Source organism: Mustelus asterias, chromosome 22, assembly GCF_964213995.1.
Source record: "Mustelus asterias chromosome 22, sMusAst1.hap1.1, whole genome shotgun sequence".
Classification (NCBI taxonomy): domain Eukaryota; kingdom Metazoa; phylum Chordata; class Chondrichthyes; order Carcharhiniformes; family Triakidae; genus Mustelus; species Mustelus asterias.
The window spans coordinates 74417713-74489801 of record NC_135822.1 but is presented as its reverse complement, the minus strand read 5'-3'; the positions used below and the strand labels follow the sequence as shown (position 1 = coordinate 74489801).

General features: G+C 46.9%; 1 protein-coding gene across 2 annotated transcripts; it reads right to left on the bottom strand.

The window, feature by feature from the left end:
- Positions 1 to 23504: 23504 nt before the first annotated feature.
- On the bottom strand, positions 23505 to 57017 carry fgf17 (fibroblast growth factor 17). Of its 2 annotated transcripts, none has more exons than XM_078239656.1 (5): positions 56378 to 57017; positions 56201 to 56237; positions 30676 to 30853; positions 26746 to 26852; positions 23505 to 23961 (listed from the first exon to the last, which is right to left on the bottom strand). In XM_078239656.1, exons 1-5 carry the CDS (start codon positions 56407 to 56409, stop codon positions 23668 to 23670), a joined length of 648 nt encoding a protein of 215 aa, XP_078095782.1. In that variant the 5' UTR covers positions 56410 to 57017; the 3' UTR covers positions 23505 to 23667. The 2 variants fall into 2 exon arrangements, with proteins under 2 accessions (XP_078095782.1, XP_078095783.1); XM_078239657.1 differs by having other exon boundaries at positions 23575 to 23961; positions 30676 to 30820; positions 56378 to 56691.
- Between the last annotated feature and the right edge of the window lie 15072 nt (positions 57018 to 72089).

Sequence of the window (72089 nt, the reverse complement as noted above, 5' to 3'; positions counted from 1 at the left end):
TGGTCACCCTATTATAGAAAGGATATTATTAAACTAGAAAGAGTGCAGAAAAGATTTACTAGGATGCTACTGGGACTTGATGGATTGAGTTATAAGGAGAGGCTGGATAGACTGGGACTTTTTTCTCTGGAGCGTAGGAGGCTGAGGGGTGATCTTATAGAGGTCTATAAAATAATGAGGGGCACAGGTCACCTAGATAGTCAATGTCTTTTCCCAAAGGTAGGGGAGTCTAAACCTAGAGGGCACAGGTTTAAGGGGAGAGATACAAAAGGGTCCAGAGGGGCAATCTTTTCACACAGAGGATGGTGAGTGTCTGGAACAAGCTGCCAGAGGTAGTAGTAGAGGCGGGTACAATTTTGTCTTTTAAAAAGCGTTTAGACAGTTACATGGGTACGATGGGTATAGAGGGATATGGGCCAAACACGGGCAATTGGGACTAGCTCAATGGTTAAAAAAAGGGGCGGCATGGACAAGTTGGGCCGAAGGGCCTGTTTCCATGCTGTAAACCTCTATGACTCTAACTGCTGAAAACACAAAGAAAGAACTTGCTTTTTGAGAGCATCTCAGGACATTCCAAAGCATTTTACAGTCTAAATTTAGCATGGCCAATGCACCCTAACCAGCAGTCTTTCAGACTGTGGGAGGAAACTGGAGCACCCGGAGGAAACCCACGCAGACACGGGGAGAATGTGCAGGCTCCAGACAGACAGTGACCCAAGCCAGGAATCGAACCCGGGTCCCTGGCGCTGTGAGGCAGCAGTGCTAACCACTGTGCCACCGTGCTGCCCTGGGTCCCTGGCGCTGCGAGGCAGCAGTGTTAACCACTGTGCCACCATGCTGGCCTGGGTGCCTGGCGCTGTGAGGCAGCAGTGCTAACCACCGTGCCACCGTGCTGCCCTGGGTCCCTGGCGCTGTGAGGCAGCAGTGTTAACCACTGTGCCACCGTGCTGCCCCAGGTCCCTGGCGCTGTGAGGCAGCAGTGTTAACTACTGTGCCACCGTGCTGCCCCGGGTCCCTGGCACTGTGAGGCAGCAGTGTTAAACACTGTGCCACCGTGTCTGCCCCGGGTCCCTGGCGCTGTGAGGCAGCAGTGTTAAACACTGTGCCACCGTGCTGCCCCGGGTCCCTGGCGCTGTGAGGCAGCAGTGTTAAACACTGTGCCACCGTGTCTGCCCCGGGTCCCTGGCGCTGTGGGGCAGCAGTGTTAAACACTGTGCCACCGTGTCTGCCCCGGGTCCCTGGCGCTGTGAGGCAGCAGTGTTAAACACTGTGCCACCGTGTCTGCCCCGGGTCCCTGGCGCTGTGAGGCAGCAGTGTTAAACACTGTGCCACCGTGTCTGCCCCGGGTCCCTGGCGCTGTGAGGCAGCAGTGTTAAACACTGTGCCACCGTGTCTGCCCCGGGTCCCTGGCGCTGTGAGGCAGCAGTGTTAACCACTGTGCCACCGTGCTGCCCCGGGTCCCTGGCGCTGTGAGGCAGCAGTGTTAAACACTGTGCCACCGTGCTGCCCCGGGTCCCTGGCGCTGTGAGGCAGCAGTGTTAAACACTGTGCCACCGTGCTGCCCCGGGTCCCTGGCGCTGTGAGGCAGCAGTGTTAAACACTGTGCCACCGTGCTGTCCCGGGTCCCTGGCGCTGTGAGGCAGCAGTGTTAAACACTGTGCCACCGTGTCTGCCCCGGGTCCCTGGCGCTGTGGGGCAGCAGTGTTAAACACTGTGCCACCGTGTCTGCCCCGGGTCCCTGGCGCTGTGAGGCAGCAGTGTTAAACACTGTGCCACCGTGTCTGCCCCGGGTCCCTGGCGCTGTGAGGCAGCAGTGTTAAACACTGTGCCACCGTGTCTGCCCCGGGTCCCTGGCGCTGTGAGGCAGCAGTGTTAACCACTGTGCCACCGTGTCTGCCCCGGGTCCCTGGCGCTGTGAGGCAGCAGTGTTAACCACTGTGCCACCGTGCTGCCCCGGGTCCCTGGCGCTGTGAGGCAGCAGTGAACCCGGGTCCCTGGCGCTGTGAGGCAGCAGTGAACCCGGGTCCCTGGCGCTGTGAGGCAGCAGTGAACCCGGGTCCCTGGCGCTGTGAGGCAGCAGTGAACCCGGGTCCCTGGCGCTGTGAGGCAGCAGTGAACCCGGGTCCCTGGCGCTGTGAGGCAGCAGTGAACCCGGGTCCCTGGCGCTGTGAGGCAGCAGTGAACCCGGGTCCCTGGCGCTGTGAGGCAGCAGTGAACCCGGGTCCCTGGCGCTGTGAGGCAGCAGTGAACCCGGGTCCCTGGCGCTGTGGGGCAGCAGTGAACCCGGGTCCCTGGCGCTGTGGGGCAGCAGTGAACCCGGGTCCCTGGCGCTGTGAGGCAGCAGTGAACCCGGGTCCCTGGCGCTGTGAGGCAGCAGTGAACCCGGGTCCCTGGCGCTGTGAGGCAGCAGTGTTAACCACTGTGTCACCGTGTCGTCCAATCTCCATTGCTTCTCTTGTGAATTACTTTAAAGTTTGCCCTCTCGTTTTTTCCAATCTTCTCCCAATGGGAATTTTTCCCTATATATTCCATCCAGACCCTTCCTGATTTTGAATAACTTTATTATTTCTCTTTTCCAAGGAAAATAGTTCCAACTTCATCAGTCTATCTAAACATAGAATCATAGAAACCCTACAGTGCAGAAAGAGGCCATTCGGCCCATCGAGTCTGCACCGACCACAATCCCACCCAGGCCCTACCCCCATATCCCTACACATTTATCCACTAATCCCTCTAACTTACGCATCTCAGGACACTAAGGGCAATTTTAGCATGGCCAATCAACCTAACCCGCACATCTTTGGACTGTGGGAGGAAACCGGAGCACCCGGAGAAAACCCACGCAGACACGAGGAGAATGTGCAAACTCCACACAGAAAGACAGCAGATTTCCTTCCCTAAAGGACATTAGTGAACCAGTTGGGTTTTTCCTGACAATCAACAATGGTTTCATGATCATTAGTAGATGCTTAATTCCACATATTCTTTATTGAATTAAAATTCCACCATCTGCCTTGGCAGGATTCGAACCTGGGTCCCCAGAACATTAGCTGAGTTTTTGGATCAATAATCCAGTGATAATACCACTAGGCCATCACCTCCCCAGCATCATACATTACAGAAGAGGCCCTTCAGCCCATCAAGTCTGCCCCGACAACAACTACATCAAATCCACACTAATCCCACTTCCCAGCACTTGGCCATAGCCTTGAATGTTCTGACATTGCAAGTGTTCATCCAGGTACTTTTTAAAGGTTGCCAAGTTTCTCGTCTCTACTACCATCCCAAAGTTTCACACAGCATCAATATAACTTCCCTGCTTTTATAATCTATGCCATGGTGGCACAGTGGTTAGCACCGCTGCCTCACAGCACCAGGGACCCGGGTTCGATTCCCGGCTTGGGTCACTGTCTGTGTGGAGCCTGCACGTTCTCCCCGTGTCTGCGTGGGTTTCCTCCGGGTGCTCCGGTTTCCTCCCAGGTGTGTGAGTTAGGTGGATTGGCCATGCTAAATTGCCCCCAAGTGTCAGGGGGACGAGCTAGGGTAAATGCATGTGGTTACGGGGATAGAGCTGGGTGGGGTTGTGGTCGGTGCAGAGTTGTTGGGCTGAATGGCCTCCTTCTGCACTGTAGGATTCTATGATTCTATGAACTGATAAAGGCATGTGTCCCATATGCCTTCTTAGATACCTTTCCTGCTGCCTTCAGAAGTTGGTGGACAAGCACCCCCAGATCCCTCTGTTTCCCTGACCCTCTGAGTGTCCTGCCATTCATTGAATACTCCCTTCTCTTGTTACTCCTTCCAAAGTGCATCACCTCACACTTTTCAGGGTTAAATTCCATCTACCACTGATCTGCCTATCTATATCTTCCTGCGACCCGAGACCTTCTTCCTCACTATTAACTGCCCTGCCAATCTTCATGTCATCCACAAACCTCCTGATCATCCACTCATATTCTCATCTATATCGTTTATGTATATTGCAAACATTAAGGGATCTTGCACTGACCCGTGGTACACCACTGACACCAGCTTTCAGTCACACAAACAGCCTTCTCCCGTCACCCTCTATCTCCTGCCACTAAGACATCTTTGGATCCACCTTGCCTAGTTACCCTAGATCCTGTTCGCTCTTACCTTCTTTATCAGTCTCCCACGTGGGACCCTGTCAAAGGCTTTGCTGAAATCCAGATAAACTACATTAACTGCGCCTCTCTCATCTACACAACTGGTCACCTCCCCGAAAAATTCAAATTTGTTAGGCATGCCCTTCCTCTGATAAAGCCATGCTGATTACCCCTGATTAAACCTTGCCCTTCCAAATGGAGATTAATTCTCTCCCTCAGAAGTTTCTCCAATAGTTTCTCTGCCACCAATATGAGATTCACTGGTCTGTAAATTCCCTGGTTTATCTCCACAATCCTTCTTGAAAAGTGTAACCACATAAGCGTCCTCCAATCCTCTGGCACCTCCCCCGTAAGAAGTCTCACAACACCAGGTTAAAGTCCAACAGGTTTATTCGGTAACACAAACCCCTTAGGGGCAGCGCTCCGAAAGCTTGTTGCTTTTGCTACCAAATAAACCTGTTGGACTTTAGCCTGGTGTTGTGAGACTTCTTACTGTGTTTATCTCAATCCAACGCCGGCATCTCCACATCATGACCTTCCCCGTGGCCAGAGAGGAATTAAAAATTTGGGTCAGAGCCCCTGCAATCTCCTCCCTTGCCTCCCATAGCAGCCGAGGATGCAATTCATCCGGACCTGGAGATTTGTCCATGTTTAAGCCTGACAATACCTCCTCACTCCCTGTGTTAAACTGTTCAAAAACATCACAGCGCCAGGGACACGGGTTCAACTCCGGCCTCGGGTCACTGTCTGTGCGGAGTCTGCACATTCTCCCCGTGTCTGCGTGGGTTTCCTCCGGGTGCTCCGGTTTCCTCCCACAGTCCGAAAGATGTGCGGGTTAGGTGGATTGGCCACGATAAATTGACCCGTGTCTCTGGGGGATTAGCGGGATAAATGTGTGGGGTTACGGGATTAGGGCCTGGGTGGGACTGTGGTCGGTGCAGAGTTAATGGGCCGAATGGCCTTCTTCTGCACTGCAGAGATTCTATGATGATCACAGTCCCTCTCCCTGAATCCTGTAATTTCATCCTCCTTCTCCCAAGTGAAGACAAAGAACAAAGAACAAAGAACAGTACAGCACAGGAAACAGGCCCTTCGGCCCTCCAAGCCTGTGCCGCTCCTTGGTCCAACTAGACCAATCGTTTGTATCCCTCCATTCCCAGGCTGCTCATGTGACTATCCAGGTAAGTCTTAAACGATGTCAGCGTGCCTGCCTCCACCACCCTACTTGGCAGCGCATTCCAGGCCCCCACCACCCTCTGTGTAAAAAACATCCCTCTAATATCTGAGTTATACTTCGCCCCTCTCACCTTGAGCCCGTGACCCCTCGTGAACGTCACAAGACAGATGTGATGTCTTCATTTAACACCCTACCAACATCCTCCAGCTCCACACACAGATTTCCCCCTTGGTCCCTACTTTTTCTCTTTCCCTTGATATACTTAGAGAATATTTTGTGATTCTCCCTTGTCATAGTGCTGGTGCTTTTTCACACCCTCTCTTTTCCTTCCTAACTGCTTTCTTCAGTTAGTCCCTCCATTCACTACTTCCAGTCTCTCTGCCAATTCAGTATCCTTGTTGCTGCTGTCCTTTTCATGAGCTATAACTTGGGTGACACGTCTGTTGCAATGCCCTGCACCAAACACGTTTTGGAAGTCCCATGTACACCATCAACAGCACTTTCCTCATCAGGATTATATTCACCGGAGTTTAGAAGAGCGAGAGGGGATCTCATAGAAACTTATTAAATTATAACAGGGTTAGCTAGGGGAGATTCAGAAAGAATGTTACCGATGGTGGGGGGAGTCCAGAACTAGGGGTCATAGTTTGAGGACAAGGGGTAAACCTTTTAGAATTGAGGTGAGGAGAAATTTCTTCACCCAAAGGCACAGTAAGTAGTCTCACAACATCAGGTTAAAGTCCCCCGAGTCATCAGGTGACTCACCTGATGAAGGAGCAGCGCTCCGAAAGCTTGTGCTACCAAATAAACCTGTTGGACTTTAACCTGGTGTTGTGAGACTACTTACTGTGTTCACCCCAGTCCAACGCCGGCAACTCCACATCATGTTCACCCAGAGGGTGGTGAATGTGTGGAATTCACTACCATAGCATGTAGTTGAGGCCAAAACGTTGTATGATTTCAAGAAGAAATTGGATGTAGCTCTTGAGGCTAAAGGGATTGAGGGATATGGGGGGGAAGGGGGGGGATGGAGATCAGGATATTGAATATGATGATCAGCTGTGATCAAAATGAATGGCGGAGCAGGCTCGAAGGGCCGAATGGCCTCCTCCTGCTTCTAGTTTCTATGTAACTCTTTCTGTTAGCTCATCAAAAAACTCCAGCAAGATAGTAAAGCATGATTGGTTCTCCACAAATCCATGCTTACTTTCCTTATTCGCCCAAGTCACGATTAATTTTTAAAAGACTGTCCACCAGCAGAGGTAAACTGATTGGTCTGCAGTAGCTGGGTTCACCTTAACACCTTTTTTGACAAGGGTTTAACATTTGCCAGTCTCATTGAGCCACCCCAGAGTGTAAGGAAGACTGGAAAACTATGGCCAGTGCCTCTACAATTTTCCCTCTCACCTTCCTTGGGTGCATCTCACCTGGTCCTGGTCCCTTACCTTTCTTGTACTCAGCCTGGTGTAACATCCACCTGTCATAAACACCCTTCTCATTCTTCACCTTTATCTCTTTCAGAGCCGGAGAATGACAGCTCGAGAGAGAGGACAAGGTCGAGACAGACAGACAAAGGAGTGGGTCAGAAAGCAAGTCCGTCAAGTTCACTCACTCGTGCTGTGTTCCTGCTCCCACTTGCCTGGCTGTGGAACCACCTTCCCTCCTGGAACCTGCACCCCAGTTACACCTGCTGCTGGGGATCCACTTTTCCCAATCGCAATCCATCTCAAAGCGAATCCATCCCACCACCACAGAGAAAAAAGAAGATTGGAGGAGAGAGAAAAGAAAGAATGAGAGAATGAGAGAGAAGTGGGCAGAGAGGAGAAACAAAGATCTAAAAAATCAGGACCAGGTGAGAGGATGTGCATTTCTCCAGTATTATAATGGAACAATACTCCAGTCGGCTGTTTAGCCCATGTGCTGCTCCTCGGATTAAACCTGAGCACATTTAACATTCTCAATGTGAAGTATACATCTGGATCACACTGTTAGGGTTCGAATCAGAAACCCCAAAGTATGTTATGAAGCCAGACTAGACCCAACAGTTTTTATTTTGGCATTAGTGTAAGGATAAGATGTTTCACTCCAGCTGTGATTCTACTGACACACTAGGAAAGCTTTTATCAAAACTTTTAGCTTTGACAAAGGGTCATCTGGACTCGAAACGTCAGCTCTTTTCTCTCCTTACAGATGCTGCCAGACCTGCTGAGATTTTCCAGCATTTTCTCTTTTGGTTTATCAAAACAAACTTTATTTAATAGTACAGTTTAACGATAATACATGAATTTGAAATACTTAAACATGGCAAGATACAATTCTTAACTGTTAACCTATCTCTATTAGTTCCAATTCAAGCAATAATCCTCTTATAGACTTAAACTCCTCTTCAAAATCAGCACCACACAGGCTTATGTGCTTGTACTTGGGCTACCAGTCCTCGAGCCTCCAGAACACCTCTGGAGGGAGGGAGGGAAAGAGAGAGAGAAAGAGAGAGACTTATTTCTCCTAACAGCCCCCAAACAGCAGCCTCCAGAGAAAGAGAGGGAGAGACAGAGAAACACCTCTTGCTTCTTTCAGAATGCAGCAGTAACTGCCTGCTTTTCCCTGTAAGCTTAGCTCCGCCCATTAGCACATGACTCTGTCGATTAACCCAATCACAACCCTAATCTGAAACCCCGGGAGAAAAAAATGAACAAAAATCACAGACAATGCAACAACGAGACAGAGTACAGGAATGAGATAGAGAATCTGGTGAACTGGTGCAGCAACAATAATCTCTCCCTCAATGTCAACAAAACGAAGGAGATTGTCATCGACTTCAGGAAGCATAAAGGAGAACATACCCCTGTCTACATCAATGGGGACGAAGTAGAAATGGTCGAGAGCTTCAAGTTTTTAGGTGTCCAGATTACCAACAACCTGTCCTGGTCCCCCCATGCTGACACTATAGTTAAGAAAGCCCACCAACGTCTCTACTTTCTCAGAAGACGAAGGAAATTTGGCATGTCAACTATGACTCTCACCAACTTTTACAGATGCACCATAGAAAGCATTCTTCCTGATTGTATCACAGCTTGGTATGGCTCCTGCTCTGCCCAAGACCACAAGAAACTACAAAAGGTCATGAATATAGCCCAATCCATCACGCAAACCAGCCTCCCATCCATTGACTCTATCTACACGTCCCGCTGCCTCAGCAAAGCAACCAGCATAATTAAGGACCCCACGCACCCCGGACATTCTGTCTTCCACCTTCTTCCCTCGGGAAAAAGATACAAAAGTCTGAGGTCATATACCAACCGACTCAAGAACAGCTTCTTCCCTGCTGCTGTCAGACTTTTGAATGGACCGACCTCGCATTAAGTTGATCTTTCTCTACACCCTAGCTATGACTGTAACACTACATTCTGCACTCTCTCCTTTCCTTCTCTATGAACGGTATGCTTTGTTTATATAGTGCGCAAGAAACAATACTTTTCACTGTATGTTAATACATGTGACAATAATAAATCAAATCAAAATCAAACTTCTGAAGCACCAGGACACAAGGCAGTAAATTTGCACATAGCAAGTTCCCAGACAGCAATAATGAATAAGATAATCGTGTTGTTTGAAGGATAAATATTCACCTGGATGCTGGGGAGAACTCCCCAACCCTTCTTCAAAATAGTAAGAGTGAATAGTAATACCCGAGAGGCAGGTGGGGCCTCAGTTTACTGTCTTATCTGACAGTGCAGCAGTCCCTCAGCGCTACACCGGAACAAGAGTCTAGAATTTGGACTCAAATCCTTCGAGTGAGATTTAAAGCCACAATCTGCAGACTCTTGACTAAAGAGAAATATTCAGTGACAGTGAGCAGGAGCAGAGTATTAAATTTGGTAGCATATTGGGAGGGGTGTTGGACATTCTGAAAATGCAGGACAGGGTGAAAGAGTGACAGATTGACGGGCCAGAGTAAAGAGAGATCGAAATAAGTGCGAGAGATTTACGGCAGAGAGCAGGGGAACTAAGCTGGAACTTTTTGGCTGCCCCACCAGAGTTATCTTCTGGTCCTGCCGATGGCACACCCTCTCCGTGGGTTTCCCATTGGCAGCAGAGGGACCAGGTGATCCTGCTGATGGCCAATGGCACGTCGCCTCCTGCCGAGGAAATACACGGCCCGAGAATCACGCCCTTTCTTTATTCGGGCAGAATTGAGACATTGTGGAACTCACCAACACAACAACAACTTGCATTTATATAGTTTCTTCAATGTAGTAAACCAGGAGCATTATCGGACTTCTGTCATGGAGCTACATAAGACATAGGAGCAGAATTAGGCCACTCGGCCCATCGAGTCTGCTCCGCCATTCAATCATGGCTGATATTTTTCTCATCCCCATTCTCCTGCCTTTTCCCCATAACCCCTGATCCCCTTATTAATCAAGAACTGATCTATCTCTGTCTTACAGAGGCATATATTAGGAGGTAGGATTACAGGAGTGTCTTAGAAAGTTGAGAGAGTGTCTTGAGGGGTGGCACGGTGGCACAGTGGTTAGCACTGCTGCCTCACGGCACCAGGGACCCAGGTTCAATTCTTTGGGTCACTCTGTGTGGAGTCTGCACGTTCTCCCTGTGTCTGCATGGGTTTCCTCCGGGTGCTCCGGTTTCCTCCCACAGTCCAAAGGTGTGCGGCTTAGGTTGGTTGGCCATGCTAAATTGTCCCTTAGGTGTCAGGGGGATTAGCACGGTTAATACGCAGAGTTATGAGGATAGGGTCTGGGTGGGATTGTGGTCGGTGCAGGCTCCTTGGGCTGAATGGCCTTATAGGGATTCTATGATTCTAGATGAAGAAGCAGAGAGGTGTGCGGAGGGAATCCTGAGCTCAGGGCCCAGACAGCTGAAAGCATGGTTGAGTGGGTGGACCGGTGATGGGCTAACATTCGAGAGGACCTTTCTACATCATAATTTCTCTGCTTCTATTTAAGCATATCTTCATGCACACACTTTTTCCCTTTGAGGAATCGTGGGGAAATAGTGGAAGGATTCTCGAGCTGATTATCAGCCTGTTGAACCGTGCTCATGAATGTTCCTTCCGTGGCCAACCAGTCCTGGCAGTGGAGTCCGAAAGCTTGTGTGGCTTTTGCTACCAAATAAACCTGTTGGACTTTAACCTGGTGTTGTTAAACTTCTTACAGTGGAGTCAAACCCAGAGCTTCTGGGTTCAGAGATAGGGACAATATCACTATGCCACAAGACCTCCTCAATTTCTATGTAGATTTGCCTCATGAGGTGAATGGGATGATGAGTGTATTGTGCACAGTCCTTGTGCTTGGGTCACCCAAAAGGCCGCTGTATTTATACACACATTTCAACAAGTTTAAATCAGCGTTCAGGGTTTAATCCTTTGACATTCCCACATTTGATTCAGCCCAAATGCACTTGGTATCCCAGAATGAAATCCAAGCATTGAAGATCCTACTCCATCCATAAGACATAGGAGCAGAATTAGACCATTCGGCCCATCGAGTCTGCTCATGGCTGATACGATTCTCATTCCCATTCTCCTGCCTTCTCCCCATAACTCCTGATCCCCCTTATGGATCAAGAACTTATCTATCTCTGTCTGAAAGACACACATTCATCCGCACACATACTTGAAAGAAAGCCTATTAAATCAGCAAGAAGTTAGATTTGCGCTGCATCTGTACCTCGCAGGCCTTGGCTGAGTTTGCTCTTTGTTTCTTCAGCTGCTTCCTGGATTGGATCAAGGAGAAAAAGCCACCAACAAGAGACCTCAGAAACTGGGGGGGGGCAGCTGTTGCAATCTTGTCTCCCCCTCCCCCTGATGGCTCACAAAGCCATCCCCATGGTAAACACTGCAAGCATGGACAACACCACCAGACCAGGTCAGGAGGCAGGGTCATGGGTCAGGGCTAAAAAAGGCCTGGAATGGAGTATGGGACAGGTACAAGTGATGTGCCACAAAGCTTGGAACATTTCTGCACACCACAAATAATGTATTAGGTAATTGTGTAGTTTATTCTACGATAATCGGAGAAGGGACAATTTTATGGCGTGGTGGTGGTGATGTCACTGGGCTAGTTATCCAGAGGTCTTGGCTAACACCATGGGGACATGCTTCAAGTCCCACCGTGGCGTTTCATTTCAATGAAGCAATAAAAATCTAGATATAAATCTAGATATACCAGCTGGCGATACCCACATCCCATGAAAGGAATGTGGAGAGATGAGTTGGGACAGACTGGGAAATGTAGAGGCATAAGCTGATAAGTTTTAAAATTCTTCTTTGGGCACTTGCTGAGGATGATATGTTGGAGGCAGGTCTGCCTGGCAATAGGTTGATAAATGTTTGCAGCACAAGTGGAAACCAGTTGACCCATTGTAGCCGTCTTACCTCTCTGTGAACTCCCCACTTTACCTTGCTCGCCTGCCCATCGCCTTTTAAATATTTCCTTTCGAATATTTCTTCATTTCCCTGTTACTGATTTGCTCAGCAACTCTCTTTATGTTGATGCCTTCGAGTTTTCAACTCACCTGCCAGTAGGGACAGTTTTGCCAGATTTAGCTGACCAAAAACCCTCACAGGTTTGGACACTTCTGGCATATCTTCCTCAAGTGTAAAGATCCCCGAATTCTCCAGTCTCATCTCAATATCTAAAATCTCTTAGACCATAAGACATAGGAGCAGAATTAGGCCACTCGGCCCATCGAGTCTGCTCCGCCATTCAATCATGGCTGATATTTTTCTCACCCCCATTTTCCTGCCTTTCCCCCATAACCCCTGATCCCCTTATTAATCAAGAACCTATCTATCTCTGTCTTAAAGACACTCAATGACGCGACCTCCACAGCCTTCTGCGGCAAAGGGTTCCACAGATTCACCACTCTCTGGCTGAAGAAATTCCTCCTCATCTCTGTTTTAAAGGAGCATCCCTTCAGCCTGAGGTTGTGCCCTCTGGTTCTAGTTTTTCCTACTAGTGGAAACATCCTCTCCACGTCCACTCTATCCAGGCCTCGCAGTATCCTGTAAGTTTCAACAAGATCCCCCCTCATCCTTCTAAACTCCAACGAGTACAGACCCAGAGTCCTCAACTGTTCCTCATACGACAAGCTCTTCATTCCAGGGATCATTCTTGTGAACCTCCTCTGGACCCTTTCCAAGGCCAGCACATCCTTCCTTAGATATGGGCCCAAAGCTACTCACAATACTCCAAATGGGGTCTGACCAGAGCCTTATACAGCCTCAGAAGTACATCCCTGCTCTTGTATTCTCGATGTGGAGATGCCGGCGTTGGACTGGGGTAAATACAGTAAGAAGTTTAACAACACCAGGTTAAAGTCCAACAGGTTTATTTGGTAGCAAAAGCCACACAAGCTTTCGGAGCTCTAAGCCCCTTCTTCAGGTGAGTGGGAATTCTGTTCACAAACAGAGTTTATAAAGACACAGACTCAATTTACATGAATAATGGTTGGAATGCGAATACTTACAACTAATCAAGTCTTTAAGAAACAGAACAATGTGAGTGGAGAGAGCATCAAGACAGGCTAAAAAGATGTGTATTGTCTCCAGACAAGACAGCCAGTGAAACTCTGCAGGTCCACGCAACTGTGGGAGTTACAAATAGTGTGACATGAACCCAATATCCCGGTTGAGGCCGTCCTCGTGTATGCGGAACTTGGCTATCAGTTTCTGCTCAGCGACTCTGCGCTGTCGTGTGTCGCGAAGGCCGCCTTGGAGAACGCTTACCCGAATATCAGAGGCCGAATGCCCGTGACCGCTGAAGTGCTCCTGTTGGGGAGCACTTCAGCGGTCACGGGCATTCGGCCTCTGATATTCGGGTAAGCGTTCTCCAAGGCGGCCTTCGCGACACACGACAGCGCAGAGTCGCTGAGCAGAAACTGATAGCCAAGTTCCGCATACACGAGGACGGCCTCAACCGGGATATTGGGTTCATGTCACACTATTTGTAACTCCCACAGTTGCGTGGACCTGCAGAATTTCACTGGCTGTCTTGTCTGGAGACAATACACATCTTTTTAGCCTGTCTTGATGCTCTCTCCACTCACATTGTTCTGTTTCTTAAAGACTTGATTAGTTGTAAGTATTCGCATTCCAACCATTATTCATGTAAATTGAGTCTGTGTCTTTATAAGCTCTGTTTGTGAACAGAATTCCCACTCACCTGAAGAAGGGGCTTAGAGCTCCGAAAGCTTGTGTGGCTTTTGCTACCAAATAAACCTGTTGGACTTTAACCTGGTGTTGTTAAACTTCTTACTTGTATTCTCGCCCTTTCAACATGAATGCTAACATTGCATTTGCCTTCCTAACTGCCGACTGAACCTGCACGTTAACCTTAAGAGAATCTTGAACAAGGGCTCCCAAGTCCCTTTGTGCTTCTGATTTCTGAAGCATTTTCCCATTCAGAAAATAGTCTATGCCTCCATTCCTCCTTCCAAAGTGCGTAACCTCACACTTTTCCACATTGTATTCCATCTGCCACTGCTTTGCCCACTCTCCGAACCTGTCCAAGTCCTTCTGCAATAGTCAATACTACCTGTCCCTCTACATATTTTATATCTTATCCCTGGAATCACCTTATTTAATCTTTTCTTCAAATGCTCCTCAAATCCACAACCCAAGTCTGGACACAGCGTTCTAATTGCGACTTAACCAGCGATTCAACTGATTGTCTTGGTGGTTGAGCTGCTCTGGGAGATGAGGAGTCTAAGGTTAATACGGTGATACATTACGTCAGACACTGCCTTTTGTGGGCATGGATGAGGGGACCGTCTCTCTGACTTTTGTACATGGAATAATGCTGCATATTGCTGGACTTTCCCCTGTTCCATTTACAGTCTACACCTGTCAAACCATGGCAGATGGAGCTGTATGTCGGCAAGTGTGAGGTCATCGAAACCATTAAGAGGCAATAGTCAGGTACATGTTTTGAAATTAAAATTGTCAATGGCCTTTATCTCCTCGGTATTAGAGTACAAAGTGGAGGAGGTGATGCTCGAGTTGTTACAGGGGCTTTGTCACACTGCATTCAGAAAACTGCATTTAGCTCTAGACTATCCAAGTAGGCTTTGGGGGGATGGGGGGGGGTTGGGGTGGGCTGCAGTGTAGCTTTACCGGAATGCGACTAAAGGATTCAAAGGTTTCACAAGCAGGGCTTGTGTTTGCGGGATCTTGCTGTGTGCATATCAGCTGCCACACTCCCAACACGACGACTGTGGGCACAGTGCAAAAGGTATTTAACTGAGTTTAAAATGTATTGGGATGCCCTGGGGTTGTGAAAGAAACCCTGCAAACGCTGGAAAAACTCAGCAGCCCCGGTAACAGCTGTGGAGAGAGGAACAAAGCTGACATTTCGAGTCCAACGTGAGTTGAGTTTCCAAAGGAGAGTCACACGGACTCAAACATCAACCCCGTTTCTCTCCACAGATACTGCCAGGGCTGCTCAGTTCCTCTGGCACTCTACGTTTTCATCTCATATTGCCAGCATAGAGTCATAGAGGTTTACAGCATAGAAACAGGCCCTTCGGCCCAACTTGTCCATGCCACCCTTTTTTTTTTAAACCCCTAAGCTAGTCCCAGTTGCCCGCATTTGGCCCATATCCCCCGATACCCATCGTACCCATGTAACTGTCTAAATGCTTTTTAAAAGACAAAAATTGTACCCGCCTCTACTACTACCTCTGGCAGCTTGTTCCAGACACTCACCACCCTCTGTGAAAAAATTGCCCCTGTGGACACTTTTATATCTCTCCCCTCTCACCTTAAACCTATGCCCTCTAGTTTTAGACTCCCCTACCTTTGGGAAAAGACATTGACTATCTAGCTGATCTGTGCCCCTCATTATTTTATAGACCTCTATAAGATCACCCCTCAGCCTTCTACGCTCCAGAGAAAGAAGTCCCAGTCTATCCAGCCTCTCCTTATAACTCAAACCATCATGTCCTGGTAGCATCCTCGTAAATCGTTTCTGCACTCTTTCTAGTTTAATAATATCTTTTCTATAATAGGGTGTTCAGAACTGTACACAGTATTCCAAGTGTGGCCTTCCCAATGTCTTGTACAACTTCAACAAGACATCTCAACTCCTGTATTCAATGTTCTGACCGATGAAACCAAGCATGCCGAATGCCTTCTTCACCACTCTGTCCACCTGTGACTCCACTTTCAAGGAGCTATGAACATGTATCCCTAGATCTCTTTGTTCTATAACTCTCCCCAACACCCTCCCATTAACTGAGTAAGTCCTGCCTTGGTTCAATCTACCAAAATGCATCACCTCGCATTTATCTAAATTAAACTCCATCTGCCAGCATCTGCAGTATTTTGCTATAGTTCTGTGAAGACCCTTCAGAATGACGTGGGGGTAAAAGGCAGAGGCCGTGCCACCTGAGATGGGATCACGGTGGGGCAGGGGGTGAACAAAGACAAAGACTTTTGGAAGCAGGGAGAGTGAGATGGAGGAACAGAGAGTGTGGACAGGGAGTTCTGCAGCTTCAGGTTGAGACAATGAAAGGTGAAGGAAGCTGGGGCCAGTGATGAGTGGGCATAGACTATTTTCTAAATGGGAAAATGCTTAGGAAATCAGAAACACAAAGGGACTTGGGAGCCATTGTTCAAGATTCTCTTAAGGTTAACGTGCAGGTTCAGTTGGCAGTTCGGAAGGTAAATGCAATGTTAGCATTCATGTCGAGAGGGCTAGAATACAAGAGCAGGGGTGTACTTCTGAGGCTGTATAAGGCTCTGTCTGATCAGACCCCATTTGGAGTATTGTGAGCAGCTTGGGCCTTGGAAAGGGTCCAGAGGAGGTTCACAAGAATGATCCCTGGAATGAAGAGCTTGTCGTTTGAGGAATGGTTGAGGACTCTGGATCTATACAGGTTGGAATTTAGAAGGATGAGGGGGGGGATCTTATTGAAACTTACAGAATACTGCGAGGCCTGGATAGAGTGGAGAGGATGTTTCCATTAGTAGGAAAAACTAGAACCAGAGGGCACAACCTCAGACTAAAGGGACGATCCTTTAAAACAGAGATGAGGAGGAATTTCTTCAGCCAGAGAGAGTGGTGAATCTGTGGAACTCTTTGCCGCAGAAGGCTGTGGAGGCCGGGTCATTGAGTGTCTTTAAGACAGAGATAGATAGGTTCTTGATTAATAAGGGGATCAGGGGTTATGGGGAAAAGACAGGAGAATGGGGATGAGAAAAATATCAGCCATGATTGAATGGTGGAGCAGACTCGATGGGCCGAGTGGTCTAATTCTGCTCCTGTGTCTTATGGTTTTATGAAATGAAAGAATGAGAAGTTTAAGAGAGTGGGAGTGGGGGTGCAGTGGAGGAGGGGTTGTGGAGGGCAGAGGGTGCAAAATCAGATAAATATCTGAAGGAGATCAATATTTATTAAGATGGAGAAGGCTGGCAGAAATAGATCCTGATGTGGAGATGCCGGCGTTGGACTGGGGTGAACACAGTAAGGAGTCTAACAACACCAGGTTAAAGTCCAACAGGTTTATTTGGTAGCAAGCGCCACTAGCTTTCGGAGTTTGTGTCTTTATATGCCCTGTTTGCTGTTTATGAGCAGATCTCCCACTCACCTGACGAAGGAGCGGCGCTCCGAAAGCTAGTGGCGTTTGCTACCAAATAAACCTGTTGGACTTTAACCTGGTGTTGTTAGACTTCTTACTGAGAAATAGATCCAACAGGAACATTCGGAAGGGAAAATTATTCCAGAACTGGAATGAATTGGATAGCTGCTTCAAAGAGGCAGCAGAGGTACAATGGGTTGAAGAGCCTGCTTCTATCATTCAAAGAGGCAGCAAAGGTACTACGGGCTGAAGGGCCTGCTTCTATCATTCGACAGGCACGGGTGAGGGATTGGAGTCACTGAATGACCTTTGGTACAGCACATACAGCAAAGTAAAAGCCGGGGGGCGTTGAGCAAAGTTGACCATGAGGGCTGGCAGTGTGGCAATGGGCCGAATGGCCTCCTCCTGTGCTGAAACCTCTGCGAACCAGCTAAATTTGATTATCTATCTGAAAACTATGTCAAGGATTTTAAGCTGTACCGACAGAGACCAACTTGCCCAAGGCGGGAAGGTGTGGAAATAAAATGGTTTTCTGCCCAGCCTCTTTGAACGCTGTTTCTTTGTTGCATGTTCTAACCGCTCAGTAATAGGGTTTTACTGCAGAAAAGGGCGACCAACATATTGGCAAACTTGATTTACGCAGCTGAGTCAAAGCTCGCTGCGGAAACAAAGGAGCTTATTCAGCAAAGGAAACATGTATCCCGCCTCCGTTCAAAAAGAAACAATTTGCTTTTAATCTCTGGAAATCCAATTTAATGGCTTGTGACACCTTGGCTCAATCAAGGCGAGCAAGAAAGAAAGCAGTCTTCAAACACTTGGGCAAACGGTGCGTCACACCTTGTCAAGACAAAATGAAAAGTAGGGAGTATGAAAGGGAACCTACTGTGTCAGGAGAATGGGATCTAGGGTTTTCCTCATTCATTCGGAAGCTGATTGAGTTTAGAGGTGTTACCTTTCCCACAGGTATCTGGCCAGGACCCCACGCTGGGGCCTGGACATTCACAGTAAACACAGCATTTTTAATTAACCTACTGATTGTTGGTGAAATGATTACAACCTTCACAGCCACTTTCCCCACCCAGGCTCTTTATGATCCCAACCCTCACACGGAGATTGGCGGGGCTTTGATGTAGGAAAATACAAAAAAACCTTTCGAATCTGTGGCTCACAATGTATCCAGGTAGCGGTTGGCTTCAATCAAAGCGGATTACGGGGACTGCAGTGGGAACTTTAACCATTTGAGAACCGGGAGCTTTGAAGAAACCCTCTCGGCCTTGAAAAGTGCCGACTGAGAGGAGATCTCTGGAGAAGAAAGAGAAATGGAAGGAAAAGTAAATCCGGAAAATTACTTTCAATTAACTTGTGTGACCAGGTCGCAGTGGGGTTGGGGGAAGGGGACTGAGGTTAAAACCAATGAAAGATACATTTTGGACTGCTTACAGCAAATGCTTGACACAAGGAGGTAGATTTTGACTATTACGATGGTGTGTAATGATGTGGAGATGCCGGCGTTGGACTGGGGGAAACACAGTAAGAAGTCTCAAAACCTGGTGTCGTGAGACTTCTTACTGTGTAATGAGTCGGCAGCCCATTTTACACCTTGCCCCAGTTTAACTACATTGACTTCAGTGGAAGTCACCCATTCCTAAGGACCAGTTCACTTTTACCAGTTTAACATTGCAGTCAAGACCTACCCCAAAAAGCGATCTACTCATGAAATGTATTCCCAATGTCAACAAAAACTTACATTGATACAGTGCCATTAAAACAATTTAAGCACGTCACGAGCAAGATTGACACCAAACACCAGAGGAAGAGATGAGAACAGGCGACCTAAATCCTGGTCAGAGAGGTAGAATTCAAGCAGCAACTGGAAGTAGAAGAAACAGATAGCGAGGTAAAGGCATTGAGGGAGAGAATTCCTGAGAGTTCCAGGACAAGGAGCCACAACTTTAATAACACAAAGTGCCTTTTTTAAAAACACAATACTTTAAAAGCCATAATGCTGCTTACTCAAGCCCCCCCCCCAATCATAACCAAGAAACAAGACAAGGACACAATTCTGGATTTCACCTTTCTCCTGATGCTCATAAACTGTTATTAATATCCACGAGATTATCAACATTTGATTATCAACAATATTTCCAAAAGATTTTTTTTACACGTTGCTCATTGAACGATGCTTTCTCACAATACAATGCGAGTAAAAGTTTTTTAAAAAGCAAGCCACCTCTTACCTGGAGAGAGATTCCGAGGTAGAAGTGGACCTGGGAGGAATTGGGGGCAGCAGGATAAGAATAAATTGAGGCCCAGGCTTGGGCCTATTGCAGACTTGAAGAAATAATCAGGAGCTGAGTGAACTTGGGAAGAAGTGGGAGCAATAGGGTGGCAACTTTAAAGGGGTCAAGGGGAGAGCACAGGAGTATGGTGTCGAGACAGAGCCACAATCATATTGAGTGGTGGAACAGGTTCAAAGGGGCTGATGACCTACTCCCCCTCCTATTTTCTAAGTCTCTGGAATAAATTGAAGCCCAGGCTTGGGGCCTATCACTTAACTGGAGAGCGAGTAGGGAGCAGGAGTGATCCCGGGCACCTTCAGCTTTGAAAAGAGTGAGAAAAGAAATCAAACTGTGATTGGTTGGTGAGTGTTATAGACATGTCTGACAGGCATCAATCACAGTTTGGGAGTTTGTCCAAGGAGCTGGAAATTAAACACTTAAACTTTTAGTCAGCTAATAAGGGTAAGGAAAACATTTGGGGAAATGGTGGTGTGGGCTGGTAATCCACAGACTGATGCTCCAGGGACATGGGTTCAAATCCCACCATGAATTAGTTCATCAATCTGACCACAAAGCTCCCATCAGTTGTTGCGAATGTGATTCACTTCCCTTTTGTCCTTTATGTAAGGAAATCTGCCATCCTTACCTGGCCTGGTCAACATGTGACTTCCTCTTGCTCTCTCCATGGTAATGCCTCGACCAATCAGTATCAGAGGCCTTCCAACCAATCTGCAGCCTTTTCTTCTGTCATCTAAATTATTGTGATATTTTGAAATTTGACCTTGTTCTTGTCCTGATGAGCGTGGGATGGAAAGCTTTGACAGCATGTCTCTTTTCAGCAATTTTAAACATGACTGACTCTGGTATCTCCAAGTGTCGTAGAATAATCTGAGATTTTTGTTTCGCGAACACTTAGTTTATTCAATGTAAATATGTTGGAGATGTAGCAAAAAGACTGTTTGACCAGTGAGTGGGGTGATTGGAAACAGGAGACCATGTGATGAAATCTCCAGGAATACATCCAACTAGAGTTGTATTTACAGAGTGGTGAAGAAGGCATTCAGCATGCTTGGTTTCATTGGTCAGAACATTGAATACAGGAGTTGGGACGTCTTGTTGAAGTTGTACAAGACATTGGTAAGGCCACACTTGGAATACTGTGTGCAATTCTGGTCACCCTATTATAGAAAGGATATTATTTCAGAGTACAGAAAAGATTTACTAGGATGCTTCCGGGATTTAATGGTTTGAGTTATAAGGAGAGGCTGGATAGACTGGGACTTTTTTCTCTGGAGTGTAAAAGGCTGAGGGGTGATCTTTTAGAGGTCTTTAAAATAATGAGGGGCATAGATCAGCGAGACAATATCTTTTCCCAAAGGTAGGGGAGTCTAAAACTAGAGGGCATAGGTTTAAGGTGAGAGGGGAGAGATACAAAAGTGTCCAGAGGGGCAATTTTTTCACACAGAGGGTGGTGAGTGTCACAGAATCATAAAGAGGCCATTCGGCCCATCGAGTCTGCACCGACCACAATTCCACCCAGGCCCTACCCCCATATCCCTACATATGTTATCCACTAATCCCTCTAACCTATGCATCTCAGGACACTAAGGTCAATTTTAGCATGGCCAATCAACCTAACCCGCACATCTTTGGGCTGTGGGAGGAAACCAGAGCACCCGGAGGAAACCCACGCAGACACGAGGAGAATGTGCAAACTCCACACAGACAGTGATCCAAGCTGGGAATCGAACCCAGGTTCCTGGAACTGTTAAGCAGCAGTGCTAACCACTGTGCTACCATGCCGCCAGAGTGTCTGGAACAAGCTGCCAGAGGTAGTAGTAGAGGTGGGTATAATTTTGTCTTTTAAAAAGCATTTAGACAGTTACATGGGTAAGGTGGGTATAGAGGGATATGGGCCAAATGCGGGCGATTGGGACTAGCTTAGGGATTTAAAAAAAGGGTGGCATGGACAAGTTGGGCAGAAGGGCCTGTTTCCATGCTGTAAACCTCTATGACTCTAGAGTTGGCAGCCCAATTTCCTTGAATTTCAGATTGAGGGCTGGACTAACAGAGGTGTTTAAAATGTTAAAAGGATTCATTGGATTAAAGAGGAAAAAACTGTTGACCCAATAAAGTAACATTGAATCATAGAATCCCGACAGTGCAATGGAGGCCATTCGGCCCATCGAATCTACACCGACTCATCGACAGAGTATCTGAGGACATCAAATCTACAATCGGTAATTCATGAATAAATTAGGAAGAACGTCTTCACACAAAAGGTCACTGGAATCTGGAATGTATCTCCTCCAAAAAAGGCTGCCTGTCAAACAAAGCTTTCAATCCTGAGATTAATAGATCCTTGCTGGTTCAGTGGACGGCAGTGGATGGTAAACAGATGTGAGGTACAGATCAGCGATGATCCAACTGAATGGTGGAATTGACTCGATGGGCTGAATGGCCTGCTCCCTGTTCCTAAGTAACAGGCTTGAGGGGCTGAATGACCTCCCCCCTGTTCCTGAGTAACAGATTCACGGGGTTAACTGGCCACTTTATGTTTCTGTGTGACAGGCTTACGACCTGCTCCTGTTCTGTTGGAATAGATTTTGAGTTCACCATGACTTCACCATGCTCTGACTTACCTTTGTTCTGTCTGACTGGTTATTTTGGTTAATCAGGAAAGGTGGTGACATAGATGTTCAGTGCAAATGTTACAACTGACTGGTGACTCTCCCAACTGCTCTGTTCCATTGTCGTGGGGACAAAATACTTCAGCACATCTTCATCTTGACTGCTTGCTAATGTTGCATGTGTCACTGTTTGCAGAATCAAAGTGTACAGCTACACTAATAAAGCAAAATACTGTGGGAGCAAGAGATCTGAACTGAACATCCGACTCTTTCCCAGAAGAGTCTTGCGGACTCGAAAGGTCAACTCTGTTTCTTTCTCCACAGACGCTGCCAGGCCTGCTGAGTTTATCCAGCATTTTCCATTTGATGTACAGCTACATTTGTGACTGAGTCACAGTCACCCAGAGAACATTTCTGCCACACGTAGCAGAAAGAAAGATCTGTCACTCCCACACAATCCTCTCCATCCAATCCCTATTCTACGCCAACTCAGCTACTCTCCGATTAACCCCAGTTTCTTGGACAGGGGTAGGGAAAAGTCAGCCACTCCAAATTGTTACAGGAATGCATGCATAGGTGTGGACAGAATGGCATACCATGTTATTCCCCCCATATTAAAGTTTATTTATTAGTCACAAGCAACACTTACATTAACACTGCAATGAAGTTACTGTGAAATTCTCCTCGTCACTACACTCTGGTGCCTGTTCGGGTCAATGCACCCTAACCCGCGCATCTTTGGACTGTGGGAGGAAACCGGAGCACCCGGAGGAAACCCACGCAGACACGGGGAGAATGTGCAAACTCCGCACAGACACAGTTGATGATTTCCATTCGCAGTGTAGTCAATATCGTCATGGAGGGAAGACGGCAGCTAGTTTAGACTGTGTAAAACCCCATCAACAGAAATGAGATTGGTGATGCTGTAGTCAAGGAGGAATATTCACCCCGGACACTGGGGAAGAGCTTCCCCGCTCTTCTTCAAAATAGTGTCAAGGGTTTGTTTGTGTCCAGTTAGGAGAGCAGGAGGGGCCTTCTTTTAAAGTCTCATTTTAAGAACGGCACCTCTGACAAAGCAGCACTCCCTCGGTACAGCACTGGGCGTGTCGACCGAGATTAGTATGCTGCCTGCAGTGGGACTCGAACTAATGACTTACTCACTAAGGCGAGAATGCTATACATTGAGACACACACTCAATTCTTCAGCAGTCTTGGCAGGAGCTTGAGAATGTTGTCCTTTTGAGGACAGTTTCAAAGTCTTACATTGACTTTAAAGCACTTTGGGATGTCCTGAAAAGTTTATTTTTTGTTAGTCACAAGTAAGGGCTTACATTAACACTGCAATGAAGTGACTGTGAAATTCCCCTAGTCGCCACACTTCGGCGCCCTAACCAGCACGTCTTTCAGACTGTGGGAGGAAACCAGAGCAGCCGGAGGAAACCCACGCAGACACGGGGAGAACGTGCAGACTCCACACACACAGTGACCCAAGCCGGATTCGAACCTGGATCCCTGGTGCTATGAGAGAGCCGTGCTCACCACTGCGCCAGGATGCGTACAATGCTACAGAAATACAGATCTTTCTTTATATCTCTGATTAAGACCTGGATTTCCTTTCTGATGTGCCATCTATGAATTTAAACATAAGAATCCGTGGCATTCACAATCCAGCACACATTGAACAGCCTTTGATGTTTCGGAGCTTGGGTTTCGTTTATTTTTTATTTAATCAATTTTTTGTGTTTTTTTAGTAAAAACCTGCTTATGTTCCACCATCTACCCATTAAAACCAAGTGTAAAAAAATAAAACATCTTATTTAAAAAATATTGAGAGTCATTGGATCTGTCCTTCTCTAGGTTCGATGCCTCCTTGGCAGACGGGTTCTCCGAGTCCTTTTGGTGACGGGGTAATTTATAAACTCAAAGTGCCTTTGCCGGTCCTGGTTTGGGAAGAGCGGCTCCCCTTTGAAGAGTCTTTTCATGAAGTGGACTTCCCTCTGGTTTTGCCTGGTCTTTGTGGCTTTCCTGGGCTGCCCCTTCCTGGTAAAGGCCATGTACCACCCATTGTACTTGGTGTTCCTCAGCGCTGTGTAGTTATTCTCCAAGAGTATTTCAGTGAAAATGCAATCTCTTCCCTTTCCAACCAGCTAGATTGAAAACAAAAATCAATGCTACATTTAAAATGTGAAGCCACGTCGTAAATAATAAAAGGAGGAGTGCGGCTGATGAGGGACCAAAAAGGGAATGTACAGATGGAGGCAGGGGGATATGGCTGAGGTGTTAGCTTAATACTTTGCGTCTGGCTTTACCGAGGAAGAAGATACTACCCAAGTAAAAGAGGAAGTAATTCAGACAACACAAGGGTTTAATATTGAACAGAAGCAAGTATTAGAGAGGTTATCTGTAGTTAAAGTTGGTTAGACCCCATTTGGAGTATTGTGAGCAGTTTTTGGCCCCATATCTAAGGAAGGATGTGCTGGCCTTGGAAAGGGTCCAGAGGAGATTCATAAGAATGGTCCCTGGAATGAAGAGCTTGTCGTATGAGCAACGGTTGAGGACTCTGGGTCTGTACTCATTGGAGTTTAGAAGGATAAGGGGGGATCTTATTGAAACTTACAGGATACTGTGAGGCCTGGATAGAGTGGACATGGAGAGGATGTTTCCACTAGTAGGAAAAACTAGAACCAGAGGGCACAACCTCAGGCTAAAGGGACGTTCCTTTAAAACAGAGATGAGGAGGAATTTCTTCAGCCAGAGAGTGGTGAATCTGTGGAACTCTTTGCCACAGAAGGCTGTGGAGGCCGGGTCATTGAGTGTCTTTAAGACAAAGATAGATAGATTCTTGATTAATAAGGGGATCAGGGGTTATGGGGAAAAGGCAGGAGAATGGGGATGAGAAAAGTATCAGCCATGATTGAATGGCGGAGCAGACTCGATGGGCCGAGTGGCCTAATTCTGCTCCTATGTCTTATGGTCTTATGGTTTTATAAGGCACTGGGACCGGGTGAGATGCACCCAAGAAGTGAAAGTGGAAATTTGTAGATGCACAGGCTGGAATTTTTCAGTCTTCCAGCCACTCAGGAGTGGTCCCAGAGGACTGGAGAATTGCAAATGTTACACCCTTGTTCAAACAAAAGGTACTAAAGAAAAGCCCAGCAACTACAGGCCAGTCAGTTTAACTTCTAGAAACAATCATTTGGGACAAAGTTAATAGCCTCATGGACAAATGGGGGTTAATTAAGAAACGCAGTGTGGATTTCTTGAGGGAAAATTAAGTTTAGCTAACTTGCTGGAGTTGTTTTGAACAGAGAGGGTTGATAAGGGCAATGTTGTTGATGTGGTGTACATGTGTTTCCAAAAGATGCTTGATACAATAGCATGCCACAGACTTGAGTAGAGTTATCGCTCATGGGACAAAAGGGACAGTACCAACACAGACAGGGAACTGGCTGTATGTCAGGAAACAATGAGTAATGGGGGATGGATGTGTTTTAGTGCTGGAGCAAGGTTTGTAATCAAGCTCCCAGGGATCAGTATTGGGCCCCTTGCTTTTTCTGATATATATTAATAATCTGGACTTTGGCATACAGAGTATATTTTTAACGTTTGCGGATGATACAAAAATTGCAACCATGAGGAGGATGGTGTAGAACTTCAAAAAACATAAACAGGTTGATGCAAAGAGCAGAAGGTGGCAGATGGAGTTCAATGCAGGGAAATGCGAAGTGATTAATTTTACTGGGAAGAACATGGAAAGACAATCTAATATTCTCTTTGGGGGTGGCACGGTGGCACAATGGTTAGCACTGCTGCCCCACAGCGCCAGGGACCCAGGTTCAATTCCGGCCTTGGGTCACTGTCTGTGTGGAGTTTGCACGTTCTCCCCGTGTCTGCGTGGGTTTCCTCCGGGTGCTCCAGTTTCCTCCCACACTCCAAAGATGCGCGGGTTGGGTGGATTGGCCATGCTAAATTGACCCTAGTGTCAGGGGGATTAACAGGGTAAATATGTGGGGTTACAGGAATAGGGCCTGGGTGGGATTGTGGTCGGTGCAGACTCGATGGGCTGAATGGCCTCCTTCTGCACTGTGGTGATTCTATGATAACGAATACAATTCCAGAAGGCGTGAAAGAGCAGAGGGACCTGAGTGTTTATGTGCATAAGTCACTGGAAGTTGCAGTTCAGGTTGACAGCGTGGTTAATAAAGCAGATAGTATCCTATGCTTTATCAATGGGGGCGTAGAGTACAAGGGCAAGGAGGTTATGTTAAACTTGTATAAATCACTAGTTCACTCGTTGCCTGGTATGGAGGGCATTAGCTATGAGGAGAGGTTGGAGAAACCTGGTTTGTTCTCACTGGAACGACGGAGGTTGAGGGGAGACCTGATAGAAGTCTACAAGATTATGAGGGGCATGGACAGAGTGGATAGTCAGAAGCTTTTTCTCAGGGTGGAAGAGTCAATTACGAGGGGGCAGAGGTTTAAGGTGCGAGGGGCAAGGTTTAAAGGAGATGCACGAGGCAGATATTTTACACAGAGGGTGGTGGGTGTCTGGAACTCGCTGCCGGGGGAGGGAGTGGAAGCGGATACGATAGTGAGTTTTAAGGGGCATCTGGACAAATACATGTATAGGATGGGAATAGGAAGATACAGTCCCCAGAAGGGGGTTTAGTTAAGTCGGGCAGCATGGTCGGTGCAGGCTTGGAGGGCCGAAGGGCCTGTTCCTGTGCTATAATTTTCTTTGTTCTTTATTCACAAGCTCCTTGAAGTCGGGCAGAGAGGTTGGAAATCCCACAACATTTAATCGCCAATGTTAACATATTTCATACTGATGTTAGCAAGGCATTGATCAATTCTGTGAGTGCCTTGTGGACTTAGCGCCACACATACAGACCCTGGAAACTGTGCAGACCTCGCTTTGCCCAGTCACTTACTTTTCCAACAAGTTTTCCCCTTCTATTCATACAGATGTAGTGTCCGGTCTCCGCTCCTCGGATTCTGACGCGACTGTCGAACGTGTCCGTTTCCACCAGCAATTTGGCTGCAAGAAGAACATCCTCCATTAAAATAGTGATCTTCTTCAAAGAGGAACTGGATTAATATCTGCTGAGGCCACATGGACTGGAACAGAGCACAATGAAGGTATCTCTGTTGTTGGGGGATACAATGCTGTCAATAAGCCTTGGGCTTTCCCCCCATTCTCCTTGGGTATGGTCGATATTCACACCGAGGTTTCCCAACTCCTGAAGATTAATGAAGGGAGGTGCCTGTGATTTTCCTGGCTGCCGTCTTCCCATTCATTAACTGCTGCCATGAGCTTTTGGAAGCAAAGCTCCACACGTCGATTGTGAGCTCAGAAACTGGCCTTATAACTAATTATGAAAGATCTGCTTGATTAATTACCCACATGTAACTCACTCTCAGGTATCTGTTATTCTATATATAAACCCCCCCGAACCCCTCGATTAGATTCCAGTCTGTAACTCACTCTCAGGTATCTGTTATTCTATATATAAACTCCCCAAACCCCTCGATTAGATTCCAGTCTGTAACTCACTCCCGGGTATCTGTTATTCTATATATAAACCCCCCAAACCCCTCGATTAGATTCCAGTCTGTAACTCACTCCCAGGTATCTGTTATTCTATATATAAACCCCCCCGAACCCCTCGATTAGATTCCAGTCTGTAACTCACTCTCAGGTATCTGTTATTCTATATATAAACCCCCCCGAACCCCTCGATTAGATTCCAGTCTGTAACTCACTCTCAGGTATCTGTTATTCTATATATAAACCCCCCAAACCCCTCGATTAGATTCCAGTCTGTAACTCACTCCCAGGTATCTGTTATTCTATATATAAACCCCCCAAACCCCTCGATTAAATTCCAGTCTGTAACTCACTCCCGGGTATCTGCTATTCTATATATAAACCACCCCGAACCCCTCGATTAGATTCCAGTCTGTAACTCACTCCCGGGTATCTGTTATTCTATATATAAACCCCCCAAACCCCTCGATTAGATTCCAGTCTGTAACTCACTCCCGGGTATCTGTTATTCTATATATAAACCACCCCGAACCCCTCGATTAGATTCCAGTCTGTAACTCACTCCCGGGTATCTGTTATTCTATATATAAACCATCCCGAACCCCTCGATTAGATTCCAGTCTGTAACTCACTCCCGGGTATCTGTTATTCTATATATAAACCCCCCAAACTCCTCGATTAGATTCCAGTCTGTAACTCACTCTCAGGTATCTGGTATTCTATATATAAACCAACCCGAACCCCTCGATTAGATTCCAGTCTGTAACTCACTCCCGGGTATCTGTTATTCTATATATAAACCACCCCGAACCCCTCGATTAGATTCCAGTCTGTAACTCACTCCCAGGTATCTGTTATTCTATATATAAACCATCCCGAACCCCTCGATTAGATTCCAGTCTGTAACTCACTCCCGGGTATCTGTTATTCTATATATAAACCATCCCGAACCCCTCGATTAGATTCCAGTCTGTAACTCACTCCCGGGTATCTGTTATTCTATATATAAACCCCCCCGAGCACCTCGATTAGATTCCAGTCTGTAACTCACTCTCAGGTATCTGTTATTCTATATATAAACCATCTGAACCCCTCGATTAGATTCCAATCTGTAACTCGCTCCCAGGTATCTGTTATTCTATATGTAAACCATCTGAACCCCTTGATTAGATTCCAGTCTGTAACTCACTCCCAGGTATCTGTTATTCTATATATGGACCACCCCGAACCCCTCGATTAGATTCCAGTCTGTAACTCACTCCCGGGTATCTGTTATTCTGTATATAAACCACCCCGAACCCCTCGATTAGATTCCAGTCTGTAACTCACTCCCGGGTATCTGTTATTCTATATATAAACCACCCCGAACCCCTCGATTAGATTCCAGTCTGTAACTCACTCCCGAGTATCTGTTATTCTATATATAAACCACCCCGAATCCCTCAATTAGATTCCAGTCTGTAACTCACTCCTGGGTATCTGTTATTCTATATATAAACCACTCCGAACCCATTGATTAGATTCCAGTCTATAACTCACTCCCGGGTACCTGTTATTCTATATATAAACCACTCCGAACCTATAGATTAGATTCCAGTCTGTAACTCACACCCGGGTATCTGTTATTCTACATGTAAACCATCCCGAACCCCTCGATCAGATTCCATTCTGTAACTCACTTCCGGGTATCTGTTATTCTATATCTAAACCACCCCAAACCTCTTGATTAGATTCCAGTCTGAAACTCACTCCCGAGTATCTGTTATTCTATATATAAACCACCCCGAACCCCTCGATTAGATTCCAGTCTGTAGCTCACTCCCGGGTATCTGTTATTCTATATATAAACCACCCCAAACCCCTCGATTAGATTGCATTCGTAACTCACTCCCAGGTATCAGTTGTTCTATATATAAACCACCCCAAACCCCTTGATTAGATTCCAGTCTGTAACTCACTCCCAGGTATCTGTTATTCTATATATAAACCACCCCGAACCCCTCGATTAGATTCCAGTCTGTAGCTCATTACCAGATATCTGTTATTCTATATATAAACCACTCCAAACCCCTCGATTAGATTGCATTCGTAACTCACTCCCAGGTATCAGTTGTTCTATATATAAACCACCCCAAACCCCTTCATTAGATTCCAGTCTGTAACTCACTCTCGGGTGTCTGTTATTCTATATATATACCACCCCGAACCCCTCGATTAGATTCCAGTCTGTAACTCACTCCCGTGTATCTGTTATTCTATATATAAACCACTCCTAACTCCTCGATTAGATTCCAGTCTGTAACTCACTCCCAGGTATCTGCTATTCTATATATAAACCACCCCGAACCCCTCAATTAGATTCCAGTCTGTAACTCACTCCCGGGTATCTGTTATTCTATATATAAACCACCCCGAACCCCTCGATTCGATTCCAGTCTGTAACTCACTCCCGGGTATCTGTTATTCTATATCTAAACCACCCAAACCTCTTGATTAGATTCCAGTCTGAAACTCACTCCCGAGTATCTGTTATTCTATATATAAACCACCCCAAACCCCTTGATTAGATTCCAGTCTGTAACTCATTACCGGGTATCTGTTATTCTATATATAAACCACCCCAAACTCCTCGATTAGATTGCATTCGTAACTCACTCCCAGGTATCAGTTGTTCTATATATAAACCATCCCGAACCCCTTGATTAGATTCCAGTCTGTAGCTCACTCCCGAGTATCTGTTATTCTATATATAAACCACCCCAAACCCCTCGATTAGATTCCAGTTTGTAACTCACTCCCGGGTATCTGCTATTCTGTATATAAATCACCCCGAACCCCTCGATTAGATTCCAGTTTGTAACTCACTCCCGGGTATCTGATATTCTATATATAAACCACCCTGAACCCCTCGATTAGATTCCAGTCTGTAACTCACTCCCGGGTATCTGCTATTCTGTATATAAATCACCCCGAACCCCTCGATTAGATTCCAGTCTGTAACTCACTCCCGGGTATCTGTTATTCTATATATAAACCACTCCTAACTCCTCGATTAGATTCCAGTCTGTAACTCACTCCCAGATATTTATTATTCTATCTATAAACAGTTTGAATTTCGGGACTGGTCGAAAGCAGAGCCTCTTTATGAATGGGGAAGAGTTACATTTTGCAAATGATGTGGTTAAATCAATCATTCTCACTTACACCAATCACTCCTAGGGAGGATTGTCAGCACCTCCATTCTGCCCAGGGCTTGTGGCATCACTATACACAGCCAGTGGTAAAACCGCAATACCCAGGCAGACTTTCTTACCGTATTTACTCCCGTCTTCAGCGGTTGCATTGATTCTCTTGCCAAGGATCTGGACGTGCTTTCCGCTGGTGCGGCTGTACAGCTGGTAGACCCGGATGTGCCGTCGACTGAGCTGGTCACTGTTCCGGGCGTGCTCCCTCACATGCTGATTAAAATTAGGAGACGATTGATTCTCCCCCTTTTGTTTACAAAGGGAGAAATAAAATCAATTTGCTTTTACTGTGCCGGAGCCCAGCGATTTGGGGCACGTGACCGCGGATCGCACGGTGTGCGTGAATTCTCCCCTCCCCCCACTCATCCCTCTGCCAGTCTGCGCTGAGCGGAGGGTTGCCAACTCTGGTTGGACATATTCCTGGAGGTGTCATCGCATGAACTCCGACCTCCCCACCCCCAAAGAACCGCCACTGGGTCTGCAAATGTGTCCACCTTTCGAGTGCTCCTTTACTCCCCGTGTTCAATACTTTTAAAATTAACAAAGGTGCACAAATTAAACTATAAACATTCACTTGGTAGTACGCAACCTGAGTGTTGCTGAAAAAGGAGATCTGCTGTCGACACCTTTCATCGTTTTAGTATTCTTACCAATCTGTCCTGATGAATCATAACAAAAAAACTTTGACAGCTTGTCTCTTTTCTCAGCAATACTAAAATAAAGCACATTTAGAAAGTAAAATCTCTTTAGAGTTCCAGGGTTTTGCTCAGGTCTTTTGCACATGGACCTTTCATTCCTGGAGAATCCAGTCAAAGAACAAAGAACAAGGAAAATTACAGCACAGGAACAGGCCCTTCGGCCCTCCAAGCCTGCACCGACCATGCTGCCCGACTTAACTAAAACCCCCTACCCTTCCAGGGACCATATCCCTCTATTCCCATCCTGTTCATGTATTTGTCCAGATGCCCCTTTAAACTCATTATCGTATCTGCTTCCACTCCCTCCCCCGGCAGCGAGTTCCAGGCACCCACCACCCTCTGTGTAAAAAAGCTTGCCTCATACATCTCCTTTAAATCTTGCCCCTCGCACCTTAAACGTATGCCCCCCCTAGTCCCGGAGAATGAGCAACTCCAGCCGAGCAAGGACCCAAAAGGGTGTGCTCACAACCGTCGGCAAAATCTGGGCAAACAAAGTGCTGAATCGAAGGACAGTTTGCATTTCCACGGCCCCAGTGCCTGGAACAATCATCCCAAAGCAATATGGATAGCAGGCCATCGGGTTCTGAGCATTTCAAAGAAGTTCTTGAAAGCTACGAGAAGGAAAGAACATCCATTTATCTAACGTCTTTCTCATCCTCAGGAAGTCCCAAACAAAATGCTTCACTTTTAATCAGGTATTTTGGAAGTAAAGTAATTGCTTTGAGAGATTGGCATCTATCCATCTGCAGAGCAGGGTGGAAACACAGCCTCAAGGTCAGATCAGATCATTCGCTGCCGTTCTTCTGATGACAGAGCAAGCTGTGCCTGGAGAGGCAAAGGCTGCTTCCTACCAGTGCTATACATGACATTCTCCCTCACTGAGTGGTGTGGGATGATCTCTGTTGACACCTTGTTTGCAGGGCTGGCGTCTGCTTTGGAGCTTCTGAAAGTGCACATCATCAATGATGACAAACTCCTGCCCAAAGCTGGTGTCACCCTTTGCGTCGGTTGTCATCTGCAGTTTTCCACTTGTTGTGATTGATGTTGAGAGTTTTCATGGTCGCTTCCTTCAGTCAGACCTTTGGACAACCGGTCGGTCTCTTGGCCTGAGCTATCTCAGCGTATAGCACATCCTCGGTGATGTGGCTCCCTCCCATCCTCTGCACATGGCCGAGCCAGTCAATCATAGGATCCCTACAGCACAGAAGGAGACCATTTGGCCCATCGAGTCTGTACCAACCACAATCCCACCCAGGCCCTATTCCCGCAACCCCACACATTTACCCTGCTAATCCCCCTGACACTAGGGTGAATTTAGCATTTAGCTGGTTGCAAATGCAACAGCCATTTTGTGTACAGCAAGAACCCATCAACAGAACTGAGGCAATGAGCAAATGATGTCCTTTTCATGATATCACACAATGGGCCCATTTCTATGTGATTTCTATATCGCCCACAGTGATAATATATTTTTGTATACGTAATTTACTTGAACTTCAGCAAGGCTTCTGATAAGGTCCCACGTGGGAGGCTGAGAGCGAAGGTAAGGGCCCAGGGGATCCAAGGGAATTTGACAAATTAGATGCGGAATTGGCTGAAGCAGAGGGTGATGGCCAGGGGGTGTTTTTCTGACTGGAAGACTGTGTCTGGTGGGGTCCCTTCGGAGTGGGGTCCCTCAGGGATCAGTGTTGAGGCCCTTGCTGCTTGTGGTTTACATAAATAATTTGGACTTGAATGGAGGAGGGTTGATCAGTAAGTTCGCAGATGATAGGAAAATTGGTAGGATGGTAAAAAGTGAGGAGGGTAGCCTTAGATTACAGGAGGATATAGACAGACTGATCAGATGGGCTGATCAATGGCAAATGGAATTCAATCCAGATAAGTGTGGGGTGATGCACTGGGCAGGACAAACAAGACAAGGTAAGACATGATGAACGACAGGACTCTGGGAAGTACCGAGGATCAGAGGGGTCTTGGAGAGCATGTACACTGGTCCCTTAAGGTAGTAGGATAGGTGGATAAAGTGAGTAAGAAGGCATATGGTACTTTAGTAGCCTTTAGTAGCCAAGGCATAAAGTTTAAGAGCATGGAGGTTATGCTGGAACTATATAAAACGTTGGTTAGGCCACAGCTGGAGTATTGTGTGCAGTTCTGGCATCTACAATATAGGAGGGACGTGATAGCACTAGAAAGGGTGCAGAGGAGATTTGCCAGGAGGTTGCCTGGGCTGGAGAGTCTTAGTTATGAAGAGGAATTGGATAGACTGGGGTTGTTTTTCTTGGAGCAGAGAAGACTGAAGGGGGACATGATTGAGATGTATAAAATTATGAGGGGCATAGGGTAGACAGGAGGAAACCTCGGTGCAGGGATCAATGACCAGGGGGCACGGATTTAAACTAAGAGGCAGGAGGTTTAGAGGGGATGTGAGGAAAAACCTTTTCACCCAGAGGGTGGTGGGAGTCAGGAACTCGCTGCCGGAAAGGGTGGTGGAGGCGGGAACCCTCATAACATTTAAGAAGTATTTAGATGTGCACTTGCGATGCCAAGGCACGCAAGATCATGAGCTAAGTGCTGGGAAGTAGGATTAGAACAGTTAGGTGGTTTGTCTTTGACCAGTGCAGACGCGATGGACTGAAGGGCCTTTTTCTGTGGTGTATACCTCTATCACTGCGACACATAAATACATAATGTACTACGACATTACAACATTGAGTACACTTCAGAAAAGTATTTCTGGTTGTAAAGCCCTTTGGGATGTTTGGAGGCCAGGGAAGGCACTATATAAATGCTCTCTATCTATCTATCTGGATACTGGAAGCAGATTAAGTTTAAAATTTGCTGCGATCAGCACAGGGAGGGGGGGTCCCTTTGGAGGTTTCTCCCTGGTGGTCTGCAGGGTAGAATAGGAAGGTCCTCCTGTCCCGCGATCCATTTGCAGCCTTTGCTATTTTTATCACGGCGAAAAAAAATCCCTCCTCTCTGTAGCATTTTTTCCATCACCCTAACTGAACCAAGCCTCAATCTATTCTCCCGTGGACATGTGTCCACAGCACATAAATATTCACAGATTCCATTCGGCAATCTCACCAGGAGGCCCGGGACATACAGGGGAGCCTCCAGTGTCTGCGCAGCTGAATATAATACAGGGGGCATTGGATTCAACCCATAGCCAGGCTCACAGGCCCAAACTAGAAACTTTTCTTTTTAAAGTAAGAAGTCTCACAACACCAGGTTAAAGTCCAACAGGTTTATTTGGTAGCACGAGCTTTCGGAGCGCCGCTCCTTCTTCAGAGTGAGTGGCACCGAAAGCTCGTGCTACCAGATAAACCTGTTGGACTTTAACCTGGTGTTGTGAGACTAATTACTGTGCCCACCCCAGTCCAACGCCGGCAACTCCATATCATTTCTTTTTAAAAGCAGAGATCCAAATCTACCTTTCTTGAACAATAGGGGCTAACCGCAAGGGAAAAGGTCTTGGAATAAGACAGAAGAACTGGAGCAGTTCTGAGAGGCAACTCCTCACAAGTTCACCACAGGTTTATCAGCACAGTGGATTATCTTCACTCAGTTTATACCCCCTTCTGTATTGGCGCTAATTTCTGGAAGCTCTTTAACTGGCCCTGTGGAAGTTTCAGAGCAGTGCTGTTCCTACCCATTACAACTTACAGCAGCTTGTGGCCACATGTCTAAGGTGTGGTATATTACAATTCCGCAGTGCAGGTGAAGTCTCCAGTTCCCGCCATCCTGTTTCGCTGGCCAACTTTGCTTCTTGCACTCACATCTTGTTGAAGGTCACAGGCCGGCCTGGTGTGGCAGTGCACAGGGCAAGACAAGGCCACAGTGTGGAGTTTTACTGAAAATACAGCAAGCCCTTCGCAACTCTGACCGGAAAATCCTGCCCCATGTGTAGGCTACAGCTGAAGTGGGGTTGGACAGCAGGAACTAGCAATTAGACCAGTCAGTCCCCGTTTCAAATCATAATCCTCTCCTTATGTTTATGCATTTTATGATTTCAGATTAGTGACAAATAAATACATAAACTTCCAACCGTTTGGGAGATAGAGAAGGTCGAAGCAAAGGTCTGTTACGGAGGCTGAGGAGCTGGATACAGCACCACTACCGGGACGATAGTGTGACTACCGGGTGACATGCTTACACGGTCATTTGCCAATATAAACATGGACAGAGGAATTCATCATTGGAAAAGTTGGGCACTGAAGTGTGTTTACAATCGTGGGTGGCACATTGGTTAGCACTGCTGCCTCACAGCGCCAGGGACCCAGGTTCAATTCCAGCTTCAGCTCACTGTCTGTGCGGAGTCTGCATGTTCTCCCCATGTCCGCGTGGGTTTCCTCCGGGTGCTCCGGTTTCCTCCCAAGATGTGCAGGTTAGGAGGACTGGCCATGCTAAATTGCCCTATGGTGAACCAAGCTGTGTAGGTTGGGTGGATTGGGGGTTATGTAGGAATTGGGGGTGGGGCCTGGGTAAGATACTGAGTTGATGCAGACACAGGGGGCCGAATGGCCTCCTTCTGCATTGTTGGGATTCTATGATTCTGTTCTATAATCATGTCAAAGGGAGTGAGATCTATTTTGTGATATATTATGGAAGATGTTCATAAGTAAGTCAGAAATCATTTCTCAACAGTAGACCTTTCCATGCAAAACTCAACACTTACAGCTGGCAGACTTTAGGGATGAGAGTGCGGATCAGAGGCCGAACTCAGACTCCCACCCCTTTAGACCAAGGTTCCAGCTGGCAACTCTGACCAAGCCCAGATTTTACCCATCTTCAGAAAAGACGCTAAACTGATTGACCAAACCTGCGGCCCTCCCCAAACTTGCCCCTTTGGGACCCCCCTCCCCCCTCCACCTGCAGCCCTCCCCAAACTTGCCCCTTTGGGACCCCCCCACCTCCACCTGCGGCCCTCCCCAAACTTGCCTCTTTGGGCAAGTGGAAGAGAATTCCTAATTAACTACAACAAGGATCTTCCATTAGCATCCTGCTTTTGTGGGATCTTGCTGTGCACCAAATCAGCTTCCACATTTACCGACTGGGCAACAGCCACTGCAAATCAAAAGCAGTTCACTTGATCAAAGATAAAGGGGGACTCTCTGGCAATGGGATCTCAGTTCATGCCTCATTTAAATATCCACGGGTCTGCCCTGATGTACAACCCAAAGCGCTGTGCACGGGTACACAAGTATATCAAAATGACAACATTTACAGCAGACTGTCCAGCCCATTGCTCAATCATGCCAGCAATTTGTCCTCATCACGGGTGGCACAGTGGGTTAGCACTGCTGCCTCACAGCGCCAGGGACCCGGGTTCAATTCCGGCTTTGGGTCACTGTCTGTGTGGAGTTTGCACATTCTCCCCGTGTCTGCGTGGGTTTCCTCCGGGTGCTCCGGTTTCCTCCCACAGTCCAAAAATGTGCGGGTTAGGTGGATTGGCCATTAGTGTCGGGGGATTAGCAGGGTAAATGTGCGTGGTTATTGGGGATAGGGCCTGGGTGGAACTGTGGTCAGTACAGACGCGGTGGGCCGAATAGTCTCCTTCTGCACTGTAGGGATTCTATCACATTTATCCACCGTTTTCCCTTATCACTGAGAGGTTTACAGCATGGAAACAGGCCCTTCATCCCTTCTTTCTCCATCCACCTGTCCAGGGTTACCAGCCCTCCAGACTAATTTCCAAGACACTGCTGCGGCAAAATAAATCATAGGTGACACTGTATGTTCCACTCAGTTTCCTTGTTGTAAAAACACTGGAAGTATTGGACACCAGAAATAAGACATCTGACACCAAAAGGCGGCTGTTTGACTGAGTGAAGCGGTTGATAAAACCTCCAGGACCATGTTCAATGAGAGTTACCAACCCCTATCCCTCTCCAGTCCAATCTGGAATGCTGCCATAGGTCCTCCCTCAGCCACTAACTCCGGAAGTGAGTGCCACAACTTGCTGCAGGGAGAAGATTCTCTCCGGTAGCCTGCCGACACTCAGCATCTCTCCTCCCCCCAGGAAGAGGGAGAGGCGAATGAGGGCGACCCCAACAAAGAGAATGAAAAGGTTCTGATTAATTGTCCTCAACCTGCTTCCAAAAAAACCCCCAAATGCACCAAAACACCCCCGACAGGCGACCCACATCAAAAGGATTGGAGCCGTAAAGGCTTGGATCAAGTACTGAGTATGTCTCCATCGTCACTGACCTAAAGCTTGTGACTGGGCAGAAGCATTCCACAGCTTTTGACCAGGGACCTAAATCACTTTTGCAAAATGCACAGCCGCTCGCGCTAATTTTAACCTTTTGCCCAGAGATAAGTGTTAACTTGGTGTCGGATACTGAAACTATTTATATCTGGACTAAAAAAAGGTTCCGGTGATGAATTTACAGCACGGGTTAGCACCGGGGTTAGGGTGGGGGGCGGGGGGAAGCAAACTAACTCTCAGGGAAACTGCTCAAAGGCCGTGGGGCCAATGAACCCTCTGTGAGCTTCACACTGCACTGAAGCATTCCCTGCTTTTTTCCTGATGGTGCTAAAACCATCAAATGCCTACAGTGCAGAAAAAGGCCATTCGGCCCATCGAGTGTGCACTGAATCTCCGGAAGAGCATCCTACCCAGGCACCCCCCTCCCTCTCCTCGCCCTATTCCTGTAACCCCACACATTTAGCATGGCTAATCCACCTAAACTACACATCTTTGGACACTAAGGGACAATTTAGCACAGCCAATACACCTAACCCGCACATCTTTGGACTGCGGGAGAAAACCAGAGCACCCGGAGGAAACCCACGCAGACACGGGGAGAACATGCCAACTCCACACAGACAGTGACCCAAGCCGGGAATTGAACCCGGGTCCTTGGCACTGTGAGGCAGCAATGCTAACCACTGTGCCACCAGATTTATCTGGTCATTATCACATTTCTGTTCATCAAGACCTCAATGTGAACAAATTGGCTGTCACATTTAGCACTGCTGCCTCACAGCGCCAGGGACCCAGGTTCAATTCCAGCCTCAGGTGACTGTGTGGAGTTTGCATGTTCTCCCCGTGTCTGCGTGGGTTTCCTCCGGGTGCTCCAGTTTCTTCCCACACTCCAAAGGTGTGTGGGATCGGTGGATTGACCAGGCTAAAATTGCCCCTTAGTGTCAGGGAGATTAGCAGAGTAAATACATGGGGTTACGGGGCAAAGGCCTGGGTGGGATTGTTGTCGGTGCGGGCTCGATGGGCCGAATGGCCTCCTTCTGTACAGCAGGGATTCTATGATTTCCTGCAATAAGACAGTGATTGCATTTCAGAAAGTACTTTGTTTGGAATGTGCTGAGACTGTGAAAGACACTGTAGAAATGTAAGCTCATCCAGCAGCCATTGCATCTCCTACGTGAGTGATTGGAGTATTCGCAGCAAAGGTGAGTATTCTCAGCTGGCTGTGCCCACGCTGTGTCTGACCCACTGTCACCAGTTATGGATGAACTACCTTGCGGAGCACCCAATCCCCTACAATTTGCTAAAATGCTCCTCTTGAATGCAGTGACATCAGCCATCACAAAGACAACAAACTGAGATTTTCTCCTTGACTTTAAGAAGGAAAATCTTGCATTCTATAGCGCCTTTCACAAAGTCAGGATGTCCCAAAGAACCTTACAACTCATAGAAACTGCTTCCTCTTATTTTTACCATCAAAACCCTTCATCGTTTTGAACAGCTCCATTAAATCTCCCCCAATCTCTCCACTCGAAGTGATCACCCCGATTCTTCATTACTCACAGAAAGCCTAATACAGTGTAATAAGTCCTCGGAGGCAGAAGCCCGTTCACCCAAATCCCTTTATTTACAATTCTGACAACAGCATAGAGTGCTTTCGGTGAGCAGCCTACACTGGGATTCCCAGAGGAACTGGCACTCCGGGTTAAGTACGAAGCAAGAGGCTCCCTGATTGGCCCAACAATTTGGCCCTTAATCAGGGAGTTCATATTCTAACAGGCCCACCTCAATTGCCTGATTAAAGTCATCACACACAGGTGAAGATCACCATCATTGAAGCGGCATAATACTTTTCCATCTCCCCTTAATCGCGTCACTAAATTCCTCGTGGGATTCCCAGTTTGTAACATTGAGATACCGCAATCAAAATCTTGCACAATCAGTGCGGCACAAGCCTAGGAATCAGTGATAATTTCATGGATGAATGCATAACATGATCATGTGACATTCCTCTGCTCACTAGATTTTAATCGGTTTGAGACACGTGTGAATGTTGCACACGGGGGAGTGCACTAAATCACTCAGCTCGTTCAAGCTCATCCTTCTGAAACTGCACATTCTCAAGCTTTCCTCAGTGGGTGGCTCACTGGCTAACACACTCTGCTCTGAAGCAAGTTGTGGATTCAGCCCCACTCCAGAGACTGGAGCGCATGATTCAGTCCAACACGGAGGCTGTGCTGTCCGATTGGAGGGGACATTAAACTGAGAGCCGGGACTTCCTTCTTCAGTGGATCTTTGGTTTGCTTTACCTCTCCCAAGTATGGACAGAATTCTGCATTTTCAAAACACACAGGGCCTGTTGTCTTGGCTTATTGGTGAATGGCACCATCGACTGCCCGATAGTGTGAGGCTGAGTAAGGGGCCTTGACTCACTAAGACTTCCTCAACCCCACCCTACCGCCCACTTGAAGCACCTGTTCTTTAGTCTGCAGACTTTAAACCTTTCTAAGTCTTGCTGGGGAATCATCGCCATTAAAAATGGGATCAGATGTACTGCTCTTATCTGCAGTTCCCCCAATGCACACATACCCCAGGTCATGCCTTCAGGTAAAGACCAATAGACAAGCGTTGCAATTTAACTGTGGGTCATATCCAAATACACCACAACAAACTATCCCTTCAATGAAAGGAGAAATCACATGGTGATTATCATGGTGAGGAATTTAATATTGCCTGCCTGAGAACATTATTCAAAATTTAAATTACTCCAAGGAGAGATTATTGGGATAAATCAAAACTGAATTGTTCTACAAACTTGCAACCTCCATCACCTAGAAGAACAAGGACATAGGGGACAACACTACCTCCAAGCTCCCCTCCAAGCCACAGGCCTTCGGATGTGGAAATATTCTTGTCATCCCATCATTATTGCTGGGTCAGAATCCTGGAACTTCCTACCTAACATCACACTGGATGTATCTTCACCACACAGACTGCATTGGTTAAATAAGGCACCTTATCACCACCTTCTTCTTAAGGAATGGGTAACAAAACGTCCAAGAAAGCAGATGAGAACGGGTGGCACGGTGGTTAGCACTGCTGCCTCACAGCGCCAAGGACCCAAGTTCAATTCCAGGTCACTGTCTGTGTGGAGTTTGCACATTCTCCCCATGTCTGCGTGGGTTTCCTCCGGGTGCTCCGGTTTCCTCCCACACCCCAAAGATGTGCAGGTTAGGTTAATTGGCCATGATAAATTGACCCTAGTGTCAGGGGTATTAGCTAGGGTAAATGAGGGTGACAGGAATAGGGTGGGATTGTGGTCGGTACAGACTCGATGGGCTGAATGGCCTTCTTCTGTACTGTAGAGATTCTCTGAAGAATACACTGCCTTGGAATGTTTTTCCAGATTAAATGTGAATGTAAGTTTTTGCGATGTTAGGAAAGTGCTTTGCATATTAAAGCAAATAGTATTTAAAAAATCAAACAGGAATTAGTGATGACTTCTAATAGGAATCACTTCCTTTAGAAATAATCAGTGCATGAAAAGAAGCTGATCCTAAAAGACAGTCACACTGCCCAGTGATGTCTTGTGTCTTTCCTGGTTTGAATGGGATCTGATGCTGCTGATACACTCCCCAATTAAGGCAGTATTTTGTCACTGGCCTAAATGGGTCTTCTTGTGTTCAAGTAATATTACAGCGCTGTTGGATGAGGAAAAGCTAAAGATTTATCAAATGTTTTGCAAATTTCTATCTCCTACTCAGAAAAATAACCCAGAATGGGTTTCGTTCTGATAACAGATTTACACTCATCTGAAGTCTGATGGATACTGTCAAAACTTTCACATGTAGAGAGACAGGGAGATAGAAGCAGTGACAGAGATGGACCAGAACAATGTGATGGACAGATAGATCAATCGACAGATAGACTAATAAATAGTGAAGGATAGATCGATGGATAGCCATCTAGTTTGACATCTGTTTGTTTATTCTGAGGGTATCACTGAGCTGAAGTTACCACTTGACCCAGACAGGGTTACATTATATATTGTTTACAGACAGCAGTAAAGATTGCCGCATCTTTTACCCTGTTGATGTAACAGAGCTGCACTGACACAACTTTAAACCCAGGGTTCCTCGGGAACATGTTCTCTCTAACCTCTGCTTGCTGTGTGCAGCCTGCTTGTTCTGTGCATCTGAAAGGAAATGTTGTCCACACAGCCTGTCCATTCCCTGTGTGGAACCTTTCTGCTTGCCGTGCACCCTCACACTGCTCACCAGTTCCCAATCCCCGGGGTAGCTGGCGATGAGCGTGGCAAGACCAGGCAGAGAGGGAAACACCAGGTTGCCTCAAACGGTGACATGGATCCTTCACATCTCCTGTCTAAACGTCATGGATTCCAGTCCCATCCAGGGCTGGATCAACTCTTGACACTTTCAGTGAGGCAGTGAATATAGCAACAGGAGAAGGCCATTTAACCCCTTGCGTCTGTTCTGCTATTCAGTGGGGTCATGGCTGATCTGTGGCCTAACTCTACGTACTACTTACTGCAATCGGCACTTTCTCAGGTGAAGTGAAAGATGTCACAGCTACCATATGAAGAAAGAGATGTGATTCTTTCCATACTTATCACTGAGCCAATACATTCACACATTGCTGTTTGTGGGATCTTGCTGTGCAAATTGGCTGCTCTGCTTCCTGCTTTACAACAATGAGTGCACGTGAAGGAAGTTTCATTGGCCGTGAAGTCCCATTGGCATGAGGACATCTCAAGGTCATTAAAAGTGCTTTATAAATGCGAGTTCTGTCTTTCTTCTAATGCAGTCACCTGCCAACATAAACACCCCTTCGCACTTTGCACATTTGCCACCAAAGCAGCTCAGTGTAGTAACCTCAGCACTGTGGGGCCAGATCCTGAAATAGTCGCGAGAGGGCAAGATCTTTGTGGCTCTTCCTGGGAGGCTTTTCCAGCCTTGCTTTTGAAGAATGTCACTATTTTTACACCTTTCTTTAAAGGCTGCGACTCTTCCCGGGAGACAGCAGACGGCACTGCAAATATGGGAGGGCTGAGAATGACTTTGTGGGAGCGACTTGCAGAAAATCTGGTGGATGACACCGCTTGTGATGGGGGAGGTGGGTGTGTACGGGAGAGAGGAAGGTAGCAGTCCTTCTGGGCCTGTGTTCGGCTCGGAGACTGTCTAACAGGCAGAAAGGAAGGCGTTTTGGATCGAAAAATCTGTACATATGTACACAAATATACATTGATGTTAATCAGCTGATTACAGGCGCAGCACTGCACCGCAGTAAACTTGTGATTCAAAGTAGTTATTCCTTCAGAGCTACCATTAGGACCCATCAACCTCACAGACTGTATCAATAGAAAGAGATTCTTTGACAATGGAAAAGGATTGATCGTACAAACACACACATTATATGATAAAATGTTATATGTATGTGTGTGTAGATCGAATATGCATAGATATAACCAGATAAACAGCTAGAGATGGATATGTAGAAAGATGACTCTCGATAGACAAAGAAATTGAGATTGATAGGCAGTTAATTAATAGATAAGAAACATCGATCAATAGGTCATTAGTAAAGAGCTAGATTTAGATATTTGTCACAAAATTGGTGCAGAAATAGGCACACAGAAATACATTAATAGATAGAGATGGAGAAAGATGAATAGAAAGATTGAGTTAAAATAGATCCAGAACAATCAATTGACAGATCTAGATTGACACAAGTTGATGAGTTGATCTAGAAAGATCATAGAATAGAATGGAACCGTACAAAGCAGAAGGAGGCCATTCAGCCCATCGGATCTGCATTCACTCTCCTGAAGAGTATCGCACCCAGGCCCCCATCTCCGCTCTATCCCCATAACTCCACACATTTACCATGGCCAATCAATCTAACCAGCACATCTTTGGACTGTGGGAGGAAACTGGAGCACCCGGAGCAAACCCCCACGCAGACACGGGGAGAATGTGCAAACTCCACACAGACAGTGACCCGAGGCCGGTATTGAACCCGGGTCCCTGGCGCTGTGAGGCAGCAGTGCTAACCACTGTGCCACCGTGCCGCCCAAAGGGCAGATAATTTTCCTAACAAGGACAGATGATGGATATGAACGGATGAAGAGATAGAGATACTTTAGATACCTCGAGAAATTGTTGGATGGATGGACAGGCAGTTAGGGATGAATGATTATACAGACAAACTAAGAAATATGTTCTCAGCTATTGATAGATGGCTGGAAATACTTTGATCTTCTTATTCAAATTAAAATAATTCAGTTGCATGGAATGAAGGATAATTTTTCTCAGGTTTTTGTATCGTCCGACTACTGACATGCCCAATTTTTTATCTGGGGATAGTATCTGTGGAAGGAGGGAATTTACCCACCTATAGCGCATGGTGGATACTGCAGTGACACTGGGTGAGCTGCCATGACTGGGGCACAGCGGAATCATTCAGTCGGATTCAGCATCCAATACTGGGCTTAGCAACACCTCCTCACACAGTTAGTTCCCCAGTGGTGTATCAACACTCACCATCTAAATAAATACCCATTATCATTTTCAATCACTGCCAACTGGCAAAGGAAAATAAAATGCACATAAAACACAGTGGTGAGCACTGCTGCCTCACAGCGCCAGGGTTCCCAGGTTCGATTCCCAGTTTGGGTCACTGTCTGTGTGGAGTCTGCATGTTCTCCCCGTGTCTGCGTGGGTTTCCTCCGGGTGCTGCGTTTTCCTCCCAAACTCGTCCCCACTGGGTCATTGTGTGAGCTATATAGTGAACTTTCTGATGGATTATTTGACTATAAAAGGCATCAACACCAATGCAACCTCTCTCCCCACCCCTGCCACCCCAAGGGGCTGGTTAGGTGCATTGAACCGAACAGGTGCAGGAGTGTGGCGACTAGGGGAATTTCACAGTAACTTCATTGCAGTGTTAATGCAAGCCTTACTTGTGACGAATGAAAATAAACTTTAAGCTTTAAAGTTTAAATACTTGGAAAGGAAGAACTTGCTGCGTGCATAAACTCAGGATGTTCCGTAGCACTTTCCAGCCAATCAAGGGTAGTCCCATTATCAGCCAGGTACAAAGCGGCCCCAGATACACTTCATACCAGGAGGTTCGATTCCCGGTAGGTTAGCTGAACTTAGCCAATGTGGCTGTTGTCTATCTCAGCCTCGGAGATCTCAGGCAAGATAGAAACTGCACCGAATCACTCCCATGCCTTCCCTGAGGAAAAGTGCCCCTTGGGGTGGCAGGGGTGGGGAGAGAGGTTGCATTGGTGTTGGTGCCTTTTAGAGTCAAATAATCCATCAAAAAGTTCACTATATAGCTCACACAATGAGGATACCCAGCGGGGACGAGTTAGCCTCGGGCTAACTAGAGTCAGCTTGGATTAGCAACCCAAAGTTCTTCAGTTCGAATCGAGCAACAGCTCATTCTGAAATTGAATTCAAGAAATCTGAAACCAGAATAAAGTGGCTGATCATAGAAAGACAACAGGTTCACTAATGCCCTTCAGAGAAGCAGCTCTGGTCTGGGCCAGCATCTGGTAGCATCCTGATGATGTTCAAACAGAATCCTCTCCACAGCTCCCAAACAATTAAAGGGTGAATTGCCATCGTCACTATGGATTGTGAAATCGCAAATAGGTTCTGTCTGAATGCACTTACAATGCACACATACATGCACACACAATGCACATAAAACACACACACCCAATGCACATAAAACACACACACCCAATGCACATAAAACACACACACCCAATGCACATAAAACACACACACACACAATGCACATAAAATACATGCACACACAATGCATATAAAACACACACGTACATACAGTGCACATAAAATACACATGCACATAGAACATAGAAAAAATACAGCACAAACAGGCCCTTCAGCCCACAAGTTGCGCCGGTCATGTCCCTACCTACCTAGGCTTATATATAGGCTTACCTATAACCCTCAATCCTATTAAGTCCCATGTACACATCCAGAAGTCTCTTAAAAGACCCTATCGCGTTTGCCTCCACCACTGACGGCAGCCGATTCCACTCACCCACCACCCTCTGAGTGAAAAACTTATCCCTGACATCTCCTCTGTACCTACTCCCCAGCACCTTAATCTGTGTCCTCTCGTAGCAGCCATTTCAGCCCTGGGAAAAAGCCTCCGAGAATCCACCCGATCTATACCTCTCAACATCTTGTACACCTCTATCAGGTCACCTCTCATCCTTCGTCTCTCCAAGGAGAAAAGACCGAGCTCCCTCAACCTATCCTCATAAGGCATGCCAACCAATCCAGGCAACATCCTTGTAAATCTTCTCTGCACCCTTTCAATAATTTCCACATCCCTCCTGTAATGAGGTGACCAGAACTGAGCACAGTACTCCAAGTGGGGTCTGACGAGGGTCTTATAAAGCTGCATCATTATCTCCCGACTCCTAAACTCAATCCCTCGATTGATGAAGGCCAGCACACCATACGCCTTCTTAACCACCTCCTCTACCTGCGAGGCCGATTTAAGAGTCCTATGAACCTGGACCCCAAGATCCTTCTGATCCTCTACACTGCTAAGAGTCTTACCCTTGATATTATACTCCTTCATCCCATTTGACCTGCCAAAATGGACCACTACACATTTATCTGGGTTGAAGTCCATCTGCCACTTCTCCGCCCAATCTTGCATCCTATCTATGTCACGCTGCAGCTTCTGACATCCCTCCAAACTATCCACAACACCACCAACCTTCGTGTCGTCGGCAAACTTACCAACCCATCCCTCCACTTCCTCATCCAGGTCATATATGAAAATGACAAACAGCAAGGGTCCCTGGGGCACTCCACTGGTGACCACTGGTGCACATAAAATATTCACACACACACACACACACACACACACACAGGGACACACACATATTTTGGTTGATCTTTCTCTACACCCCAGCTATGACTGTAACACTATATTCTGCACCCTATCATTTCCTTCTCCCCTATGTACTCTATGAACGGAATGTTTTGTCTGCAATACTTTTCACTGTATCCCAATACATGTGACAATAATAAACCAAATCAAATCAAACACACGCATCATGTGGAATCTTCCTGAAATCTCGCTTCACCTTCGAAAGCAGCTAAAGCTAATGGCTCCACACAAACCGCAGGGAGGAGGGAAACGTTCCCATCCGGGAGCTAACCTGCAACTTTCACCTTGTCTTTTCTCCTCCATTTACCAACTGGCCTGCTGCGCATTTCTGGCATTTTCTGTTCTCACTTCAGGCGTCCATTGGCCCCAAATTCTCCAGTCCTTCCTGCTGGTGGGATCTTCCAGTCCCACCGATGGTGACTCCCCATGCCCATGCTCCCCCCCATGGCACATCCCCCGGCAGAGGAGGGTGCGGGGCATGCAAAACCCTGCGGACGTCAGTGGGACTGGAAGATGCCGTTGGCAGCCAATGGTGGGTCACCGCCGGAAAATACACCATTGGTGGTGGGGGGGAGGGGGAAAATTCCTTTCATTCTTCCTCTTTTTCCATCTCAATAACCACAATTTGCATTGATATACAGCACCTTTAAGGTAGTAACACAGTGCTTCACACACAATCAGACAAATCTGACCAAGGAATCAGAGAGAGAGAGAAGCTCAGATGACCAAAAGGTTGGCAAAAGATGTTGGTTTTAATGGTTTTAACGTTAAAGCAAGAGACTTGGGGAGTGATTGCCAGAGTTTAGTGGAGGCCGTCTGTAAAGGAGCGGGAGACAAGAAAGACTGGAACTGGAGGTATACAGAGATCTCAGAGAGCTGTGGGGCTGGAGGAGGTTGCCGCAGGGAAGGAATTGAAAACAAGGATGAGAATTTTAAAGTCGAGGCAGTGCCAGACTAGAAGACCGATTGGACAGCAAAGCAAAGGGGTGGTGGGTGAACAGAACAGCAACTGAGCTTTTGATAAGCTCCAAGACTGAAGAAGATGGGAAGATATCTACCATGTTTATGTATACCTACGCACATATTGAGTTTTTTGAGAAAGTGACCAAGGAGGTGGATGGGGGCAAGGCAGTGGACGTGGTATATATGGATTTTAGTAAGGCGTTTGATAAGGTTCACCATGGTAGGCTTCTGCAGAAAATGCAGATGTATGGGATTGGGGGTGATCTAGGAAATTGGATCAGGAATTGGCTAGCGGATAGGAAACAGAGGGTGGTGGTTGATAGTAAATATTCATCATGGAGTGCGGTTACAAGTGGTGTACCTCAGGGATCTGTTTTGGGGCCACTGCTGTTTGTAATATTTATTAATGATCTGGATGAGGGTATAGTTGGGTGGATTAGCAAATTTGCTGATGACACCAAAGTCGGTGGTGTGGTAGACAGTGAGGAAGGGTGTCGTAGTTTGCAGGAAGACTTAGACAGGTTGCAAAGTTGGGCCGAGAGGTGGCGGATGGAGTTTAATGCGGAGAAGTGTGAGGTAATTCACTTTGGTAGGAATAACAGATGTGTTGAGTATAGGGCTAACGGGAGGACTTTGAATAGTGTGGAGGAGCAGAGGGATCTAGGTGTATGTGTGCATAGATCCCTGAAAGTTGGGAATCAAGTAGATAAGGTTGTTAAGAAGGCATATGGTGTCTTGGCGTTTATTGGTAGGGGGATTGAATTTAGGAGTCGTAGCGTTATGTTGCAACTGTACACAACTCTGGTGCGGCCGCACTTGGAGTACTGTGTGCAGTTCTGGTCCCCACATTACAGGAAGGATGTGGAGGCTTTGGAGAGGGTGCAGAGGAGGTTTACCAGGATGTTGCCTGGTATGGAGGGGAGATCCTATGAGGAGAGGCTGAGGGATTTGGGATTGTTTTCGCTGGAAAGGCGGCGGCTAAGAGGGGATCTTATTGAAACATATAAGATGATTAGAGGTTTAGATAGGGTGGATAGTGATAGCCTTTTTCCTCTGATGGAGAAATCCAGCACGAGGGGGCATGGCTTTAAATTGAGGGGGGGTAGTTATAGAACCGATGTCAGGGGTAGGTTCTTTACCCAGAGGGTGGTGAGGGATTGGAATGCCCTGCCAGCATCAGTAGTAAATGCGCCTAGTTTGGGGGCGTTTAAGAGATCCGTAGATAGGTTCATGGACGAAAAGAAATTGGTTTAGGTTGGAGGGTCACAGTTTTTTTTTTTAACTGGTCGGTGCAACATCGTGGGCCGAAGGGCCTGTTCTGCGCTGTAATGTTCTATGTTCTATGTTCTATGTTCTATATCTGCCATCATTCTATATATATCAGACAAATGTGTACATATGCACATATCTGTTATCTATCAGATGTTGAGAGGTATTGATAGAGTGGATTCTCAGAGGCTTTTACCCAGGGCTGAAATGGTTGTCACGAGAGGCCACAGGTTTAGGGTGCTGGGGAGTAGGTACAGAGGAGATGTTAGGGGTAAGTTTTTCACTCAGAGGGTGGTGGGTGAGTGGAATCGGCTGCCGGTAGTGGTGGTGGAGGCGGATTCGATAGGGTCTTTTAAGAGACTTTTGGATAAGTTCATGGAAGTTGACAAGATAGAGGGTTCTAGGTAAGCCTAGTAGGTAGGGACATGTTCGGCGCAACTTGTGGGCCAAAGGGCCTGTTTGTGCTGTAGCTTTTCTATGTTCTATGTTCTATCATTCCATATACACCATGTATATGTATACCTATGCACATATCTGCTATCTATCATTACACATATATGTGTACATACCTACATACCTATCATTATCTATCATTCCATATATATCATGTACATGTATACTGATGCATACATCTGCTATCTATATGCACCATGTATATGTATCCATCATTCAATATTCACTATGTATATGTGTCGATATGTATATATCTGCTAGCTATCATTACATATATATTTATACATACACATATCTGCTGTCATTCAGAATGTTTTCAGAAAGGATTTTTGTTCACCAGATTTATCCAGTACAGGGGACTTAACCCGAAAATTATATTGTGTATTGTTTAAACAACATATTGTTTTAATTTATATATTTTACAGTCACAGAGTCTACGGGGGCGATTTTCCCATCCCACTGCGCTGCTTTTTGAGTGCAGCGGGCTGGGAGATTCTAGCGGTGGCCGATTCGCACTGGGCGTCCGGGCCTGCTCGCGTCTCCCAGCGCTGGATTTCCAATGCCGCCAGCTCCATGCTGGAAATCAGCGAGGTGCTGCCTAGTATATGCAGCAGGTAATTTTAATATCATTTAAATCCCATTAGCAGGCCCGGGACTGAAGCCTCCGGACTCGCTCGCCTCTCCTTCCCCCACCAGGAGTGTGTCACTCCAGCAGGGTTTAGTAAAGTCCCCACTTGTGGGGAGCTGGTGGCCCAACCCCGCTGGAGTAAAGGGGGGGGGGGGCATCGAGGCCCCTCAGAGGGTCGGGCGCCGGGGGGGGTGCCCCCTAGGCATTGGCACCTTGGCAGTGCCAGCCTGGGCCTCCGGCACTGCCCAGGGGGCAAAGTGCCAAAGCCCGGGGGCACCTTGGTACTGCCGATCAGGCATGGGGCACTGCCAAGCGGGCAGGGCCTAATGGGGGTGGGGCCTCTGTGGATGGAGCAATCAGTGGGAGTTGGGGTTCCCACTGCCATGCTGCAGTAAAGATCGGTGGGGGAGGGAGGGAGGGAGGCCACCGATCGGGGCTGGCCATGGGGGTGGTGGTGGGGTCGGGGGGGGGGGATGTGAGCCTGCTAGAGGGTTCAGTGCTGCGGGGTGGGGAGGGTCTGCTGGTGGGCTGGGGAGTGTGATGGGGAGATCGAGACAGGCTGGGAAGGTGAGGGGGGAGGTCGGGGCTGGATCCAGACACATCTAGGGGGGCCAGCGATTGGGCTGTGTGGGGGGCGAGGGGGGGGGGGGCGGGGCGGGGAGGGGGGGGTCGCATGGCTGGCGATGCAGGGATCGCGGGGCTGGCCAGCGATCGGGAAGCCGGCAGTGTGGAGCCACTGCGCATGCGCTGATCTCGGCGCTGACTGATCAGCGCATGCGCAGTGGCGCACTCAGCGCTATGCTGCCGCCTCTCCAGCGGGAATAGGCCCCGCCCACTGGTTTCTGGAGTGATTCACGTTCGTGCACTCTGCAATACGCAGGGTGTGGGAGATTCATTCTGAAACTCCCACTGAAAAAACCAGCGTGATTTACTCCAGTTTTAACACGAATTCAACACTTAGAATTATTTTGGGAGAATCCCGGCCTATATGTTTAAATTTACCGTTGAATTATTCTCTGTTGGGGGAGGAGGTGGGAGTGAATTTCACCTTGGGCTGTAGGATGGAGTGGACAATTGCAAATCAGAAACTTTGTGTATTTTTTAAATCACTCAGTGGCCTCACTTCAAATGACTAGAAAACAAAGAATCATTTTCAAAAGATTTATTAAAGTGAATTTATATTTTAATGAGCATGTGAGTGTGTGAATGCAAAAGAGATAAAAGTGACAGGACATTATTACACTTGTAGCTTTTGTTGAGAAAGTAACTGAGGGGGAAAGTGATTGAAGTGTATGTGAGCGAGAGAGAGAGAGAGACTGGTTTCAGAGAGAGACACAGAGAGAGAGACTGGCATTGCAGAGGGAGATGGCTATCAGAAAGAGACACACAGAAACTGGTATCACACAGAGAGACAGAGATTTTAGAGAAAGAGAAACACAGGGACACTGGCATCACAGAGAGGGAGAGACAGAGAGAGACACGCAGAGAGAGGCACAGAGAAAGAGAGAGGTTGGTTTTAGAGACAGGACAGAATTTCACCTCGATTTGGCAGAATGATTTGATTTGATTTGATTTATTATTGTCACATGTATTAACATCAGTGAAAAGTATTGTTTCTTGCGCGCTTTAGAGACAAAACATACCGTTCATAGAGAAAGAAATGAGAGAGTGCAGATTGTAGTGTTACAGTCATAGCTAGGGAGTAGAAAAAGATCAACTTAATGTGAGGTAGGTCCATTCAAAAGTCTGACAGCAGCAGGGAAGAAGCTGTTCTTGAGTCGGTTGGTACGTGACCTCAGACTTTTGTATCTTTTTCCCGATGGAAGAAGGTGGAAGAGAGAATGTCCGGGGTGTGTGGGGTCCTTAATTATGCTGGCTGCTTTGCCGAGGCAGCGGGAAGTGTAGGCAGAGTCAATGGATGGGAGGCTGGTTTGGGTGATGGATTGGGCTATATTCACGACCTTTTGTAGTTCCTTGCGGTCTAAGTGTGACAGCAGGAGGGAAAATGGGTGTTGAAGCCGCTGGCACCAAAGGTGGTTTTCCCTGCCATACCATTGGGAACATGGAAACAAGAATGGTGAGGGGCCGGTCCCACAATGTCACGCGGGCAGAATGGGCTCTGATTGAGCCTGCCCTGCCAGCAACAGTATGGGGTACCAGAGGGCACTGCCCAGGCATGACCTTCTCCCCTCTGAGCGATGCACTCACCTGAGCTCCTCTGATGGGGGTGGGGGGATGTCTGCCTGCCAGGTACATGCTGTGGGAGAGCAGTGGTAATTCATGCCAGTCTGCCCTGATGCCAACGTGAATGGATTTTCTTATGGGGGTGGGGGGGGGGATGCTTCAGGCGTAGATATGTAGTATATTGACTGGTAATGATATGTAGTATATTGACTGGTAATGATATGTAGTATATTGAGTGTCGGATTCACGTCACATCACTGGTGGGAATGGGAACAACGGCATCACACTCTCATGTCAGCGGGAACACAATATGGACATTTAGTGAGATTTCCTGATCCCATTGCGGATCCCACCTGGGGGAAATGGAAGCGGAAAATCCCCCCTCACCCAGAGAGAAAGAGACACACACACACACACACAGACACTGGTATCACCCAGAGAGAGACACACACACACACACAGACACTGGTATCACCCAGAGAGAGAGAGACACACACACACACAGACACTGGTATCACCCAGAGAGAGAGACACACACACACACACACAGACACTGGTATCACCCAGAGAGAGACACACACACACAGACACTGGTATCACCCAGAGAGAGAGACACACACACACACACACAGACACTGGTATCACCCAGAGAGAGAGACACACACACACACACAGACACTGGTATCACCCAGAGAGAGAGACACACACACACACACAGACACTGGTAACACCCAGAGAGAGACACACACACACAGACACTGGTATCACCCAGAGAGAGACACACACACACACACACACAGACACTGGTATCACCCAGAGAGAGACACACACACACATATACACTGGTGTCATAGGGAGAGCGAGAGAGAGAGAGAGACACACACACACAGACACTGTCACAGGGAGAGCGAGAGAGAGAGAGAGAGACACACACACACACAGACACTGGTATCACCCAGAGAGAGACACACACACACACACACACACACACACACAGACACTGGTATCACCCAGAGAGAGACACACACACACACACACACACAGACACTGGTATCACCCAGAGAGAGAGACACACACACATATACACTGGTGTCATAGGGAGAGCGAGAGAGAGAGAGAGACACACACACACACAGACACTGGTATCACAGGGAGAGAGAGACACTGGTATCACCCAGAGAGAGAGACACACACACACACACACACATATACACTGGTGTCATAGGGAGATGAGAGAGAGAGAGAGACACAGACACTGTGTCACAGGGAGAGAGACACACACACACACAGACACTGTGTCACAGGGAGAGAGAGAGAGAGACACACACACAGGTACCACAGGGAGAGAGAGAGAGACACACACACACACACACACACACACAGACACTGGTATCACAGGAAGAGAGAGAGAGACAGTGGTAGAGAGAGAGAGACACACACACACACAGACACTGTGTCACAGGGAGAGCGAGAGAGAGAGACACACACACACACTGGTATCACAGGGAGAGAGAGAGAGACTGGTTTCAGAGAGAGGGGCATGTACATAGAGAGACTGGCATTGCAGAGAGAGAGAGAGAGACACAGAGGATGGCAGAGAGATGGTCACAGGTATAGTAAAGGCAGGTAGGCAAGTTTTTAAAAACTCATTCTAATTTTTTAAATGTTAAATTTTGAAAACAAACTAAGCCTCTGAGGACAAAAATCGAAAAGAGAGGTAGAGAAAATAGTCAGGGACGGGGATGTGGATGGTGGGTCAGTGACAGCAGAACATGGGAGACAATAAAGGGGTTAAGTAGACAGTTGAGTGGGGAGACGGAAGATAATTGAGTGGTGAAAAAGTGAAGGGGAAGGATATTGGATGAGCAGTAGGGGGTAAGATCAGCATGAATGATTAGGGGTGACAGACAACAAGCTGCTGAGGGACACATTTTCTCAGAAACCCATCCCAAATTCATCCTCCAGCTTAATCGGTGGCAGCCACTGTGGGGATCACTATCACCTCCAGTTGTGGATTCAAGTCCCATTCCATAGACTTGCACACATCACTTTGTCCGACACTTGGCTGGCAGTACTGAGAGTGCTGCACTGTTGTAGGTGCTGTTTTTTTAGATGAGATGTTTAAGTGTGCCCCCATCTGCTCCCTCAGTTGTGCATAAAAAAGGAAGGGGGGGAGTTCTTCCTGGTGTCATGGGCCAATATTTATCCCTCAAGTAATATCATTGAAAACAGATAATCTCATTGCTGTTTTTGGGAGCTTGCTGTGCATTAATTCACACCCATCTTTTCTGCATTCTAACAATGGCTACACACTAAAAACTGCTTGATTGGCTGTAAAGCTTTGGGATATCCGAAGGATGTGAAAGGTAAAGTAAAAGTAAAGTTTATTTATTAGTGTCACAAGTAAGGCTTACATCAACACTGCAAGGAAGTTACTGTGAAATTCCCCGAGTCGCCACAGTACGGCGCCTGTTCAGGTAAATGCACCCTAACCAGCACGTCTTTCAGACTGTGGGAGGAACCCGGAGCGCCCGCAGGAAACCCATGCAGACACGGGGAGAACGTGCAAACTCCACACAGTGACCCAAGCCGGGAATCGAACCTGGGTCCCTGGCGCTGTGAGGCAGTAGTGCTAACCACTGTGCCACCGTGCCGCACAGTAAGGTGCAAGAGAACTCGATGGGCTCAAGGGCCTTTTCTGCGCTGTACGACTCGACAACTCTATAGAACCCTTACAGTGCAGAAGAGACCATTCAGCCCATCGAGACTGCACCAACTCTCTGAGTATTTTACCCAGGCCCTCTCCTCCATCCTATCCCCGTAAGCCCATACATTTACTATGGGCTAATCCATCTAACCTAGGGGCAATTTAGCATGGCCAATCCACCCAACCTGCACATCTTTGGACTGTTGGAGGAAACCGGAGCAACCGGAGGAAACCCACGCTGACACGGGGAGAATTCCACACAGACAACCAACTGCAAGTGTTTTGTTCTTTTTCATTGAATAAATTATTGTGAAATAAGTAAGAACTCTTTCCACAATATAAAACAAGAAACCTTTTTAAACGATGCAGTCACCATCCAACACGTCTGCTGTTGAACTTAGTTTGATGTTATCACAACTGATATTGAAACAACAAATAGTGTGGATTTAATGGACTCTCTCCCGCTCCCTCCTCTTGCCCACATTACAATCACATTTTAAACTTGATTGGATTAGATTAATTAGGTTGAGCTTCATGCTTAGAAGGAATGTAAAGAAGGAAATTTTATTGGTGCTTTATATTTCCCCTTTTCTAGTCACATGAATTTAAAAAAAAGATTGATTCTTAACTCCTACTGTAACATCAGTCTATATAATTATACCTAAGTGTAATAGGTACAAACTTCTGCACTAATTCATCATCCGGGTCAGTGATTGTCCTGTCCATTTGTGAATGACGATCTTAAAACAATGTCCTTTAAATAGAATCAATGTCAGGATGCCGATGAATCTGCTGGCAGATTGGAGATTAACTCGGAGACACTGGCTCATATTGATCCGATCCCATTGCGAATGAGCAGACTTGTTTCCCCCATCCCACTGCCGCACTCACAAATACATCAGTTTTCACACAAAATAAAAAAAACCAAAGTGACTCTTTTGTGTTCCCGCCTCATTTTATTTTACACTCCGGAAGCACATGTGAGGAATTTAGGTAGTCCCCTGCGTTGGCTGGGAAACACCACAAAGATTTAGCTCATCCTTTCAGCGATATTGCTTTTCTCCCCACCTCTTACTCTCCATATCTTTTAATATTTTTTCTTTCTCGCCCGCCTCTGGGCAAAGCTCGCTATCTGCACACGACCCAGCCATGCCAGCTATGTGGCCCACGCGCTTGCCTACATAGCCAAGAGTCACCTCACGTTCAAGGTAATTCACTCACTGACTTGCTCCAGAAGGCTCCTCAGGGCTCTCTGTCAAAGGGACTACATAAAGACAAACTCAAACTTCCTCCAGCAAAAGAAATGGGAGCTTTCTTTTAAAAAGCTGGGTCGAAATAAGGAATAATCTTAAACTTGTTCTGTAAAAGTTCAAGGACTTTAAAGAGGCAGCAACATTCTTAAACAATACAGTTTGCCTACAACATCAGAAAGGACCCTTAAAATTATACACACCAACTCTCTTCACATTTCAATATCTCAAACTGAGATCAATTGTAATAAAGTATATCATGTACTCACCTGGGCTTGGGAGCAGAGCAATATGAACTGCAAGCATCTGTCACAGAAATAATGGCAAAATATACACAGACTTAATTAAAAATACATTTTCAAATTGCTAAATATTAGAGAATATGCTCGAATTACTGCAGAACTGTTCATTGCAAATGCGACTTTGAATTAAAGAGAAGTTCTTACACATAAATGTACTGAAACGCTAACGGGTGCATCGCTGATGCTCCTCACTGACTCCTTCAACCGAAAGGTTTGGCAGAATGCCCCTTTTTTTTTGTTGTTTCCCTGTCGGCCGACAGTAATTCGACAGCAGTCCGGGGGGAAGGGGTGCTGGGGAGGGGGGTTGGAGGACGGGTGAAGGAACCTTGCGCCTTTAATGCAGCCTGCAACCCAGTCAGAAGCGTTCAGGAATGAGCAGGAGTTTGAGAAATGGGAAGTTCTCTTCCCTTCCACACCAACCCCCCACCCTCCCCTTTTTGTAAGACAGCGGAAGGGGAGCAAATTCTCAATGTGTACACACTCAAGGAAATCCTTGCACTTTGTCCTGGTCTTCAATTCGAATCGTCCAGCATCAGCTGAGCATTTTAGAAGGGTTTTGCCCTGGCTCTGCACACTGCCTCCTCGATACTCGTGGGCTGCGGGACTGGCAGAAGCAGCAGCCTCATTTTTGCCCACGGTGACAAGTGTCAGAGGAAGTCCCGAGTCTTTGAATAGAAAGTTCTTTTTTTTTAAGCTGTCCAGATTGGGCCCCCCCCTGCTTGCATTTACTCACTCCATTGATGGGAGAGGTGGAAGTGTCTCCCAGGCTGGCAGGAGATGGTCTGAGGAACAGAAGGAGGAACTGGAGAGATAGAGTGCAGGGGGTGGGTGGCTGGTGGTGGGGATGGGGGGAGGTGGACACTAGGGGCATGCAGTCTCTCTTTCTGTCTCTGTCACTTGGTGAATTGAAAACCTCATGGTTACTGGCTCCTGTGGTGGGTTAATGACTTGTCCTGATACCAATCCACTGCAAACACTCCATCAATAAACACTTGCCACATGCCAGGCACTCATCCCCTTTTAATGGCTATATTGCAGCTATAAACACGACATTAAAATTCATGCAGAGTCAAGGAACGCTCGCCTTGAAAGGTTAGCCCTGGGTTTTTGTCATTGAGTCACAGAATTTGATTTGATTTGATTTGATTTATTATTGTCACATGTAGAACATAGAACATAGAAAAAATACAGCACAAACAGGCCCTTTGGCCCACAAGTTGCACCGGTCATGTCCCGACCTACCTCGGCTTATATATAGGCTTACCTATAACCCTCATTCCTATTAAGTTCCATGTACTCATCCAGAAGTCTCTTAAAAGGCCCTATCAAGTTTGCCTCCACCACCACTGACGGCAGCCGATTCCACTCACCCACCACCCTCTGAGTGAAAAACTTACCCCTGACATCTCCTCTGTATGTACTAACATACAGTGAAAAATATTGTTTCTTGCACGCTACACAGACAAAGCATACCGTTCATAGAGAAGGAAATGAGTGCAGAATGTAGTGTTACAGTCATAGCTAGGGTGTAGAGAAAGATCAACTTAATGCAAGGTAAGTCCATTCAAAAGTCTGACAGCAGCAGGGAAGAAGCTGTTCTTGAGTCAGTTGGTACGTGACCTCAGACTTTTGTATCTTTTTCCCGAAGGAAGAAGATGGAAGAGAGAATGTCCGGGGTGCGTGGCGTCCTCAATTATGCTGGCTGCTTTGCCGAGGCAGCGGGAAGTGTAGACAGAGTCAATGGATGGGAAGCTGGTTTGTGTGATGGATTGGGCTAGATTCACGACCCTTTGTAGTTCCTTGCAGTCTTGGGCAGAGCAGGAGCCATACCAAGCTGTGATACAACCAGAAAGAATGCTTTCTTTAAAAGTTGGTGAGAGTCGTAGCTGACATGCCAAATTTCCTTAGTCTTTCTGAGAAAGAAGAATGGCAGATTTTACAGTCAACGAGATCTTGGCCGTTTTTGGACCTTACTGGGATTAAAATGTCCCTTTGTCCCAAATTGCTTCATTTTCACCCTCCATCATCCTGAGTGTTCACACAGACAGAATACTTCAGTGCAGAAACCTCGTGCATCCCGTCTCAATACTTGAGTTGGGTGTCCAGTCACCCAGAGGGTCATCTGGACTCGAAATGTCAGCTTTTATAGAGGTCGATAAAATAATGAGGGGCACAGATCAGCTAGATAGTCAATATCTTTTCCCAAAGGTAGGGGAGTCTAAAACTAGAGGGCATAGGTTTAAGGTGAGAGGGGAGAGATACAAAAGTGTCCAGAGGGACAATTGTTTCACAGTAAGAAGTTTAACAACACCAGGTTAAAGTCCAACAGGTTTATTTGGTAGCAAAAGCCACACAAGCTTTCGAGGCTCTGAGCCCCTTCTTCAGGTGAGTGGGAATTCTGTTCACAAACAGAACTTATAAGACACAGACTCAATTTACATGAATAATGGTTGGAATGCGAATACTTACAACTAATCCAGTCTTTAAGAAACAAAACAATGGGAGTGGAGAGAGCATCAAGACAGGCTAAAAAGATGTGTATTGTCTCCAGACAAGACAGCCAGTGAAACTCTGCAGGTCCACGCAACTGTGGGAGTTACAAATAGTGTGACATAAATTCTGATTCTAGGATCGCATGATAAAGACTCAGGAGGAAAAAAGCAGAAATATTTATGTGAAATAGTGTGACATAAACCCAATATCCCGGTTGAGGCCGTCCTTGTGTGTGCGGAACCTGGCTATCAGTTTCTGCTCAGCGACTCTGCGCTGTCGTGTGTCGCGAAGGCCGCCTTGGAGAACGCTTACCCGAATATCAGAGGCCGAATGCCCGTGACCGCTGAAGTGCTCCCCAACAGGAAGAGAACAGTCTTGCCTGGTGATTGTCGAGCGGTGTTCATTCATCCGTTGTCGCAGCGTCTGCATAGTTTCCCCAATGTACCATGCCTCGGGACATCCTTTCTTGCAGCGTATCAGGTAGACAACGTTGGCCGAGTTGCAACTCGGCCAACGTTGTCTACCTGATACGCTGCAAGAAAGGATGTCCCGAGGCATGGTACATTGGGGAAACTATGCAGACGCTGCGACAACGGATGAATGAACACCGCTCGACAATCACCAGGCAAGACTGTTCTCTTCCTGTTGGGGAGCACTTCAGCGGTCACGGGCATTCGGCCTCTGATATTCGGGTAAGCGTTCTCCAAGGCGGCCTTCGCGACACACGACAGCGCAGAGTCGCTGAGCAGAAACTGATAGCCAGGTTCCGCACACACAAGGACGGCCTCAACCGGGATATTGGGTTTATGTCACACTATTTCACATAAATATTTCTGCTTTTTTCCTCCTGAGTCTTTATCATGCGATCCTAGAATCAGAATTTATGTCACACTATTTGTAACTCCCACAGTTGCGTGGACCTGCAGAGTTTCACTGGCTGTCTTGTCTGGAGACAATACACATCTTTTTAGCCTGTCTTGATGCTCTCTCCACTCCCATTGTTTTGTTTCTTAAAGACTGGATTAGTTGTAAGTATTCGCATTCCAACCATTATTCATGTAAATTGAGTCTGTGTCTTATAAGTTCTGTTTGTGAACAGAATTCCCACTCACCTGAAGAAGGGGCTCAGAGCCTCGAAAGCTTGTGTGGCTTTTGCTACCAAATAAACCTGTTGGACTTTAACCTGGTGTTGTTAAACTTCTTACTGTGTTTACCCCAGTCCAACGCCGGCATCTCCACATCACAATTGTTTCACACAGAGGGTGGTGAGTGAAACAAGCTGCCAGAGGCAGTAGTAGAGGCGGGTACAATTTTGTCTTTTAAAAAGCATTTAGATAGTTACATGGGTACGATGGGTATAGAGGGATATGGGCCAAATGCGGGCAATTGGGATTAGTTTAGGGGTTTAAAAAAAAGGGCGGCATGGACAAGTTGGGCCGAAGGGCCTGTTTCCATGCTGTAAACCTCTATGACTATGACTCTAATACTCTTTTCTCTCCTTACAAATGCTGCCGGACCGGCTGAGATTTTCCAGCATTTTCTCTTTTGGTCCAGTCGCAATCCCTCACTTCACTCCTAACTTTGTAATATCACCTGCATCAGCCTCAAGCTCCACTTTCTCCAGCCCAGGATAAGAAAGGATTTTCATTTCTATAGCGCCTTTCACAACCACTGTGAAAGGCACTATCCCGGGTTTCCTCCGGGTGCTCCGGTTTCCTCCCACAGTCCAAAGATGTGCGGGTTAGAACACAGAACATAGAAAAAAATCCAGCACAAACTGGCCCTTCGGCCCACAAGTTGCGCCGGTCATGTCCCTACCTAGGCTTATATACAAGCTTACCTATAACCCTCAATCCTATTAAGTTCCATGTACTCATCCAGAAGTCTCTTAAAAGACCCTATCGAGTTTGCCTCCACCACCACTGACGGCAGCCGATTCCATTCACCCACCACCCTCTGAGTGAAAAACTTACCCCTGACATCTCCTCTGTACCTACTCCCCAGCACCTTAAACCTGTGTCCTCTCGTAGCAGCCATTTCAGCCCTGGGAAAAAGCCTCCGAGAATTCACCCGATCTATACCTCTCAACATCTTGTACACCTCTATTAGGGTTAGGTGAGTTGACTTTGTTAAACTGCCGCTTAGTGTCCCAAGATATGGCGATTAGGGGGATTAGCAGGGTAAATACATGGGGTTACAGGGATAGGGGCTGGGTGGGATTGTGGTCGGTGCAGGCTTGATGGGACGAATGGCCTCCTTCTGCACTGTAGGGATTCTATGATTTCAAAACACTTTACAGTCAGCGATTTTGTTTTGAGGTGTACATCACTGTTGTGTTGTGAAAAACCCATAAATCAACTTTCATTACTTCTCGACTCAATTCATCCAACATCCTTTTCACTGACCTTCACCCTGCAAATGTACTGCTATCTTCCCCTGACCATACTAGACCCTGCTTAATCGCCCTGGTCAGCCCTGACCTCCAATGGAGGTTACAAATCCAGGGATCCGTGGCCTCACCCTCTCACCTCTGTATCTGCATTTGAGCCACCAAAACTGCCCTCCACCCCTCCTCCCTCCTCACAACAATGGGTGCGAGTTCCACCTCAAGGTGAGATCCATTCAACCTTGAGGTCAGCTGCCTTGGCCTCACTCACTTGCAATCCCCTCTTTGTCCCCCTACCTCATCTTTCAATCATCTCACATTCTTCCACTGATGCCCCAGCCTCCACTTTCTTCTCGATGTAACGATCTTCCCACTGGCTCACTGGGCAACACTCTCACCTCTCAGTCTTGAAGGTTCAAGTCCCACACTCGAGACTCAAGCACATTATTCAGGCTGACACTATCAATGGTGTACTGAGAGAGCCTTGGGCAGCCACCGATGCTGCCTTTCTAATGAGGATGTTAAATTAAGGCCCGAGGTCTTTGGTGGACATCAGAGACCCTCTGGTATTATTTAAGGGAGAATAAGAAAGCTCTACCTGCCATCAGAGCCAATATTTATAACTCGACCAACAGCACTACAACAGATCATTTTCTCATTGCTGCTGTGGGAGCTTGCTGTATGCAAATTGGCTGATGTCTTTCCTACATTGCATCAGTACTTCAAAGGTACTTTATTGGCTACAAAGCATTTTCTCAGGGATGCCCAGAGAATGTGAAAGGCACTGTACAAGGCAGGCAGTATGGTGGCACAGTGGTTAACACTGCTGCCTCACCAGGGACCTGGGTTGGATTCCTGGCTTGGGTGACTTGGCGGAGTCTGCACGTTCTCCCCGTGTCTGCGTGGGTTTCCTCCGGGTGCTCCGGTTTCCTCTCACAGTATGAAAGACGTGCTGGTTAGGGTGCATTGGCCGTGCTAAATTCTCCCTCAGTGTACCCGAAAAGGCGCCGGAATGTGGCGACTGGGGGATTTTCACAGTAACTTCATTGCAGTGTTAATGTAAGCCTTACTTGTGACACTAATAAATAAACTTTTTGAAGTCAGATTCTTGCTTTCTTGACAATGGAGGACAATACTGAACAGATGTGTATCACACTGTAGATTCATTGACCCCTTTGCTTTCAGCGGTTTAATATCTCCACAGATATGTTCTTGAGATGTGAGTGTCTGTGCCAAGCCCACCATTGATATAACTTTGAGAAAGTCTTGTGGACCTTGTTCCACAACTTGCTCGAACAACTTCTGAAAGGTTTGGATGGAGAAAAGAAGAAGAGGTTCTCCACATTCTCCCACTTTGATTCCTATTTTGTATGTTTCTATATTAAAGGATATGGGGGAAGGCAGAATCAGGCTACTGAGTTGGATGATCAGTCATGATGACAATGCATAGCGGAGCAGGCTCGAAGGGTCGAATGGCCTCCTCCTGCTCCTATTTCCGATGTTTCTATGGAACTGCTTCCATCAGCAGGTGAGTTAGTACCAGAGGACACAGATTTTAAGAGCACTGTCAGAAGGATGGGAAGGTAACTGAAACTTCCTTTCACCCAGCCAGTTGTGGTTTGGAATACACTGCCTGAAAATGCAGTGGAAGCGGGAAGGTTCGAAAGGAAGTGGGTTGAATATTTAAAAAGGAGGAATTTGCAGGATTACGGGGAAGGGGCAAAGGAGTGGAACCGATTGGACAGCTCCTTCAAAGAAGCAGCATGGACGTGGAGAGCTTTCTATGCTGTGTGATTCTACAATCTGGCTCATTTTGCCACAGTGGTTAGCACTGCTGCCTCACAGCACCAGGGACCCGGGTTCGCTTCCCGGCTTGGGTCACTGTCTGTGTGGAGTTTGCACATTCTCCCCGTGTCTGCATGGGTTTCCTCCAGATGCTCCGGTTTCCTCCCACAGTCCAAAGATGTGCTGGTTAAGTGGATTGGCCATGCTAACTTGCCCCTTAGTGTCAGGGGCATTAGCAGGGTAAATACATGGTGTTACTGGGATAGGACCTGGGTGGGATTGTGGTCCGGTGCAGACTCAATGGGCCGAATGGTCTCCTTCTGTACTGTAGGGATTCTATGATTCTACTTCGCAATGTGGGACTGCAGTTACCAATAACCCAGATTGAATGGGGGCGGTCGATTCCCTTCTCTGAAGGACATCAGTAAACTGGTTTCATTTGGGGGACAATGCAGTAGCTTCCATGGTCTCTCCTGGATGTCAGTTCAAATCCATAGACACGGGCTTTCAAAGCCACGGACAGTCTCCCCAGGTCACACCATCAATACACAAGCTACACTGTTAATACATGAATAAACCTCAATGCACAGTGACAATACCCATCCGCTAATGACTGCTAGACTGTGTTTACACACCATTATTATGCAGAAGCTCCAAAGTGCAGGCACACAAAACATTTACAACAAGGCTCACTCATTTCTTCTTATCAGCTTAAGTAATGCGAAATAACATCAAACTTTATCAAAGGGGGTTCAGGGTGCTGAGAATGTTAACAATCAACCTTTTGGCTAATAAAATACAATTGGAGTAATTGGATGAATTTCTCTTTCTAACCTGAAGTACTTTATATCGGAGATGGGTGGATGAGGAAGGATGTGCTGTTACAGGATGGATACTGCACTGGCTAGCCAGTTAAAATGATGTGGAGATGCCGGCGTTGGACTGGGGTAAGCACAGTAAGAAGTCTCACAACACCAGGTTGGACTTTAACCTGGTGTTATGACACTTCTTACTGTAGCCAGTTAAATACAATCTGTGATACGGACACATATAAAACAGATACTGTCAGAAATGGATATAATCCCAATCCTCATTCGCACAAAGACAGCACTCCCCTCCAGCATTGTTTTTAAAAATCAAGGTAAGAAGTCTCACAACACCAGGTTAAAGTCCAACAGGTTTATTTGGCTGTGAGACTTCTTACTGTACTTACCCCAGTCCAACGCCGGCATCTCCACATCATAGCTTTAAAAATCAAACCCTGGCAAAGAATTACAACTGAATGAAACTTGCTATCTGCCTTTTGTTTTCTTTCTCTCTGACTTTGATCGTCTTCCTTGCAGTCATCATGCCCTGTTTGTATGCTGCCATAAGAAACAGGGTAAGAAGTCTCACAACACCAGGTTAAAGTCCAACAGGTTTATTTGGTAGCAGAAACCACTAGCTTTCGGAGCGCTGCTCCTTTGTCAGGTGAGTGGGAGTTCTGTTCACAAACAGGGCATATAAAGACACAAACTCAATTTACAAAATAATGGTTGGAATGCGAGTCTTTACAGGTAATCAAGTCTTAAAGGTACAGACAATGTGAGTGGAGAGAGGGTTAAGCACAGGTTAAAGAGATGTGTATTGTCTCCAGCTAGGACAGTTAGTGAGATTTTGCAAGCCCAGGCAAATCGTGGGGGTTACAGATAGTGTGACATGAACCCAAGATCCCGGTTGAGGCCGTCCACATGTGTGCAGAACTTGGCTATCAGTCTCTGCTCAGCGACTCTGCGTTGTCCTGTGTCGTGAAGGCCGCCTTGGGAGAACGCTTACCCGAAGATCAGAGGCCGAATACCCGTGACCGCTGAAGCGTTCCCCAACAGGAAGGGAACACTCCTGCCTGGTGATTGCCGAGCGGTGTTCATTCATCCATTGTCGTAGCGTCTGCATGGTCTCCCCAATGTACCATGCCTCGGGACATCCTTTCCTGCAGCGTATCAGGTCGACAACGTTGGCCGAGTTGCAAGAGTAGGTACCGTGTACCTGGTAGATGGTGTTCTCACGTGAGATGATGGCATCCGTGTCGATGATCCGGCACGTCTTGCAGAGGTTGCTGTGGCAGGGTTTTGTGGTGTCGTGGTCACTGTTCTCCTGAAGGCTGGGTAGTTTGCTGCGGACAATGGTCTGTTTGAGATTGTGCGGTTGTTTGAAGGCAAGAAGTGGGGGTGTGGGGATGGCCTTGGCGAGATGTTCGTCTTCATCAATGACATGTTGAAGGCTATGGACAAGCCCTCCGTATACACAGGATCTGCTCGGATGAGGAGGATCGCAACAGACACCTCCAGACGCTGAAAGATGTCCTCATAAGAACAGGATATGGCGCTCGACTCATCGATGAGCCACAGCGAAAAACCGCACCGACCTCCTCAGAAGACAAACACGGGACACGGTGGACAGAGTACCCTTCGTTGTCCAGTACTTCCCCGGAGCGGAGAAGCTACGGCATCTTCTCCGGAGCCTTCAACATGTCATTGATGAAGACGAACATCTTGCCAAGGCCATCCCCACACCCCCACTTCTTGCCTTCAAACAACCGCGCAACCTCAAACAGACCATTGTCCACAGCAAACTACCCAGCCTTCAGGAGAACAGTGACCATGACACCACACAACCCTGCCACAGCAACCTCTGCAAGACAACAATGGATGAATGAACACCGCTCGACAATCACCAGGCAAGACTGTTCTCTTCCTGTTGGGGAACACTTCAGTGGTCACGGGCATTCGGCCTCTGATCTTCGGGTAAGCGTTCTCCAAGGCGGCCTTCACGGCACACGACAGCGCAGAGTCGCTGAACAGAGACCGATAGCCAAGTTCCACACACATGAGGACGGCCTCAACCGGGATCTTGGGTTCATGTCACACTATCTGTAACCCCCACGACTTGACTGGGCTTGCAAAATCTCACTAACTGTCCTGTCTGGAGACAATACACATCTCTTTAACCTGTGCTTCACCCTCTCTCCACTCACATTGTCTGTACCTTTGAGACTTGATTACCTGTAAAGACTTGCATTCCAACCATTATTTTGTAAATTGAGTTTGTGTCTTTATAAGCCCTGTTTGTGAACAGAACTCCCACTTACCTGATGAAGGGGCAGCGCTCCGAAAGCTAGTGGCTTCTGCTACCAAATAAACCTGTTGGACTTTAACCTGGTGTTGTGAGACTTCTTACTATGCCTACCCCAATCCAACGCCGACATCTTCACATCATAAGAAACAGGAACAAGAGTAGGCCATTCGGCCCCCCGAGCCATTCAATAGGATCATGACTGATCCGACATTCCTCATGTTCACTTGCCTGCCCTTTCCCTGCAACCCTTGATTCCCTTACAGATCTATCTATCTCAGCCTTAAATATACACAAGGACTCTGCCCCCCCACAGCTCTCTGTGGCAATGAGCTCCTAAGACTCACAACCTACTGAAGACAAGAAATTCATCCTCATCTCAGTCTGAAATTGTTGCCCCTTTATTCTGAGACTGCGCCCTCTGGTCCGAGACTCCCCCATGAGATCTGATTTTGATTTGATTTGATTTATTATTGTCACATGTATTAACATACAGTGAAAAGTATTGTTTCTCGCGCGCGATCCAGACAAAGCATACCGTTCATAGAGAAGGAAGAGAGAGAGTGCAGAATGTAGTGTCACAGTCATAGCTAGGGTGCAGAGAAAGATCAACTTAATACACAGTGGGTCCATTCAAATGTCTGACAGCAGCAGGGAAGAAGCTGTTCTTGAGTCGGTTGGTACGTGACCTCAGACTTTTGTATCCTTTTCCCGAAGGAAGAAGGTGGAAGAGAGAATGTCCGGGGTGCGTGGGGTCCTTAATTATGCTGGCTGCCTTGCTGAGGCAGCGGGGAAGTGTAGACAGAGTCAATGGATGGGAGGCTGGTTTGTGTGATGGATTGGGCTACATTCACGACCTTTTGTAGTTCCTTGTGGTCTTGGGCAGAGCAGGAGCCATACCAAGCTGTGATACAACCAGAAAGAATGCTTTCTATGGTGCATCTGTAAAGGTTGGTGAGAGTCATAGCTGAGATGCCAAATTTCCTTAGTCTTCTGAGAAACAGAACATCCTCAAGGGGAAACATCCTCTCAGTATTTACTCGATCAAACCCCTTCAGAATCTTGTTTGTTGAAATTGGTGGGAAAAGAGAGAAAGGCTTCCCAGTGTTTGGTCTGAGTGAGTGGAAAGGTGTCAGTGGCAGGTTTGTATCTCTGAGGGACATTAGTGAAGCAGTTGGCTCACTTTCTGTTACTTGCACATCTGGTATTAAATCTCCACTTGCTTCAATGTCCACTCATTCTGGCAGGCTGCCAAAGCTACCGTGTGTGTTATTCTCCACGATGCTGAGTGTCTGAAATCAAAGATGATCACACAGAGGGTGGTGAGTGTCTGGAACGAGCTGCCAGAGGCAGTAGTAGAGGCGGGTACAATTTTGTCTTTTAAAAAGCATTTAGACAGTTAGATGGGTAAGATGGGTATAGAGGGATATGGGTCAAACGCGGGCAATTGGGATTAGCTTAGTGGTAAATAAAAGGGCAGCATGGACAAGTTGGGCTGAAGGGCCTGTTTCCGTGCTGTAAACCTCTATGACTCTATGACTAAGAGCTTGCATTTATACAGCACATGTCAAACCTTCAGGGTATCGCAAAGTAGTCATTGTTGAAGCATTATAGGAAGAACAGCAGCCAACTTGTGATGATGAGCAGAGAATCTATGTTAGTGATATTGGTGGAGAAACAGATATTGGACACTGGGTAGAACTCATCTGTTCTTCAAAATAGTTACGTTGGATCTTTCACATCCACCCAAGCAGACAGATTTTTTTTCATTCCTTCCCAGTATGTGGCCATCACTGGCTAGGCCTGCATTTATTGCGCATCCTTAATTGCCCTCGGTAAGGTGGTGGTGAGCTGTCTTCTCGAGCTGCTGCAGTCCACGTGTTGTCAGTGCACCCGCAGTGCTGTTCGGGAGGGAGTTCCAGGAACTTGACCCAGTGACAGTAAAGGAATGGTAATATAGTTCCACGTCAGAATGGTGAGTAACTTGGAGGGGAACACACAGGTGGTGGTGTTCCCATGTATCTGCTGTCCCCTGTCTTTCCAGGTGGTAGATGTCTTGAAAGTTTGAAAGGTCTCAACTGAAAGATGGTACTTCAAGTATTTGCCTACATTTTGCCCTCACCTCTGGAGTGGGCTATGAACCTTCTGACTCGGTGAGAACGCGAGCCACTGGGCCAAGGCTGACACTATTTGACAGATTCTCAGCAGCTTTCATGAGCTTAGGGCAATGGGAAAACTCCCCTGCACTTCTTCAAAATATTGGCTCTGGGAACATTTATGGGGGGAATGGGGCCTGGGGTTAATGTCTCTTCCATAGGTCGCTGGCATCCCTGGCACTGACTAATAAGTAAGTTGAGTAAGTAAGTTTATTTATTAGTCACAAGTAAGGCTTACATTAACACTGCAATGAAGTTACTGTGAAATTCGTCTTGTCGCCACTCCGGCGCCTGTTCGGGTACTCTAAGGGGCAAATAAGCATGGCCAATGCACCTAACCTGCACATCTTTGGACTGTGGGAGGAAACCGGGGCACCCGGAGGGAACCCACGCAGACACGGGGAGAACGTGCAGACTCCACACAGACAGTGACCCAAGCCGGGAATTGAACTTGGGTCCCTGGCGCTGTGAGGCAGCAGTGCTAACCACTGTGCCACCGTGCCGCCCTGGGTCCCTGGCACTGTGAGGCAGCAGTGCTAACCACTGTGCCACTGTGCTGCCCTGGGTCCCTGGCGCTGTGAGGCAGCAGTGCTAACCACTGTGCCACCGTGCTGCCCTAGGTCCCTGGCGCTGTGAGGCAGCAGTGCTAACCACTGTGTCACCGTGCTGCTGTAACTGCTCAGTGATTTTCACTTTGGGTCTGGCATGACATTAAAGATCCAGCTCAGAGCTGGAAACAGGATCCCAGTGGTGCTGGAATGGTGAGTGCGCTGAAGATCAGGCAGAGTCTCTGAAGATCCTGAGTGCAGAACAATCAATTTCCCAACGTAGCAGCAAAAACACCTCCATTTAACCCTTGATTTAAGAGTTCAATTTCCGTGCTTGTTCAGATTGTAAAATGAGTCGTTTCCAGTTGATGAAGTGGGTCATTTAGCACCATTCAAAGAACAATACAGCATAGGAACAGGCCCTTCGGCCCTCCATTCATTTGACACTGGCCACCATCTTGTCTCCCGTATCATTGCTCGTTGTCAGTCTTGTACCTGGAGCTCAGTTTTCCGATTGCTGATCTGTTCTGATGTTGCCACTGCCCTTGATTTACAAACTGAATGGGTAATCTAATTGAGGTGTGGATAGAAAGAAAGAAACCGTTCCCTCTGGTGGGTGAGCTCAGGACAAAGGGTTAAACATCCGGCTAGACCATTCCGGGGTGATGTCAGGAAGCACTTTGGGGATGGGAAATCTGGGACTCTCCTTGGTCGAAAGCTCTTAAGGCTGGAGGCCAATGAAACATTTAAACATATATATGATATGCTTTTTGCGAAATGTATGAAGAATTATGCATCCAAAGTGGGTAGAATCACAGAATTGACATAGCTCATAAAGAGGCCATTCTGTCCATTGCGTACACCCACCTCTCCAAATGAGCAACTCACCTGGTGCCATTCCTCCACCTGCTCCTTGTTTGGGCCGAAGGGCCTGTCTCTGTGCCATAGATTCTATGATTCTACATTGGTTTAAGATGTTTCCATTCTTTTACATAAATAATTTACCTCTTGGATTTCTTTCATCTCCCAGCTCACCTCCTCTTGGTAGCTTGAATTCACACACAGTTTTTTTTATTCATTCGTGGGACATGAGCGTCGCTGGTTGGCCAGCATTTATTGCCCAGACCTAGTTGCCTGAGGACAGTTGAGAGTCAACCACATTGCTGTGGCTCTGGAGTCACATGTAGGGCAGACCAGGTAAGGATGGCAGATTTCCTTCCCTAAAGGACATTAGTGAACCAGATGGGTTTTTCCGACAATCGACAATGGTTTCATGGTCATCAGTAGATTCTTAATTCCAGATTGTTTTTTATTGAATTCAAATTCCACCATCTATCATGGTGGGATTCGAACCCGGGTCCATTTCATTGTCACTGGGTCAAAACTCTGGAACTCTTGAACGAACAGGGCTATGGACCACCATCACCACACAAACCTCTGCAGGACCTCTGTAATCTCCAAGATGCGTGCATACCTCCAATTCCTGTCTCTTACACATCTTGAATGTATTCAAGAGGCGGCTGGATATAGCACTTGGGGCGAATGGGATCAAAGGTTATGGGGAGAAAGCAGGATTAGGCTATTGAGTTGGATGATCAGCCATGATCGTAATGAATGGCGGAGCAGGCTCGAAGGGCCGAATGGCCTCCTCCTGCTCCTATCTTTGTTTCTATCCCGGAATTCCATCACTCCTGCATTACTGTTCATCCCATCAACTGCCGAGGTTCTCTCACCATCTCTGCCTCTATCTCTTTAAACTGGATTAAACTTTTGGTCACCTGTCCTGTTATCTTATTCTATAGCTCAAGGTCAAGTATTGTCTGACAACGCTCCTGTAAAGCACATTGTGGAGTTGATTCCATTAAAGATACTGTACAAATGCACATTTTCAAAAAGACAGCTCACCAACACCTTCTCAAGGGGCAATGAAGGATGGACAATAAGTACTAACCAAAGTCCCAAGAATGTATAACAACCCATCGTAGGTACTGACATACTTTGCACTCGTGACAACTCTTCATTATGGTAGTGTGTGTCCATGGCTGTTTGACTTTGGGAGCCATCATAGTTGGCCTATCCCTTCCTTCATCTACAGCTGTTGTTACTGACCACAGTTGGGGTTTTGTTCATTCCAGCCTATGTGGCTGAGTGTAAGAACCCAACGCGTAGCCATCTGATTCACCTCAGAACCAAAGTGCAGCCTCTGTGTTGTTGGAATTGGAGGTAGGCACGGATCTTGGAGATTACAGAGGTCCTGCAGAGGTTTGTGTGGTGAAGGTGGTCCACAGCCCTGTTTGTTCAAGAGTTCCAGAGTTTTGGCCCAGTGACAATGAAATGGACCCGGGTTCGAATCTCGCCACGCAAGATGGTGGAATTTGAATTCAATAAAAACAATCTGGAATTAAGAATCTACTGATGACCATGAAACCATTGTCAATTGTCGGGAAAACCCATCTGGTTCACTAGTGTCCTTTAGGGAAGGAAATCTACCATCCTTACCCGGTCTGGCCTACATATGACTCCAGAGCCACAGCAATGTGGTTGACTCTCAACTGCCCTCAGGTAACTAGGGATGGGCAATGAATGCTGGCCAGCCAATGACACCCATGCCCCACGAATGAATTTAAAAAACTGTGTGTGAATTCGAGCTACCAAGAGGAGGTGAGCTGGGAGATGAAAGAAATCCAAGAGGTAAATTATTTATGTAAAAGAATGGAAACATCTTAAACCAATGTAGAATCATAGAATCTATGGCACAGAGACAGGCCCTTCGGCCCAAACTGGTCCATGCCGACCAAAATGCCCATCTAAGCTAACCCCATTTGTCTACATTTGGCCCTCTAAACCTTTCCTATCCATGTTTCTGTCCAAATGCCTTTTAAATGTTGTTAATGTCCCTGCCTCAACCACTTCCAGTAGCGCATCAAGACTAAAATATTAAGGGAAGCTATCCTCTGATTGTTACTGGGAGTGTATATGTGTTTGAGTCAGCTAAATATATGTACATAAAGAGTGCACAATCTGAGATATGCTAGATGTCCCATTCAACCTGTTACAGATGTTAAACAATCTTCCAGACTCAAGATATCAAGTATCAAGATTTGCATCATGAAATCAGGATAAGGAGCAGATGTGAATCAAATGAAATGTTGGCTCTGTGCCATTAATTCACTGTCTGCTATCTCCACCCAACTGTCTTCTGTTCTTTGACTAAACCCCTCAGATTTACCAACAACTCCCCATTACCACTACTGCTTCCAAAATCCTCCTCAGGATCTATTGTCCCTCCCTTGCCTTCTGTTATCTCTCCAAGCAATGCTCAACCTCTGTTCCTCCTCCATAAGGTTCAGGGAGGGACTTCAAACATTCAAATTACG

Coding starts and splice junctions, on each gene's coding strand:
- fgf17 (XM_078239656.1), bottom strand. CDS start 56,409: ATGCACCCGTTAGCGTTTCAGTACATTTATGT. Junction 30,854..56,200: donor TGCTCTGCTCCCAAGCCCAG/GTGAGTACATGA, acceptor TGTAAACAAAAG/GGGGAGAATCAATCGTCTCC. Junction 26,853..30,675: donor TGAAGACGGGAGTAAATACG/GTAAGAAAGTCT, acceptor TTCTTCTTGCAG/CCAAATTGCTGGTGGAAACG.